General features: G+C 33.2%; 3 protein-coding genes across 3 annotated transcripts; 1 reads left to right on the top strand and 2 right to left on the bottom strand.

Moving 5' to 3' along the window:
• Window positions 1–26,482: 26,482 nt before the first annotated feature.
• Window positions 26,483–31,535, top strand: LOC110607991 (growth hormone-regulated TBC protein 1-like). The gene is made up of 7 exons (XM_043949931.1): window positions 26,483–27,745; window positions 29,438–29,554; window positions 30,025–30,203; window positions 30,287–30,380; window positions 30,504–30,581; window positions 30,707–30,808; window positions 31,095–31,535. The coding sequence occupies exons 1-7, from the start codon at window positions 27,254–27,256 to the stop codon at window positions 31,227–31,229; spliced, it is 1,197 nt and encodes a 398-aa protein (XP_043805866.1). The 5' UTR covers window positions 26,483–27,253; the 3' UTR covers window positions 31,230–31,535.
• Window positions 31,536–40,160: 8,625 nt separating this feature from the next.
• LOC110607992 (fasciclin-like arabinogalactan protein 7) lies at window positions 40,161–42,059 on the bottom strand. Its single transcript, XM_021747186.2, has 2 exons — window positions 41,907–42,059; window positions 40,161–41,165 (listed from the first exon to the last, which is right to left on the bottom strand). The coding sequence occupies exon 2, from the start codon at window positions 41,115–41,117 to the stop codon at window positions 40,323–40,325; it is 795 nt and encodes a 264-aa protein (XP_021602878.1). The 5' UTR covers window positions 41,118–41,165; window positions 41,907–42,059; the 3' UTR covers window positions 40,161–40,322.
• A 17,612-nt stretch (window positions 42,060–59,671) lies between these two features.
• Window positions 59,672–62,374, bottom strand: LOC110622121 (rho GDP-dissociation inhibitor 1). The gene is made up of 5 exons (XM_021766527.2): window positions 61,645–62,374; window positions 61,458–61,524; window positions 60,559–60,777; window positions 60,344–60,468; window positions 59,672–60,093 (listed from the first exon to the last, which is right to left on the bottom strand). Exons 1-5 carry the CDS (start codon window positions 61,834–61,836, stop codon window positions 60,016–60,018), a joined length of 681 nt encoding a protein of 226 aa, XP_021622219.1. The 5' UTR covers window positions 61,837–62,374; the 3' UTR covers window positions 59,672–60,015.
• Window positions 62,375–72,089: the final 9,715 nt, after the last annotated feature.

Below are 72,089 nucleotides of genomic sequence, written 5' to 3'. Positions count from 1 at the left end.
TCAAATTTTAATGATTAAATTTTTATAAATGCTAAAATTATAAGGATTAAAAATATTATAAAATATAAAATGTAATGAATTAAATTGTTATAATTTAACAATAAATTTTAAAATAAAATAAAATTTCAAGGATTAAATGGTTTATCAATTTTTTTAAGAAAAAGGGATTAAGTTGTAGTTCTGATCGAATCTCAAGGTTTATATTGTAAATTAATTACGTTTTTATTTATTTATTTATTTTCTTATAATTAGAATTTTAAGGCAGTTGATATTGGAAGCAAGCTGTTCTGCTTTTCTTGAAAGGTTAATTAAGTTTAATTTATTTTTTTAGTTAATTAAGTTTTTATATTTTTATTAAGGGTTAAATAAAAATATAATATTATTTTTTAAATAATAAATTATTATTTTTTTACAAACATTATATTTGAAAAAATAATAATAGAAATAATAAATAAATTTTAAATTTACAAAAATGAAATTTCATCAAAAAATATTTTATTATTAAAAAGTAATATTTATTAAGTTAAGTCTTTTTTATGTATTAAAGGGATTAAATTCGATATATTTGCAATCAACTGCTGTTGTTTCAAGATAAAAAAAAAAAAAAAAAACCAATTTATCCTTATTTCTATTTATATAAATATATTTATGTCATAGGTAGAGATTGTATGCATGTTACACCATTGCTCTTATTCTTATATATACATTATTTATTTTTTTGTTTATTTTAATGATAAATTAAAATATTTAATTTACTCTCAGTCATTTTACATATTAATAGTACTTTTTGGATAAAATTAATTAAAAAATTAATAATTATTAGCTAGATTGAAATTATATTTGTATTTGAGAAAAATTTATTGTATTTTCGCGCTTTTATATTTTAAAAATTAAAATAATTTTCATTATATTTTAAAATATGAATTTACAATCATTAGCAATTTGAAAATTCAGTGGCTAACAATGTTAGATATGTTGATGGACATGTACTGTTATGATCTAAATGCAAAAATTTAAAATTATAATTTCTTAAATTATAAATAAAATAAAATTTCGATTCTTATTCGTAAAGGGTATAATTTTCAAAATATATTAAAAAAAAAAAGAAAATAGGGAAAAGAGAGAAGTGAGATAAATATGGAGAATGAGATAAGAGCAAACGATTCTCTCACTTTTTTTTTCTCTTTTTTTTACTTTTCTATCTCATTTTTTTTTATTTTTTCTCTCATTACTTTATATATTTTTATTAAATTTCTTTTCCTAATATTTATCTATACAAGTAAATAATAAATTTTAACAGAAAATAAAAGTGAGATAAAGTGATATAAAAAGAAGGGAGAGATAGAAATTGAGGAATTCTCTCTCTTACAATTGTCACTTTCTACCTTTCTATCTCACAATGTCTGTCTTTCTCTCTTCTTTCCTTTCTCTCATTCTCTCACTCTCTTTCCTATTTTCTTTTTTTTTTTTATATATACATTTTGAAAGTTACACACTATTACCATTAATGATTAGAACTTTATTTTATTTGCAATTCAATGACTTATACTTTTAATTTTTTGCACTTATATCATAAAAGGAAAAGACTGATAACATGGCGATGACGTCAGCATGCCACATCAAATATAGTAATGACGTTAGTATGCCACATCAAACATAGTAATGACGTCAGTATGCCACATCAACACATCTAACGCTGATAGTTGCTAGATCTTCACATTACTAACGATGTGAAAGTTTAGACATTGAAATGCATGAAAGTTGCTTTAAACCCTAAAGTGCAAAAGCACAAAAATATTGGTAACTAAAGTGTACTTTTGCCTTATATTTATTTAGTTCCTATGTTATTTGATACTTTATATTATAACAATAGAGAAATATTTATCTAAGTTTAAATCACATGGACTGATACATAAATATAAGTTTCTCTATAAAAAAATTATATAAGACTAGGGGAGAGCATATTTTGGTCTAAACCGAAAAATCGAACCGAACCGGTTGATTTCGGTTTATCGGTTCGGTTAGTCGAAACGATCGGTTTGGTTCGATTAATATATTTAAAATTATTCAGTTTTCGGTTCGGTTCGGTTTAAACATGTTAAATAACCGATCAAACCGAAAAAATCGATTTAGTGGTTAGGCCCGAGCCCGAGCCCGAGCCCTGACCTCTCGTACCCAACCCAGCACCCCAACCCCCTCCATCCCTTTCAGCCCCAGGCATTCTCCAATCTCCCGATTCCACTCCCGAATCTCTATTCTCCCGATTCCTCCCCCTGGCCTCTCCACACTCTCATAGTCGAATTCCTAACAAATCAATCATCAAATCCCATCAATCTCTTTCTCTTTCACGTCGATCGTCAATCTCTTTCTCGTCGACCGTCGACTATCAACCTCTTTTCCGTCGATTTGCTGAGTATCGCCGCCGACCGTCGACTGTCTGTCCTCTTTCAGTATTTCTTTTCCGTCGATCTGCTGAACAAATTCACGAATCGCTCCCTATCGATCTCTTTCCCTCCCTCCCTCCCTATTGATTTGTTGAGTGTCACCGCCACATGAGCCCAGCTGCTACATGGGTCAGAATCAGACCATCCTAAATTTGATGGATTACCGAGGCTGTCTCTGAGTTTAAGCATCACGGCGGCATCATCACGTCGGCATCCTCACTCTTCTGAGAGCGCGCAAAAGAGACAAGACAGAGTAGGAAAAAAGGAACAACGGTAGAACCCAAATGATCTGTTTTTTTTTTTTTTTTTAATTCTTGTGTGGTGTTGTAAAATTAGGTTCAATGTATAAATTTTAAGCTTTTTCTGCAGGAATTTAGCAACTTCAGTGTTTGGTGGTATAGAAATTTCTTGCTATTTAATTTACAAAAACTAATAATTGCATATTTCGGTTTGAACCAAATCAAATCGAACCGAACCGAGCGATTGCACAGCCGTATATAAGACCCACATCCATATGTTTTGAGTCCTTGATAAATTAGGTCCATTTAAAAATTTTGCATAATAAATAATATTTCAATATCAATTTCAAGCTATATTTAATGAATAGTTTGAAAATTAAACCTGGCGGATTTTTCTTCAATTAATTATTTTTCTAATAGAAAGTCATGAGACTTTTTTAATTTTTAAGAAGATTGGGAGAAAAGGAAAAGGAAAAAAAAACAAAAATAATCACTAGCGCTTTCAAACGTGATTCCTTTCCCTTAGAATAGAGAAAACCATCGATTTTGACCGGAAAGGGCGTATTAATCTCCACCGTCTTTTTTTTTTTTAGTTGTATATTAAGTTTTTTTTTTATTTATCAATTTGATTTTACGCTTGTAAAAAATGAGATTTCTTTGTAACCTGGTTGTGAAAATTTTTTTTTAGTGTTAGGATCCATGATTATGGTGTTGAAATTTAAACGAACTCTCAACGGCTGCTCTTTATAGCTATTATAAATTGAAAATGTCATAATTGCATGATTTTATCTCCAGTTGTGGTGCGATTAAGCCTAGCAATGCTTAGTAGAGGAGTGGTGCTTTTGGGTTTTGGCTCTTCTAGTGGGTTTGGTGTGTCTTTGTACGTCTAGAGCATGTTGTGGGCTTTTGTTGTGCTGCCAATCTGGCCATGCAGTGTGTTTCTTCAGTTTCTAATCTCTTTCTCTGGTGGTTGCAGCGGTAAAGGCAGCAAGATTTCTAGCAAGCTGTTCGAGTGCTCCAAGTTGTTGTATGAGTTTGAATTGAGTTCTTTGTAGCTTGTTGAGCTTTGAATATAATTTTCTATTGCATAATTATATTAAATTTTTAATATTATAAAAATTGGAAAGAATGAATTTGCCGTTTGGGAATAAAAAAAAGAAAAAGAAAAAGAAAATGAGGAGTGTTATTTTGGAAACATTAAAGGGAATAGATGCCATAGACAAGGACAAGATTCCTCATCAAACACAAGTCCATTTTTCTAGGGTTTTATTCTTGTTATTTTGGAATATGGATCATTGGAATTGGGAGAAACTAGTAGCTGCCATGCAATTTCAATTAATTATTTAAATTAAAAATATTTGTTTGGACAAAATTGGGAGAATTAATCAGTTGTTGGATATAATCCAACCATACCCACATTTTATTTTTGTCTTCACATTTTTTTTTAGTTTCCAAAATCAGGAGAATGTTTGAAATTCATAATATACTTCCAAAAATATGTTTCCAAATCTCAAAAAATAAAATCAATTAATTAAGATCACAAACTTGGTATTCTATTCTTTTATTATTATTATTATTATTTAAAGAATCATTTGATACCATTCTATCAAACCTAACCTCTTTTTAGGAAAATTACTATCAGCTCCCCAAATTTTTAAAAAATTCATTAATTAACTTTCCCTTTATTTCAAAATTATTCAATTAAAATATTTTTATAATTAAAATAATTGAAATTAAATAGTCTACGATTAAAGAATTTAATTTAATTTAATAAAATATAATAACATTTTAAAATAAAAATGATATAAATGAATAAAATCACACATTTTGACATATGTGTATGTCTTTACTAAGCCTTAAAAATAGTTTTACAAGAGTGAAATTGAGCTTAGTACAAGTATTTAAAAGTTTAGATGTCTTAACAAAATCATCTTGAACATTTTATTTAAATGTTTTTAAATTTTAAATTTTTGATTAAATTTTTAAGGTTGATTATTTTCTAAAGATTATATTAATGTATATTTAAATATTTATTTAATAAAATGTTTATTTTTAAATTTAAAATTTTATTTGTACAAACATTTCTTAATTATATTTAAAATACAAAACTATCAACAATGATATTTCAAAAATCATTATGTGGCATATGCACTTCTTTCTACTTTGCTTATAGCTTTATTTGTGTATGGTAAAAGGCTAATTTAAAAAAATAATAACAATAATTGATATTATTTTTAAAGATTAATATATTTTAATGTATAAAATATAAGGATTTAAATATAAATTTTTTTAAATAAAGAAGAAAGAAATTTTTTTTTTAAAAGATAACTTACAGAATAAAAGATGAAAAGACGGGATAAAATAAAAGTATAAAGACTAAAATATTTAATTTTAAAAATATAGAGATTGATTTATTAATCACATTAAAATTAAGAAATTAAAATATAATTTATTCTTTAAATTAATTTTTTTAAATTAAGGAAATAAAATGATGAAAAATTGTCTGAAAATAAATTGTAGTTGTCACAATTAAATATATATAATTGAAAGGGGAAATTTGTAATAAAAAATTGTAAATAGTGCATGAAATTATGAGAAATAATTAAGATATTAATTTAGAAGAAAAAGACATATGTATCCAACCTCAATTTAATAATTGAAGAAATGATATCAGTAAGGCCCATCTACTCATTAATTAGTAGCTACACTTGGATATCATGAGCTGTGAATCTAAGCATCTAAATTAGTTGTCTAGTTGATTCAAGACTTCAAATCATCATGCCTACATTGCAATCATTTGTTGGATCTACCTAAACATGGACCTACTTGCAATTTTCTTTTTATTAAGACCCCATTTTGCAATTTATATTTAATTACCATATGCTAAAACTTCTTTCATGTTAAATTATTATTCTAAATTTCAATTCATTGTTTAAATTAATTCAAATAATAAATAAAATTATTTTTTTATAAATTAATTTAAAGCAATCTTTAAATTGACCTAATTTCATTTTTATATATCAAACCGCTGGATAAATCCAAATAAGTCATAATTTGAAATGATGAAAGCAAAACTTACCTAAAAAGGTAAACAAAAAATAATCTATATTCTCTTAATACGCTCCATCCCACTTGTTTCTAAACTCGCACAACAAACTTCTAAAATTAGATATTATATAATTCATATTTAATATATTAATGAGTGAATTTTAATTTTTTATTTGTAATATAGTATATATCAATTTTAAGTTATTTTATTTTTTAATAAAAAAATATAATTCAATTTATGAAATTAAATAGAATATATCTCGCTTAATATGATTTTATTTAATATTTAAAAATATATCGCTCGTATGATAGATTTAGATTCAAATTCTATAATAATTTGATGTATTCGGTGGGTTGGAGAAACTTTGTGAGGGTTAGAGTTTGTGGATATTACCATGTTGTTGAAACGTTTGAAGAAGGTGATGATTCACAGTGGAGTTTCTCATATTGTATTGTTCAAATATGAAGAGCTTCCTGCCTTTTGCATTATCTGTGAAATTATTGAACATACTGAGAAATTTTATCCAAAGTGCTTTGATGGTATTGCTTTAAAGGAGCTGAAAGCAGACCCTTAGCAAATCTCTATCAGTAATCCTTGGCTTCAGGATCAATATGGAGGTGCCCTCTTGAAGGTGCAAGAGATGGACCTATTGCCAAATCTCTACAGTCATGGAAGTGGCTCTCGATTGCCTATGATATTCAAAATAATATAGAAGGTATGGATGTTCCTAGGGATTCACATCTGCATGAGGAGGAAGATAAAGAGACTGATGTTATCCAGATTGTTTTAAGCAATACGCGTCTACGCTCGGTAGGCAATCATGATTGTTTAGAGGGGCAATCACACACTGGTAAATCATCTTAACTTTACTCTGAGTTCATATCTGACTCTAGCAGATCGGCCGGTTTAGAAGTCCAGACCCACAGGGAGGGAGTCATGATTTGTCTAAGCTGGAATTGACGGGAACTTAGATACCCTCACGCAATTAGAGTTCTCAAAGACTTGCCTTTATGGGGTTATCCTTTTACTTGGGAGAAAGGAAGGGGTGCTGAGAGATGGGTTCGTGAGCGATTAGACCATGCTTTTGCAATTCAAACTTGGTTGGATCTATTCCAAAATTGTAGATCATATAATCTTCAAGCTTCAGCTCTAATCACTCTCCTATTCTTTTAGAAATAGACCATATTGATGGCCCCATGTAAATAGATGCTTCTATTTTGAGAATTATTGATTAACTTATGTTGGCATTGTTGAGATTATTCAAGCATTGTGGGAAGTAAGTGCAGGAGCTCCTCTTTTGAACCAAATAACTCAGTGTTGTATGTCCCTTTAAATGTAGGAAAAAACAATTAGAGGAAGCTTTAAAGGGGATATCATCAATATTTAGAGAAAATTAATGGAGATTCAGAATAAAGAGGATGATATTTCGATGTATATTGAAAACGGGCTCAAAAAAAATTTGAATAGGCGTTTAGCAAAAGGGGAGATATTTTAAAAGCAGCAGGCTAAAACCCTTTTTATAAAAACGGTTATCTTAATGCTAGGTACTTTCATGCTCAAGCATTATCTCGTAGGAGGAGGAATTTTATAGAAGCTCTCTAAAATTCGAATGGACAATGGATCTAAGGTAAAGATGGAATGAAAACCTTAGTGTTTGATTACTTTTCCAACTTTTTTGCACATACTGATGGGAATTATGATTAGTTATAAATTGTATGGAAAGGAGAATCTCTCAAGCAGGTAATGACAGGACGATAGCACCTTTCTCAACCGATGAGCAGTTTTTCAAATGCACTAAGACAAGCCCCCTTCGACTGGACGATATGAACCCAGTCTTCTTTTAAAAATTTATTATTATTATTATTATTATTATTATTAAGGAGAGGGAGGAAGAGTATGATGAAGAATAGAGCGAAGAAATTAAGGGCGACAGATTGACTATTGTAAGGGAAGACAAAAAGAAGCAACCCTACGTGTGAAACAAAAAGAATCTTGGCCCCACTTCTTCATTACAATATTAACGCCTAACGCTCGTCATCTTCTTCTTCCTCTAGTGAATCCCTCTCTCTTCCTTCTCTCTCCCTTTTCTATTCATTCGTGTATATATATATATATATATATTCTTCTTCTCTGTCTTCACTTCTCCACAACCCTTCTTTTTTTTTTATCTCTCTCTTTTTCTCTGCTTCTTCAATCCCTTCTCATCTCCCTCTTTCGCTATATATATATAAAATGATCGAACCCAAGAAGAAGAAGAAGAAGAAAAACAACTAGATTCGTTTCCTTGGCTTCACAGCAACTGATATATACAGTTTCTAGAGATCTTTTCTTCATTCTAATGAAGCATTCTCAGTGAGTTTCGTCTCCGGTGAAGAATCCATCGGACCAAAACCACTCATCGGCGTACATGGGAAAGCCAGGCATTTCTCTTCTTCTTGTTAGTCTTCCTGTTCTTGATCTTGCTAACGTCTTTTTTTCCCTTTTCTTTTCTGGGTTTTTATTTAAATATGGGGAGATGAAGAGATAGTTAATTACAGGAAATATTTGTTAGAAATTTTCAAGGCAGATTCAGATCAATGAAATAATTTTTGGCTGCTGGTTTCCCAGGTCTCCCTTCGTATATTATTTTCTTTTCTTTTTTCTTTTTGCTTCAATCCTTCAATTTATTTTTAAAATATTTTAAAATATTAGGTTAAATTAAAAAGGACTTAATGTTAAATAAATATATCCAGGAAATATTTATTGGATATACGTAATTGGTTGGTATAATGTTAAATCAATAGTCTAATTCAAACAAATGATCAGCAAACTCATTTTGAAATACTGTTTTGAACCTTTGCCCACCCCATCAAAATATTTATTTAATTAATTAATAATTGTATTTACTTGTAATTAATTAATTTAAATTACTTAGCTATATACTTAAATTTTTTAATTTAAATTGTTAAAAAAATATTATAAAAATTCATGTTCTTTATTAATTGAGTTTGTAAAATTATTTTATTTTTATTTTTAAATAATTCAGATGCCTTATGCGTCATGAAGTTTAAGAATGCTAATATTTATATATTCTGCCGTTAACGTTATGTTGTTGCTATGCTAATTGTTATTTCCCCTTTTGATTAAAAATTTATTATTTCTCCTTCATTTCATTTCTTTTTAAGCAAAAAAAATCATTATAAAGTATTTATATTTAAACAGGAAATAATCAGTTAATTCAATTTAAAATTAAATCTAACCGAATAAATTAAAAATTAAAATTTTAGTATTTATAAAAATAAAACTAAATTAATTTTAAATAAAAATCAAATCCAATTAAATTAGTTTAATTCTAATAATTTTTTTATTTTTTATGCTTTACTTTTAATATTTTAAAATTTAATTAAAACATTTTAATTTTAATTATGCTCTAATCTATCTATATTATAAAAAATAATATATTATTATTATTAATTAGTTCAGTTTAATATTTTTTTATTTTTTTCAACTAAAATTAAATTGAATTAAAATAATTAAAATAAAAAATTAAATTAAAATTTTAAATTAATTTAATTCGATAAATTTTTTTAATTTAAATCGAATAAATAACTTTAAACAGATAAATTTTTTTTTTATTAACATCAAGCTATATCAATGTCTAATTAACAGAAAAACAAGCTTAATTTAATTTTATGTGAAATGTATCATAATTTTAATTTAAAAACTGTTTTTTTATTGATTTAACAAATAAATATTAATTTTTAAAATTCAATTTTTTTTTTCAAAATGAAAAAGAATGCTCTTTTTTAAATCTCAGCTTTTTTTACGAACATAATGATTATATTAAAATCAATATAGTATTACTTTTTTAAAAAAAAGAAAAAAGAAAAAGATAATATAATAATAAAAAAAAAATGTTAATGTGTTGTCATATGCAGGAGCAAGTTCATTTCAAAATTTTACGGCTCGCATTACGCCTTGTTGACTTCTGGTCATATTTTAAATTTTAATAATGTATTTTTTTTTATTAAATTTATATATTTTAGATTATAAAATTAATAATTCAATAAAAAAATATGCATACACGTGTACACGTATTTAAGTATAATAGGTGGTGGATTGTAGCGAAGCTAGCTAATGGTGTATGTAGTGTTGTTGAAAGGCAAAATCCGTGGTGTAATAATCAAGGAGGGAGTTTATTAATCAATTTTATCCAGTTTTGAGAAAGTAAGTTGTGTTTTTATTTATAGATCTGCGAATGATGTTACTCATATTCTAACAATATCAGTTTATTCCGAGTCAGGTCAAGGAATTTAGATTCATATCCCTCCTACTCATATAATTTTCTTGATCGCTTTGAATTAATAATATTTCTTTCATTTTTGTTAAAAAAAAAAATTCAGGTTCTCTTTTGTTTCTAATATAAATGTTTATTATTATTATTACTATTAATAAAAGATTACAATTTAATTTTTATAATATAAAAAATCCATTATCTAATTTATTAATTTTAAAAAATAAATTGATTAAAATAATTTTAAAAAATTTATTAATTAATCACTTCAGTAATTTTAATTATTAAGTGTCTAAAAAATTTTAAACACTTTATTTTTAATTATTAAGTATGGAAAACTAATTGAATTTATTTTTAATTATTTTTAGTATGTACATTGTAAAAAATCAATTTTACGACTAAATTATATATTAAAAAATGTAGAAATTTAATTGAATTTATTTTTAATTATTTTTAATATATAATCTTATTGTAAAAAGATTAAATTTATTTTTTAAATTATATATTAAGAATTAAAAATATTAAATTTTATTTATAAATCTAAATTTGCCCTTAAATTATTATTATAAAATTAAAAAATAAATAAATTGAGCAAATAAAAAATTGTATAAATTTATTAATTGTTACTAAAGTATTGTGCTTTAAAAAAGATAAATTACTATTTACTTAATTTTTGAATTTTATGAGATTTAGTTTTTATATTTTAAAAATTAAATTATTTAATCTCTCACTTTTTATTTCCAACGGATCTGTTTTTTTAATAATAAATTTAAAATCTAAATAATAAATTTTTTATACCATTGCGTAAAGTAAAATATCCATTATATGTCTTTAATTATATTAATAAAATAAAATAAAATCAGTTAATGAATATAATATTATTTTAAAAAACATAAAAAAATCTCTCTTACAACATTATTAGTTTTTTTTTAAATATCTTTCTCGTACTGAATACTATTCGATTTAAATTAAAAAAATTAATTGAATTAAATTAATTTAAAATTTAATTTAATTTTTTATTATTTTAATTTATTTTAATTTTAATTTAAAAAATTAAATTTAATCTAATAATATATTATTTTTAATAATATAAAAAAATTAAATCATATTAAAATTAAAATATTAAAAATAATATTTCCATGCCCTTTTCAAGTTGGACCTTTGGATGCGTAACGGCTCCTAGTACTTGTAAAATATTTTTTCAGTTTTTAATTTTTGTAAAAATAACATTTTATTTCTTCAATAGATTGACATTCAATAAAGACGTGAATATTTTTTTATTATTATACCTACTACGTTTGAAAGCAGAGAATTCTATTGCCCACCTGAAAATATATATTCATTTAATATAATTTTAATATGTAATTTAAAATTTAAAATACATAGCATTCTGAGACTTAGACTGATGGAAAGTGTATTTTTGTAGCATTGTAAGGTCAAAAGTTCGACTCTTTCCACCCCTATTTTAAAAAAAAAAAAAATTAAAATACATAAAATTATATATTAATATAAAATTTTAATTTTTTATTAATTAGATGTATAAATTAACTTGTATATCTGAATGAATATATAATCACAAATAGAAATATAAAATAAAGGCAACACAAACGAAGAAGACAAGCAATTTCAAAGAAACCCTAAATTCATGAACTCATTACCAAATTCATTTGAATTTTATTTTTTTTTATAAAATTATTAATGTCAAATAAGGGCAATTTGCTAAAATATTTTACTTTTGTGAAAATGTAATTTTGGATATATTAATCAAACTATCAGATTTTACAAGTCGGATAAAATATCTCTTGGATAATTCTGATTATTTCTAATTATTGACGATTTTATATATAAATTTTTTTATTGTGTCCCATGTTTCTAATGAATTTGAGCATTCTATTTTTTTTTTAAATTACATGTCTTCAATTAAGGATGCAGGATTTCCTATAGCCATATCACTTAAAGGAAGTTTTGTAATTAAACCTTAGATAAACTGCCGCTTTAATCTCTAAATTATTAAAATATGGAAAAATTAATTTATTATACAATACATATAATAATTAAAATAAAATTTTAAAATATAATTACTATAACTGCTTTTAATTATTTATAGTATTTTTAATTATGTAAAAAATATTTTAAAAATTATAATTAATAAAATATAAAAGGTAATATATTTTAAATAAAAAATAAAATAAAAAAATTTATCAATTTATTTAAAATAACTCTAAAATTAGAGTTGATCTCAAATACAGTAAATAAGTCAAATATTAGCTGCCTTAGTTTAGCTATTTGAATGTCTATCAGCTATCATTGCAGTGCATCACACATCAGCTGGCCCATGTAGGATAGGGTCAGGGTGGGCCTTTAAGTTTCATAATGGCCCTTACTCATCTTTAGTTCAAAAAGATTGCAATTCAAAATGATTTCCTTCCAATTTCGATTTTGTTCAAAATATCTTAAAATACAATAATATTAACATTTTATATATCATAAAATATAAATTTATAAAATTTGAATTTATAATATATATGAAAATATTATAAGTGAAAAAGATGTGATCCATACTAGGTCTGCTATCATTGAGGAGGCACTTTTTGTGAAGTTTCCAAACATTCTAGCACACTACTCTAAAGATGAGCGACCAGTCTAGACCATGGACCTTTGCATAGTTGTCCTGTACATTTTGGAGGATTCAATTTTTCACATAGAGGTTATTGTCAAAGAATTTGGTTCCTACACTAAAAGGGAGCAAATTATTCTATAAAGTTTTAGTATCATTACAATCGCGCAATACGTGCATAATGGATTCCACTTCCCTGTTGCAAATATCACAGCTACTCGAAGAATTGAGATTTCTTCTCATGTGTTTCATGTTGGTTAGAATTTTACCATGCATAGTCCGCCATAAGAAGGTTCTAATCTGCTGTGGGCCTTGCCATTGCTAGATAGTTTTCCATCTAATAGAGCTTTATGTATCCTCTAGATCAGCAAGGTTAAGTAAGCGGATTTCATAGTGAACTTTCTGGAGCTTGAGTTCCTCCAAAGAAAGTCATCTGGGTGGCTATCATTGAACATGAGTTGAACGTTTGATAATTGGATCAATACCATAGCTGTTACATAGGGAGCTATCTTGTTCCAGTACCACCCAATGTTGGGGTCAAAATTGTAATACCCGGCTCGAGTCCGGCCTCGAAATTCCTGTCGTCTGGTGGAATCTCGGGTGTCGGAACTCTCGAGAAGGGTAAGACATATGTTTTCCGATGTGTTTTAAAGAGTTTTGCATGTTTTTAAGTGTGAAAGGAAATGAGTTTTGAAAGAAAAGCAAGAAGGGAGAAATGCAAAGGTTCGGCCGCCGAAGGTCACTTTCGGCCGCCGAACATTGCATGGTTTCGGATTCACGTTCGGCTGCCGAAGGTGGTCTGGCCAGCCACCTATTTAAGGGCCAAAGGTCGGTGGAAGGAGGCTATTTCTCCTCCACTTGCAGCCAGAGGAGAGTTCCAGTCTCTCCCAAGTTGACTTTCATGTTTTCCATGTTTTTCACCAAATCTTTCACGGGGTTTAAGAGTTTTGGTGTGTTTTGAAGGTTTTGAGCAAAACTAGCAAGTTTGGAAGTTTGGAGCTTTGAAAGAGGTTTTCTTCATATCTCCACGTTAGGATCACTCATCCTCAAGTTCTTCAGGAGGTAAGGGTGGATCCTGAACTTCTTTGCTGATTTTTAAAGGTTTTATGAAAGTTTGAGGGGTAGTATGTATGATTAGGTTTAGGTGAGGTTTTTGGGAGATGTATATGTTCAAGCATGTTCAGTGTTGTTTGATGTGTTTTTGTGAGGTTTTAGGCTAGTTTTGGACCTCTTTGTGCATGTTTTCTGGTATGTGCTAGTTGGGAGTAGTTGAGATGCATGTTGGGTATGTTTTGGATAAGGTTTGGATGAAACAGAGCAGGGTTCTGCCCAACGGGCAAAACCAGGTTCGGCCGCCGAAGGAAGGTTCGGCCGCCGAAGGAAGGTTCGGCCGCCGAAGGAAGGTTCGGCCGCCGAAGGAAGGTTCGGCCGCCGAACCCCTTGTGGAGGCAGTTTCGGCTGCCAAAGCTTGCCCCCGAAACTTGGGACTTTCATCTCTGGAGGCAAGGTTCGGCAGCCGAAAGTGCCGCCGAAGGTTGAGTTTCATCTCTGGATGAGACTTTCGGCCGCCGAAGGTGCCGCCGAACATGCATGAGTTTCGTCTCTGGAGAGGGGTTTCGGCCGCCGAACCTGCCGCCGAAAGTGCCCTGTCCAGCTTTCTTTTGCATGTTTTATGTGCTTGTTAGGGGATCTTGTAGAGGGTTTTTGGGGAGTTTCGTAGAGATGTTCGTGAGTTAGTTTGGTCCCTCATTTGAGTCCACCTGTGTAGGTACGGACCAGAGGAATCAGGGAGGTCAGCAGTGAGTCCAGTTTCAGAACCTGCCGAGTCAGTTCAGAGTCAACCCGAGGTGAGTGGAACTGAACGTAATGTTTGAATATGAGAAATGCATATTTTATCATACTTCATGCATCATGCATATGCTATAGGGTGAGTGCATTAGTGTACACGAATATGATGCATTGCATTTATCCTTGTACTTGGCATTGCTCCTTGTACATTGTTTCTATGACTGTATGGACATAGTACGGATTCAATAGCCCTCGAAGGAAAGACCTGGAACAGCCCTACAGGGACCAGGCACAAAGACCTGGAACAGCCCTAAGGGGACCAGGCACATGGTACTTCGGTACCCCAGATGAGATGCAGTACCCAGATAGAGGGAGTGTTGATCCGTCCATACTGAGATGATGTGATTACTTGTGATGTGATACCTTTCATGAGAGCATGTTTTATCACCTGTTCTTTATCCTGTTCTACTCACTGGGCTATAGTAGCTTATCCCTCTCCCCTAACTCCAGTTGTGCAGGTTCAGAGTTCAGAGGGAAGTCAGCAGGGTACAGGAAGAGTATATAGTTTGTAATAGCTAGTGTGGACATGTATATGTAAAGATAATGTACAATGTATAGACTTGTGCTTGACTGAGAAGTGTTGTAATCCCTTGTTGTAGACACATGATCAGATTATGTATGTTTCTTTTTCTTGGTCATATTGATGAGAAAACCAGGCTTAATGTGATGAGTTATATCCGCCTTGAGTGGGGATAAAATAGCAGAGATATAATGCATGCACAGGTTAAGCCCTGGAGGAAAGAAAAGTTTTAATGGTTTGATAGAAAATGTATGATCATGTATGGGATTTCACAGGTACACAGATAGTATAGCAGACTTACTACGGGTCCCGGCGACCTTAAGTCGATCTAGATCCTAGTGCCGGTAGCAGTTCGGTTTCCGGGCTGTTACAGATTGGTATCAGAGCCCTTGGTTCACATGGTCGGACCTATAGAACTAGAGTTGGGCTCATAGAGGTTTAGTTGGTCAAGCACAATAGGAAAACATGTCCACTAGGATAGGATGTTAGTCCTGTCTATCTGTTGATGATGTGCAATGCTATGATATGTGTTGCTTATGTGCTCTGTTATGTGTTGTTTTCCAGAGAGAGTTAAGATGCGAGGAACTCGTCGATCCGCGAGATTGACTGGAGTCCCACCTGAAAGTGAGGGTACAGCTGCTCGTCCTCCTGCATTGCCAAGGGCAAGGACTCACAGGTCAAGCAGGGAGGGAACGTCAAGAGACCCTCGAAGGTCTTCTGACGAAAGCAGAAGAGGAATAGGCAGAGGGGGAAGATCAGAAGAAGAGAGAGTTGCTATGGAGGAGGCTCAGAGTAGAGATGTAAGCATGGGTATAGGAAGGTCAGAAGAAGGTATGGGGGAGTCCCAGGGAGGCGTACAGGCCTCGGGGTTTGGCTATCCACCCTTTCCACAGGGCCCAGGGGATCCGATGGGAGGCACGTCGGATTACTCCAGCTTTGCCCCATATCCACCCTACATGCCATATATGCCCTATCCTTCCTTCTATCCACCATATCACATGTATCCACCCCCACCTTTTCATCCAAGTCCAGTACAGCCTGAAGCCAGAGAAACAGTACCTCCACCACCACCACCTGAACCAGCAGCCCCGGTTGTTGAAGCACAACCCAGTTCTTCAGGGGGAAGTAAGGTGAAGATGACTGAGTACTTAAAGTTGTATGCGCCTAAATTTAATACGGGAGATGATCCCTTTGAGTATCTCAGTGCAGAGAGAATGATAACAAGTGAGTTGGGAGCAGATGAGAGCAGGGCCATTGAGATGGCAGGGTTCACGTTAAAATGCAAGAAAGCCAGAGAATGGTTCAAGAACTATGTGGACCCCAGAATAGACAGTATGACATGGGAAGAGTTCGCCAACGAATTTGCTGGGTGGGCTTTTCCTGACAGTTCTAGGGAGCTTAAGGTTGTGGAGTTTGAGCAGTTGAGACAGACGGAGGAGATGAGCGTTGATGAGTATACCGATAAGTTCCTGGAATTGTTACCATACGTGGGTTAGGCGTATGATACGGATCAGAAGAAGGCAAAGAGATATGCCACAAGGCTTCATCCCAGGTATTTCTCTTTGATTCTTCATGCGGAAAAGGAGAGTTTCCACTCTATTGTGGATGCTGCTAGAAAGATGGAGGCCAGTGCCATCAGTCAGGGAGTAGTCAAGCAAGCAAAGGCACAGGCTTCTGGTACGGCAAGTGCGAGCAAGAAGAGATGGGATAAATTCAGAGGAAAGAGAGGCAAGTTCTGGAGCAGGATTAAGACGGGTCTGGGCATGAGTAGCGGCTCCAGCTCTGGCACAGATCTTCCAGTTTGTAATAGGTGTGGGAGACCACACAGAGGAGCTTGTATGTTGGGATCTTCAGCCTGCTATAGATGTGGGCAGGAGGGACATTATGCACGGGAATGTCCTTAGGCGACTTTGGTTGCACCATCCCAGCAGATGACCTCAGGTAGTGTCTTCTAGTCAGCAGCTTCAGTCCGTCCACCAAGCAGTGGCAGAGGTAGAGGAAGAGGGGCAGCCTCTTCATCAGGGATGGGTTCCCGAGGTGCAGGTCCGTCAGCTCCAGCACGGATTTTCACCATGACGCAACAGGAGGCAGACACGTCGAACACAGTGGTGTCAGGTACTCTCATCATTGGGTGTTCAGAGGTGTATGCTTTAATGGACCCCGGTGCTTCTCACTCTTTCATTTCTTCTAAAGCCGCAGAGAGATTGGGGTTGATTGTATCCGAGTTAGCGTGTCCTCTCTGGGTCAGTGGACCTAGATGTGACCCATCATTGGCAGAGTCAGTCTGTCAGTTCAGTCCAGTGTGTATAGAGGATAGATGCCTTCCAGCTGACCTTGTGGTTCTAGAGTTGACAGATTTTGATGTCATTCTAGGGATGGATTGGTTATCTACCTATAGTGCTACCTTGCACTGCAGGGACAAGGTAGTGAGTCTCAGAGACCAGGATGGGTCAGAGTGTGTCTTCAGAGGAGACAAGAAAGGGACACCTAGGGGTTTGATATCAGCCCTCCAGGCTCGTAGGATGTTGAGGAAGGGTTGTCAGGGGTTCCTAGCTTATGTGAGAGAGCTAGACAGTCAGGTTAGGGAACCATGCTCAGTACCAGTTGTTAGAGACTTCCCAGATGTGTTTCCTGAAGAGCTTCCAGGACTACCACCTGTTAGGGAAATAGAGTTCGAGATAGAGTTGATGCCCGGTGCCAGACCGATCTCTATTCCTCCCTACAGGATGGCGCCAGCAGAGTTGAGAGAGTTGAAAGAACAGTTACAGGATTTGGTAGTAAAAGGTTTCATCCGCCCGAGTACCTCCCCTTGGGGTGCTCCAGTATTATTTGTCAGAAAGAAGGATGGACCTCTTAGACTTTGTGTCGACTATAGGCAGTTGAATATGATGCATTGCATTTATCCTTGTACTTGGCATTGCTCCTTGTACATTGTTTCTATGACTGTATGGACATAGTACGGATTCAATAGCCCTCGAAGGAAAGACCTGGAACAGCCCTACGGGGACCAGGCACAAAGACCTGGAACAGCCCTAAGGGGACCAGGCACATGGTACTTCGGTACCCCAGATGAGATGTAGTACCCAGATAGAGGGAGTGTTGATCCGTCCATGCTGAGATGATGTGATTACTTGTGATGTGATACCTTTCATGAGAGCATGTTTTATCACCTGTTCTTTATCCTGTTCTACTCACTGGGCTATAGTAGCTTATCCCTCTCCCCTAACTCCAGTTGTGCAGGTTCAAAGTTCAGAGGGAAGTCAGCAGGGTACAGGAAGAGTATATAGTTTGTAATAGCTAGTGTGGACATGTATATGTAAAGATAATGTACAATGTATAGACTTGTGCTTGACTGAGAAGTGTTGTAATCCCTTGTTGTAGACACATGATCAGATTATGTATGTTTCTTTTTCTTGGTCATATTGATGAGAAAACCAGGCTTAATATGATGAGTTATATCCGCCTTGAGTGGGGATAAAATAGCAGAGATATAGTGCATGCACAGGTTAAGCCCTGGAGGAAAGAAAAGTTTTAATGGTTTGATAGAAAATGTATGATCATGTATGGGATTTCACAAGTACACAGACAATATAGCAGGCTTACTACGAGTCCCGGCGACCTTAAGTCGATCTGGATCCTAGTGCCGGTAGCAGTTCGGTTTCCGGGCTGTTACAAAAATACTTGCAAACTGATTTTGAGAGCATAGTCACCGGGACAGGTCGGATCACTAAGTCTAGAATTTTACCTTCCTTGGGAGCCACTGATTAGTCTAGAAAAGGGCTAATTGTCCATTTCCGATGGGCCAACACAATCCGTTCTTGAATTTTTTCCAAATAGTTTGGACATGATACTAGAGGTTGAAACACTGGGAATTCTTGATATTGTTTGGTATCAGGCTTTCATTGAGCTCATATTTAGCCATGAGAACTCTTGCCCAAAGCTCTTGACTATTCTTGAAAATCCACCAAGCAATTCTGAGCATGAAGACTTCATTTACAAGGCCCGAGTCTCAAAGCCCAAGCCCACCTTACTCTTTTGATCTTGAGACGTGTTCCTAGGGCACCAAGGATATCTTTCGTTCACCATTAGAGCTTCCCAAAATAAAATTTATACATACCTTGTCAATGTCATCACATACTACTTTTGATAAAAATATGGTTTGCATAATATATATGGGCATAATAAATAAGACTGATTGTATTAGGGTGATGCGTCTCGCAAGAGAGAGTCTACTAGTTTCCCAATTTGCTGATGTGCTCCAAACTTTATCAATAATATATATTAGAAGCTTTGCTTATTCATTCTAGTATGAATGAGAGGGACTCCAAGATACTTTCCAAGATTCTCAGAGTTTTGTACACCTAGCTTATGACTAATATCCTTATTGATATTAGAGTCTATATTTTAGAGAAAAAGACATGCATTTTAGAATGATTAATTTTCTACCCTGAGCTCTGACAAAACCATTCCAGGACATCATTGATAACTTCAGCTTGATCTCTAGAGGCCTCGAAAAAAAAAACAAGATCATCTGCAAAGAACAAATGGGTTAACTTAGGACCTCCTCTATTTAATTGGACGGACTTTTACCTACCTCTCATACTGCATCACTGATGTCATGGGCTAATCTCTCCATGCACAACACAAAAGGATAAGAAAAAAGAGGATCTCCTCTTCTCAAGCCTCTAAAAGTACTAAAAGAATCAGTTAGCTCACCATTCCAAATAACTTGCATGGTAGGATTAAAGATGTAGTTCATAATAATACTAATAAAAAGAGCAAGAAGGCCAATGTTAGACAGAGCATCTCTCAAAAAGTCTCACCTGATTCTATCATAAGCTTTTTCAAGATCCACTTTGAGGGCAAAAAACGCATGAAATGTATCACTTCCTAGGCTATAACTATGTTATCAACAATTTTACGGTCAGAAGCAAAACTAGTTTGATTTAGCCTAACAATAAAAGGGAGGAGCAATTTTAATCGATTGACAATAACTTTAGTGACAATCTTATAAACCACAGTGCACATAGATATAGGTCTGAAGTCAGCAATGATAGTAGGATTAGGCTTTTTAGAAATGAGGGAAATGAGGGTGTTATTCCAGCAACGGTCTAAAGGCCTTCCAGTAAATACCTTCATAACCTCATGAACAATATTTTGGCCTAAGATGTTCTAATGTTTTTGGAGAAACCCTGCATGAAAGCCATCATGACCCAAAACTTTCTAGAGTTTCATATCAAAGAGAGTTGACTGAACTTCATCAAAAGACATAGGAAAGCAAAGACTATTAATATTAAAACTAGAAAAAGCAGGAAACGTACCTCTTAAATGATAAGGAGTGAATATACATGGCTCTTGCTTGTAAAGATTCTGAAAAAATTTCAGGTTTGGAACTTGAGCTCACACTTGTCCTCAACCCATTGGCCATTACCATCTTTAAGCAACATTTCAATTCTACTTCTTTTTCATCTTTATAAAAGTTCTAGCATGAAAGTAAATTGTGTTCCTATCACCCCACTGTCTCCACTATGACCTAGCCTTTTGAAATCAAATGATATTTTCTCAATAAAGGTTGTAAGGTACTTAGAATATTGATTCTTAAGGTGACACTGAATCCCCTCAATGCGAGCAAGCAAGTTCTTATTTTTCTTGAACACATTGCTAAAAAAAACTTTTTCCAACTTTTGAGAGTAGTCCCAAGATGAGTTATGTTGTTTACCAGGGAGGCATTGGATTCTAATTATTTTCAAGGACTTGAGAGAAAGAGCTATGAGTCATCCAGGCAGCTTGAAAGTGAAAGGGCGAGCGCTCTCATTTCGCTGGCCGTAGTTGTCCAAACTAATAAGGATAGGCCAATAATTTGAGTTGAGTTTAGGGAGGTTAAATACCACCCCTTCAGGGAAATTACTCTTCTATACATCATTACAGAGGGCTTTGTCAAGTTTTTCGAACAGGCTCCCTCCCTACTAAGTAAACTTAGGGCCTTTACTATCCACCTCCACCCAATTACTAAAGTCTTTACTCACTCTTGTTCTGTGGGTTGAACCACCTCTCTTTTCATCTACTCCAATATGGCATTAAAATTTTCGGCCAGCAACTAAGGTTCTGAGTCTCTCACACTTAGAGTCAGCAGCTTGCTCCACAGAAGTTTACAGATACTGGCAGTAGGGCTTCCATAAGTTATTGTAAAGAACATATTAAACTCTTTGCACATAGCATGTGTGTGGATAAACTTTCTATCATTCTGTAAAATATGAACCTTCCAGTCCTCATTCTAGAGTAGCCAAATACTACCAGAAAAATCTTGAGCTTCCACCTTATGAGAATGATGGAACCCCAGATGCGAATGACTTTATCTGCTTTCCAATCACTAATATAAGAAATTTGAAAGTTCTAAAAAAAAGAGAGGTTACTACCCCTTGACAATTCTATATAAAAAATTGACATGATAACACAAGAAAAAAAGAAAAAAGAGCACTTATCTCAATCCCTTAGATAAGGGTCGCAGTAGGGTTCCTCTTCGAGTGAGCTAAATTCCTTTTTTTTACTATCCCTATGATAGCTACTATTCTCACAATTCTCATCATCCATCGAGTCATCAATCAAGTGATTGTTCGACTCATTTGGCAAACCTACAACATGAGCCAAATCATCAAGATTATAAAGTAAGTGGACATCCATACCTAAGAGTGGATCGAGAGACTTGATATGCTTGCCAAAGGTTGAATTTGCGTTAGAGGATAGAATGTTGTCTTTCATATGGGTCCCCACAACATTGCTCTCTTCCTTGCCTTGTTGAGTAAGATTACTAACAGTGTGTCTGGTGGGATCGAACATGGATTTAGTAGTAATTGGGCATATGTTTTATCCTCAGTTAGCACCATTATGAATCATGGAAGATTCCAGATCGGCATGTGTTATGGCAGTAATAGCACTCATGATAGCTGGCTCATTATTTTTCTTGGGGACTTACTTTGGTAATTTTCCATGGGAGCCTTGAGCTTTCGATTATCCTTTCCATGATTGGCACCGTTCATTCCGCTAGGATTTGTATTGGAGAATGTTTGATCATATATTGGTGGTCGTGATACATTGGCGACATTATGCATGGTTGTAGCTTTGTTGCCGGACATGTAAATTGTTTTGATATAAGCAAATAAGGACTCTTGCCTCTTTTGTCTTAACCTTTTCTTTAAGGAAACATTCAACCTTAATTTTTGTCTTTCAATAATGGCTTTGGTTGTCTTTTCAACTTGCACCATAGAATCTGCATTGTTATTACATGTCAGCACGTCAAATTAGGATCTTGATACGTTGTTTTTTTCCTTATCAGTGGCCTTCCTATTTAGGGGGTTTCCTTCCTTTCTTACTAACCACCATCCATTCACCATATGCCTCCGTCTTCGATGGTGTAGTAGCTGCTATATTAGTTGCAGGATTTTCTACTTCAGCTTTGCTATTCCCAGAGAAAGGGCATTCAGTGGTACCATGCTCGACTGTGCACATATAAAGAAGATATGGGATAAACTCTCATATTTAATGAGTTGAATAATATTTTTGACACTCACATTTGAAACCAATGGCTTCCTAAGGTCCACAGCCACAATAATTCTTGCGTCTTGTCCATGGATTGTTTCAGATGTATTATTGTTGATTTTTATCACCTGACCTATGACTGACCCGAGTTTAAAAGATTTTCTCATGACATAAATGCATTGGAAAAATGGGTTGCGAATTCATATCACAGCAACATCAATGTTGTCGCGGGCCATGTTGAACAAGGATGTCCATGGCTGCAAGAGGAGATAGCTCCCTAGGATAGTCCATGGTCCTTTGAGCAACACCTCCTGAAAGTGATCATTGGATGCAAATTTGACAAGAAAAAAAAAAATCTTTTCCCAAATCTAAAACTTTCATATTGTTGAAGGTCCATAAAGATTCGATCCTTGCCTGAAATGTGTTGAAACCTACTTTTCTCCCGAGTACTTTAACAATCACCGTATTTTTCCATAGTTTAGCCAATTTTTATTCTAAATGGTTAGAGAAGTGAACCTCAAGAATTGGTCCATTGCTGATTACTCAGAATCATTAAAATCTAGGAAGTCCTAAGATCCTTAACTATCTTCTATGGTCATGTTACGTTCGTGCAACATATTGCGAAAAGAAACATCCTTCATGCACTAATTTAGTTGAGAAATCTCTATTTTTAAACTTTTTTGTAGCCCAATCCTCATCGATGGGGCTCGACGGCGGATCACTTTCTTGAATAGGTGAGTGAATCATGAGAGAAACTATTAGAATCCTGATTTTAAATTTAAACTTTAATCAAACTAATTACATCAAAAAATTGTGAATACATACCCTAATTGGCTCAAATTTAAAAGACATAAAATATTATATTTTTTTAGTTCTCTTTGTTTTAGTTAAAATTGTTATGCTACCTCAGTAAAAGATAATGCCAACTAATAAAAAAAATCATTTTTTTAAAAGAAATACATATTTCTTTTTAGTATAAAATTAATCTTAGTTTCTTGTTTTAAAAAAAAAACGTAAAATACATTTTCTTTAAAAAAACAATACAAGATAAATTTGTTTGAGTTTTGTTTATAACTTTATTATTGCATTTTTTATTACCTATTTTTACACATCAAAATTCTTAGCTTTAGTTTACTATCAGTAATCTTTGTCATGATTTATTTTATTAAAAAAAAATTAAATAAACTCTTACAAAATCATATAAAAATTTTATATTTTTAAAATAATAATTTTTAATTTAAATGAATCAAATTCCTACCTTCCAAACAAAAGAACCCTTAGAAAAAAAAATCACAAATAAAAATTGTATAAAATTCTTGAGAATAAAAATTTTTATATATGAAATATTTTTTATAATACGAAATAAAAGGTGCTTAACAATACTTATGTTCTAAATACTCATAATTAATGTAATTTCCTTTTATTTAAACTAGTGATAAAAAAATTTAATTTAAAAAAATATTGTTAAGTAATATATGGATAATTAATTTTTATTTACATTAAATTAATTATGCAACAAAAATTTAAAAAAAATCGAGCATTATTTACAAAATTCAATTATTAGCAATGAATTTTTTTCATTAATTTTATTTTTATCTGGTATTTACTTATTTATTTTCAAAATTAAAATAAGTTTTATATTTATATATTTTTTTTAATTTGAAAATAATATTTTTATTTTCAAGGTAATTGTCTTTATTAGATCGATGACATAATTTTAAAAAATTAAACAAATTAATAATTAACCTCTTGATTTTAGCTAATTATGAACTTTTAATATCTTATTCTCTTCTATAAGAATGATTTTAAAAATATATATATAAATAAAAATTACGTTGAAATTTTTGATAAATAAAGTCCACGTAGATAAAACTAAAAGCTCATGGCCTCCTCTCATCGCTACTCAGTTGTCAGCTTCTTCTTGTGCTTTGAAAGGCCACCGAGTGGGACCCATGAGATGACCGGCCCACCTTCTTTAGAGATGTGAATTGCGAGAGGCCGGCCCATAAAGCAAAGATGGTTTGTTTGTCCACTTGTCGACTTTGTGAACAAGGCTACAATGCAACCGCTTCTATATTATAAAAACTGCATATTTCAATCACGCGTGTGAAAACCTCCAATGCAGTCCTACACGTACTACGTTTACCTTTTTGTTATTTTATTTTTGATAGGATTCCCACGTGCCACTGCCCAGCTCAGGAAATGTCCCAAAATACACAATTTTTGTAAAAAATTTAATTTAATTAATTTTTTAAATAATTTTTATTTAAATTAAAATTTTATTAAAAATATATATATATATATAATTTTATAAAAATTTATTAAAAATTATTTTTTCTTATAAATTGAATCACAATAAACAAACGTTAATTTAACAAAATTATCTCTTACATGACAGAAAATATCTTTTTCTTCTTATATATTTTTTAACATTTAAACCTCTTCATCAAATTCATATGAAACCCATTTTAAATATTTTTTTGAAAAATATTGTAATTTCATTATAAAATTATTGTAATTAATTACTTATTTATATTTTTTTATTAATAATTACTTATTACAATAAATTAAATTATATGTCTAAAAACTAATAATTTTTTTTTTCTGTAAATATATTAAAGTATTCTTCTATTTTTATTTTATTACTTAATAAAAAATTAATTCTTTTAAAACTTATAATTACCTTTTTTTAATAATGTCTTTTTTAAGAATTATTATTCTCGACATTTATTGATAATTTTATTAATGTAATTTAATAAATACTAAATTCATTTTAAATATATTAAATTCTAAGAGATATTTTGAAAAGTTTTGTGAAAATAAAATAAAATAAAATAATATTAGGATAATAAAAAAAGAAAGATAAATAAAAATTATAAGATAAAAAGAGTAAAATTATTTTTAATTTGTTTTCTTTCAGAAATATATAGCATATTTACTTAAAATTATTCAATTAATATTCATTCAAATATTAAAAAAATTCTCAATTATTAAAATAATTATCTATGTGGATTGAAAAGAAAAATTAATACACTTGTTTGGAATAACTACTTTTAAAAAAATTTAAAAGAAATAATTTTTTTAATTATTAAATTTGTCAAATCTAATAATATAAAAATTTAATTATATTAAATTCTTATAAGAATTAATTTTAAATTAAAACTAAAACTTATCAAAATTGTCAACAACAAATAATTTCACTTAAATCTATTTATATCAAAATTATTTATTTAACTCTTAAAAACTCTTTTTTTATTATTATTTATTTTAAATTTAAATTTATTTGTGTTTTTTAATTAATAATTGCATTTTTAAAATAATTTTATTAAATATTGAGTATTAATATTATAATTGATATTAAAAAATTAATTATATTATTACATTAATTTTAAGAAAGGAGAGTCCATTTTAATTTATATTTTTAATAGCAAAAATATGTAAAGTTTAAATTTTAAATATGTAAAAAATATTAATAATGATTTTTCTAAAAGTTTTTCCAATGTAATAAAAAGTAATTATTATTTATAAAAATAAATATTTATGTTCAGTTTAAAATAATAAAAATAATGAAGGGAATAAATTAATTTAAATTATTTATTAATTTATTTGAAATAGAAGGATTAAAATTGAATTTTATTATAGTTGCATACTTTATATTTTAAAACAAAAATTGCATAAAAAAATTAAATTAAATATATATAATTAATTTCTCTTAAATTTATACACATCACAACATTTAGTTAAATTTATTTATAAAATAAACAAGGTTATGTAGAAAAAAAAAACATTAAGAATCATAATCGCCGACCTTAAGGGTATTTTAGGAATTTGATACCCTAAAATGAAATGCGAAAATGGCAAACCTCTCTCTCTCTCACACGTTAGCAACGTCTCTCTTTGTTATCCACTCAAGTCCAGCTCCATAACGTTCTAAAAAATTATATTATTTCTAGGAACCACTTAAAAGACAATTGTAAATTACTCCCCCAAAAGAAAAATACTTTTGCATTTTCGTCCCTTCAAGCTGTTCACTCCAATTGTCTTCCGCCAGAGAAGTCCACTCAGACCACCTATATTCCCGTCGGGTCCTTCAATTTCTTTTTTCAAGCTACAAGCTCCCACAAAACTAGGGACTTGTTCCCTTATCATCCATAAGTTCAAAGATCTTTTTTCTTCTAGATTCACCAAGAATCCAAATTCCATCACCATCTCTCTTCTTTCTCCCTCTCTCTCCTCTGTATATAGATTACCAAGAAGATCTCTCTTTTCTGGGTTTTGGACTTCTTTCTGTTTTTGTACGTTTTGAGTTAATTTTTTCCGTTTCTGGGTTTCTCTTCTTGTCTCCAAAATCCATTTCTTTTTCATGAGTCCACCTGAAAAAAGTTAAAGCTTTATTGGTATTATTAATTTTTCCATCAAAATTTTAGTGGCTCCTTCTTTGGATTTGTTTTAGTTTTCATGAATGGCTTCATAGCCATTTTCAAATGTATTGTATTTAGCTTTCTATTTGATAATTTTGTTTGAGTCTTCTTTTGTCAAATACTTAAATACCCATTTGAGGCTAATTCAATACCAATCTGTTAGACTTCAAAACTTGACCATTTCTCATGTTTCCAAGCCTGTGGCCTCTTTTTGTTTGACAAAAAGCCTTTCTTTTTGTTTCCCATTTCTCTATTGCCCTTCATCTCTTGATCTATCACAAGAGACCATAAATAGAAAACCTAGATATGTACAAAACACATAACAAAAGAGAGGTGTCCTTAGAATTCCATCCTCAACTCTCAGTCTTGAGGCCAAGCATCCATTCAAGAAGGGCAAATTTAACTGTCAAATTTCAAGACCTTTATGGATTCACTGTAGAAGGAAATGTGGATGATGTTAATGTATTGAATGAGGTTAGAGAGAAGGTGAGAGAGCAAGGGAGGGTTTGGTGGGCATTAGAGGCTAGCAAAGGTGCTAATTGGTATTTGCAGCCTCAGGTTACTTCAATAGTTGAAGGGATTGCTTTGAAATCTTCTCTTAAATTGTCTACTTTAGCTAATGCAATCACTTTGAAGAGGCTTATAAGGAAGGGCATACCTGCTGTGCTTAGGCCTAAGGTTTGGTTTTCGCTCTCTGGAGCTGCAAAGAAGAAGTCTACGGTGCCTGATAGCTATTATAATGATTTGACCAAGGCTGTTGAAGGGAAGGTTACACCAGCTACATTGCAAATTGATCATGTGAGTCTGCGTTTTGGTTTTCTTGCATTATATTGTAATGTTGGTTTTATTATAATTTGAATTTTTTATTGATGATTTAATATTGGTGCATTGCCTTGTGAGTTTTTTTTTTCTTTTTTCTTTTTGCCTTTTCTTTCCCTTCCCTGGTAGTGATTGACTTAGGACTTAGATTTGACAGTTATGGGTGTTGATGTATCCTTAAGTGCATTAGCTTTGAATTGCAATGGTGGGTATGTTCTGCTTGAGTTCAATGGTTGTAGATTTTTGCGGTGTGAGAGCTTTGAGGGGTTAGATTTCTTTTGCATAGAAGAGATTTGTTCTTATTTAGATTGATAATTGAAAGTAGACGAAATACTCTTCTTTTATGAAATCTGCTATTTATGGTAGAGATCATTGAATTGAGCATTTGTCTTGCTTTCTCTTTATAATTAGATTTTGAAGCAAGTAAATGAAGTTTGAAAGTAAAAAATTGTTCATGAATCATAATGATGCTGAATGCTTATGATAGGCTGAAAAAGCAGGCAGATTTCTTGGTATTTACCTGCCTGTAGATATATCCCTAGCAAAAATGTATAGTTTTCATCTTTTTGTTTAGAGGGGTAAATCTGCAAGTGATCTCAATTTCTATGAGATTGTATGTGATAGAAAATACTTGAAAGCTTTGGTTGCTATATGCACTCTTTTGATGTTTCTTTGCCTTACCGAAGGCATTATTCTGCCTAATTGAATTAGGGAGAGGAGGAACCATTAAGGCAGCTATTATCTTCTATTTTATGAATGATCAAGAAAATTACCAAGTTTGCTAATGCTTTGTTTGGATTGAAGGAAATGAAGAGAAGAAAAAAGAAAGGAAATTTGATGTCTCTATATTCTCCTGTTTGGACATCAAATAAAGGAGAGAAGAAGAGAAATGGAAGAGGGGGATGAGAAATTACATTTCTCAACTCCTTGCATAACCAAATATTTCTCTCCAAATTAGTAGGAAATGGAGAGAGATGAGAATTAATTATATTATAAACTTTCCTCACATTTTCCTTCAAGAGAGAAAATTATATTTCTTCCCTATTCTAATAATCTAACGAAACAATATAAAGGAAATTAATTTTCCATTCTTATCTTTTCTCTTTATTTCTCTTTAATTTCTTTTCATTTCCCCTTCACAATCAAGCATTGGAATGAATGGTAAGGGAATAGAACTGGAGTACAATGTAAGAGAAGAGTGTTTATAAGTGAGGAAATCAACCAAATCTGCAACAACAAAACATGATCAAAAGTCTAACCACTATAGTAAAAAATAAGGAAAACATGATCAGAAGTCTAACTTGCATACTATAAAATATGGAATGCTAGCCTAAGGACCTAGAACAGAGAGAGGCTTTTCCTATCTCTTGAAGACCCTTTTGATTTTTGCCCCCTCCGAAACTAGCTAAGAAATGGCCCAAGAAAAAATGTCAAAATTTTTCTTATACAGTAGTTTATTAATGTATCTAAGATTGCTATAATTATACAAGATGAAATTACATTGGTTAATTTTTTTTTTTTTTTTGCTTTATTTATTTTGATGCTTTTTTGTCATCTGGTTTTCTCAGTAAAAACATTGTTTTTCCAACTAATTTCTCTTCCTGGTTTTTCTTTTATGTGATGATTGCTTGGGCTTCCTTTGATTTTTTTTTTCTTTGTATATTCTCGCAGGATCTGCCACGAACCTTTCCTGGTCACCCATGGTTGGACACTCCAGAGGGGCATGCTGCTCTCCGACGTGTTCTTGTTGGGTATTCTTTCCGTGATTCTGATGTTGGCTATTGTCAGGTTGGTATCTATGAGTTAAAATTGTGTGATTATAAAGGTGTAAATGTATAAATGCTAAGATTTGGAAGATTACAACAGAATGTTGGCATGTAATCATATGCTTCACTCCTAATCATAACTTTGTTATCATGATATTCTCACATTCATATTGTTATATTAAATCCTTGTGCTTCTTAAGCTACAGTGACACTAGTCCATTGCCTATCCGCAAAGCATGGATATTTCTATTGCCATCATAAAATTAGTTTCAGTAAATTTATCATCATGAGATGGCTGTAACACATTTTCAAAAATTTAGAAATTTAGTGTGATTATGAAAGTAGCTACTAACTCCTGTTGTATCTAACTGTCGACTAGCTATCAACTTCATTTAGGACTAGGAGTAGGCAATGTCATACTTTTTGATTTTTTGCTATTCTATTCTTAGTAAGAATTATATCCTTATATAGCCTGGATTATCCTTTGCCCAGGGGTTAAACTATGTTGCAGCACTGCTGTTACTTGTGATGAAAACAGAGGAAGATGCTTTTTGGATGCTTGCTGTCCTCCTGGAAAATGTCTTGGTTAATGATTGCTACACAAATAACTTGTCAGGATGCCATGTGGAACAAAGGGTTTTCAAGGATTTGCTTGTTAAAAAGTGCCCAAGGTATTTTCCTTCCAATAACTTGACTGATTTCATTTTGTTAGATATTTTGTTATTTGTTTTAATATCGGAAAAGAAAAATGCAGGATAGCGGCTCATTTGGAAGAACTGGAGTTTGATGTTTCCCTGGTTGCCACTGAGTGGTTCTTATGCCTATTCTCAAAGAGCTTGCCTTCAGAGGTTAGAAACGATTTGATTCCCCTTCTTGATTCCGGCACAATCACGTCTAGTTGAGAAAGAACTGCATATATTTGAGTCTTTGTTTGATAATAAACAATTCTTCTCTGTGGTTTATTTTTCCAGACGACTCTGCGGGTGTGGGATGTCCTTTTCTTCGAGGGGGCTAAGGTTCTGTTTCATGTGGCTTTGGCTATATTTAAGGTGATAACTTCTGTTGCCACTGAGCTCTTCAACTTGCAGAATTTTCATAATCAACCTTATAGGTTTCTTGAACATTGGTAATCACAAAACTCAAAAATATATATATATATTATTTTGCATTGCAGATGAAGGAAGAAGAACTTCTTCTAACTCATCATGTCGGTGATGTAATTAACATATTACAGCAAACCACTCATCACCTCTTTGATCCAGATGAATTATTGACGGTAAGGCAACTTCCTGCATGGATCTTCCTTTATTTTCGCGATAATAAATTACATGTTATTGAATGGAATTTACTAGTGGGGACGATAACGCAAAATTCTAGCTTTTGTTAACAGTAAGAGAATGATAAACTTGACTGTGTGCATATGGAAGAGGCGTAGGCTATTTACTGACTTGGTGGGGAGGCATCATCATGTTGATCTCAATGAAAGAAAAGTTTTTTTTTTTTTTTTTTTTAATCAAAGCAGAAGATGCAGATTGAAACATACTGCAATATAAATGTTGCAGGTGGCATTTGATAAGATAGGTTCTATGACAACAAACACAATATCAAAGCAAAGGAAAAAGCAAGAACCAGCAGTAATGGCAGAGCTTGATCAAAGATTAAGAAGACTAAACTCATTGAAAATGGAAGACAAGTAGCCACTTATCATCACAGTTTGATCAAATTCGTTTACATATACCACATTCCAAATAAGTGGATGGTTGCCACCTGAAGAATGAGAATGTTTTAACTTGTGGAGTTGTATGCATCTGTTGTAAGAGAAGGACACCAGTTTTTCAAGAGAGAGAGACAGAGATCTGCTGGTGCTTTGAAGTTTGAAGGATGTGGTGAGTGGTTCAATGTAAATTTTGGGTTGTATCCGTTATGGTATACTCTCGATTTTGAAAAAATACTTTTAATTGTTTTAAATATTGTAAAAAAATTTAAAATATTTTTATTGTGAATGGACTAATTAGTATATATATATAAATTAATAATATAATGAATATGTTAACATAATAATAATAAATGAAATGTATATAATTAATAACTTCATTAATAAATAAAAAAATAATTTTTTAATATATGAAAGTAATGTTTCTTTTCAAAAAAAAATTCAGAACTAATCGTTTGATTGTTAAGATGAGAGACAAAGAAAAAGAGGGTAAGATGGTGATTTCGTTTTTGAGAAAATCAAAAAAGGATAAATTTCTTTCCTTTTTAACATGTAAAATTGCTATAATGTTTCTATAGAATTTTTTTTTAAAAAAAAAAAAATTAAATTCAAGGATTTTTTAATAACAAATCAAAGTTAAAAAAAAAAAAGAAGAAAAAACTCACAAAATTGAAGGATGATGGATAAGAAGTTGAACTAATTTATTTTACACACTAAATTTAAGATCGTTTGAGGAAAGGAAACTTACTATTTAGTTATTTTATATATAAAAAAAAATATTAGTTAATTTTTTTATTTAAAAACTATATTAAAATATTTTTAAAATTTTAAAAATTTTATTAATCATTCGTCCATTAATTTTATCAGTTCCATATTATAGAAAATTTTAAAATATTTTTAATATAAATAAAATAATTAATAGATATTTTTACAAAATTAATAGACAATTAATTAAGTTTTTTTATATTATATAGATTAATATATATTTGAAATAATAAAATATATAACAGATAAAATTAATAAAATAATTAATTAGTATATTTTTTAAAATTATTCATCAATTAATGGTTTTATTTATACTACATACACTAAATAATAAAATTTTCGTTTAGTAATCGTAATTGATAATTTATTATGAATAATTTTTTAAAAATATAATTTATTTTTAAAAAAAAATAAATTAAGAGTTTAATCCTAAAAAATAGAGTAAATACTTATTAGAATCGGCCGAACCTTGTGAGCATGATTATATATTTGATTATTTAAAAAATAAAAAAGCTAATCACAATTTATTACATAATCAATAGAATAGTAAGTAAAGCCTTGCTGGTTAAATGCTAAGAAAATCTCCAAATAGTTAACGGTTCTTATGAACAGAATTCGAGAGGAAGAAGTTCAACCGTATCTTTGGAATTTCTTTTTTTTTTTTTTCTTCCTCTCTTCTTTTTCTCTAGCATTATTTCCCTTCTTTTTCAACTCCTTACTTCTTACTTCTCCATGTCTTTTCTCTAAAAATTTCAATCAAACTAAAAATTTTATTCTCTTCCTGACAAAAAAATTTCTCCTTACTTCATCGTATAGATATCATAATGCATTATTTAAAAATAAAAATATACAAAATAGAAAAAATAAAGCGAGAAATCTATTAAAAATAACCCAATGAAAATCCTCTAAGGTTCAAATTAAATTTGAAAACTTTAGAATAAAATTTTAACGGTAAGGGAGGCAGAAAGAAATAATAATGGAGAGAAAAAGATAAAAAAAAAAAAAGGGAGAGCCTCTTATCCAAGTTTTATGGACCTAGCAAAAAAAAATGAACCTTTGCATTGTACCTTTATGAGACTATGTGAGAATATGCTTTAGTATAATTTTTTGTGGAATTTATTTTTTAAATATAATGAATTTTATAGTTTTTATATATTATAACCATTCTTTTATGTCGTTGAATTTTTTTGGTGAATTTTATCTTATTTTACCCATTAGATAAGTTTTTTGGTAGTTGAAAATACATTATATATCATTATTTCTCAACAGAGTAGCTCACTCTACGTCTTTTTTCTTTTTATTGTTTCAAATAAATATAAAATTCCTAATAGATCTTAATAAAGTGAGATATCGTGAGGCGTCCATGTAAGAACACTTAAGCAAAGGTTTAATTTATTGGGTTGATCATTGTTCGTGATCAGTCCGTTAGGAGACCATCGGTTCTTGATTTTAAGGAATGAAATCTGTAAGACAAAGAAGATGATTAGGAGTATTAGATCAGAGAGTCATAAGGAAGATTCAGTCTCGCAGGAGTGATAAGGATGCTGTGTTTTAGGCTTAAGTAAAGGAGATATAAGGTGAAATCTGTAAATATTTTATATTTGAATGTGTCTAGTGGTTGAGATTCTTAGGGTGATTCGTTCCCTAACTAGTGATAGGTCTTTCGTTATTTACGGCAACTTCTGTTATTAACTCTCTTATTTAAAGTCGAATGTATACTGTAAAGAATATACAGCAGAGGCTTCTCTTCAATAAAATTACATCTTTTTCACTTTGTTATCTTGGTATCAGAGCAGTGACGATCTTCCCATCATGGCTTCTTCAACACTTAATGTTGCCAATTTCGTCACATTGAAACTGAAACAATCAAACTACCCACTCTGGAAAGCACAGGTCTTGAGTTTAGCTGAAAGTCAGGAGTTGTCTGATCATCTTGATCATGGCTTCCCTGAGGATCAGAAATTTAATTCCCCTCCCAACCCAATTCCCGAAAACTACCAGCCACAACATTCAGAAAATTTCAAAACATGGCAAAGGTCTGACAGACTGCTTCGTGGATGGATCTACGGAACCTTAAGCGAGGAATCGCTCGGACTTGTCATTGGCTTGGACACTGTTCATGCTGTTTGGGGCGCACTACAAGATGCGTATGCCCAAGATTCACAGGAGCGGGAGTTCACTCTTCGACAACAGCTGACCTATTTTCGCAAAGAAGAAAATCGGTCGATCACAGAACATCTGCGATTATTCAAAGAGATTTGTGATAATTTAGCCGCAATTGGCAAAACTGTACCCGACGGCGAGAAAATATTCTGTCTTCTTACCAGTCTGGGTCCCCAGTATGAGACATTCACAACAATAATGCTAAAGCCACCACGACCAACGTATAATGAGTTGGTTTCACAATTGAAGAATCACGATCTACGTCGAATGTGGTTTTCCTCACAATCAGAGACGGGACTTGACCAAATTGTTTCGCAAGTGGCCTTCTATGGAAATCGACAACCTGCGTCCAGTTCTTCATCAAATCGTCGACCAAGGTTCAATTCTCAAGGGCGTGGTTTCTAGGCTCAGCAAACACAGAGACAAGGACAGAATACTGACACGAACTCCTCACAGCGACGACCTCCTCCGGCAGGCCGTAGAAGAATGACGCCGACCGAACGGGAACAGTATAAGGATGAAGTGTGTCAATATTGTAATCGAGACGGTCATATAGCAAAAATTTGCTAGTGGATTCCACAAAACAAACCGAACAGCCCAGCTCAAGCTCTTACTACACTCACATTGGATACTGATATCGTTGACACTGATTGGGTTGCCGACTCTGGTGCGTCGAACCATATGACAGGTAATAAACACTTGTTACATAGGCTTAATGATTACTATGGACCTGATTCCATAACCATTGGTGATGGGACTTTTCTTTCTATCGATGGTATTGGCACAGCTACCATAGAACAAAAACAAAACTTTCCAATTTCGAATATTTTATCAGTTCCTGCTTTAAAAAAGAATTTATTATCTATAGGCCAATTAACTGATGATTATCCCGTCAACTGTGAATTCTCTAATGTTTCTGTTTCTGTAAAGGATCGACAAACGGGACAGGTACTGCTACGAGGGCCACTGAAACATAATCTTTATATTTTGTCAGGACTCCCTAAAGCCTATTTTTCCAATCGGTATAAAACTGGAACAGCAGACATATGGCATCAGCGGTTGGGACATCCTCAATCATCAGTAATTTCTATTTTATTTAATAAGAACCTCATTCATGTTCAAGGTTCCTTGCATTCTAAATCTTTGTGTGATAGTTATCAGTTAGGCAAGTTGAGTAAATTTTCTTTTAGTTTGTCAACAAATAAAAGTTCATCTATGTTTGACAAAATCCATTGTGATTTATGGGGACCAGCCCCTGCTCTATCTTATGCTAAGTTTAAATATTATGCTTATTTGGTTGATGACTACTCTAAATACTCATGGCTCATACCCTTGCGAAAAAAATCTGAATTTTTTGTTGCATATAAGGCTTTTGAACAATATGTTTTTCGGCAATTTGGCAAAACAATAAAAGTTTTTCACTCTGATGGTGGAGGAGAGTTCTTAAACACTGCATTATCTTCACATTTTCTTGCACAGGGAATTAAACATCAGGTATCGTGTCCTCATACACCAGAACAAACTGGCAGTGTCGAACGACGACATCGTGTCATTCGCGAATTAGGCTTAACCATGCTATACCATAGTCATGTGCCGTTGTTTATGTGGGTTGAAGCATTTCAGACAGCTGTTTTTTTATTAAATAGGTTGCCTTCTTCTGTTTTAGGACATGAAACACCCTATTATAAGTTGCATAACTCTCACTTTGATTATAGTTCTCTGCGGGTATTTGGTTCAAAATGTTTTCCGTATATATGGGACACCAAAAGACATAAATTTGATCCTAAATCGTGCTTGTGTGTTTTTATAGGCTACAGTGAAAAGCATAAGGGGTACAAATGCTTCAATCCCAAAATAAAAAAAATTATAATTTCTCGTCATGTGAGCTTTGATGAAACCATTTTTCCTTACAAATCTACATCCACTAATAAACAATTTGATGTTCAGCTCATTGACTCATGGTTACCTTCCATTGAAACTAAAGTTTTGTCTCAAAGTTCTGATGATAGTGCAGGGTCATTACCAGGAAATTTCCCAGCAGAGATTGACAACTTGACCAATAAAAGTGGACCTTCACTGCTGCCTACTCAACAAACAGAACCGATCATATCAGCAATACCCTCTGGAAGTGTCGTTCATTCTGTCGAATCACCTACAGCACCAGAACCGTGTTCAGCAGCTCCCATTCCACATCAAATCGAAGACGATGCGCTGCCCCTCGCACTTGCAGTACAGGACCAAACTGCGTCAACATCTTCCACAGCACCCAATTTATCAGTAGCTGCTTCACCAGCAGGTGCTGACTTCTTATCTGCTCGTCAAGTCCGCAACATCCTAGAAACTGATACAGCGTCCATAACCAGCCCACCAGCCTTGCCATCGGCAGATATTGTAGCAGATGCATCAGCAACTGTTTCACCACTTGCACAGATAGCTCCAGCGTCTTTTTTGCCTGACGGTGATCCTTCTAATCAAAGTTTGATGTCAACAGGCTCAACATCCGCTGAAATGTCAGAGGTCAGATACAAGAAGAAGTGCTACAACCACGACATTCGATGGTAACCAGATCGCAGTCAGGTATTGTCAAACCCAACCCCCGATATGCTTTACATGTGTCTTTGTCTTCAGATATTCCTCCAGAGCCGAAAACAGTCAAAAGTGCTCTTGCACATGTTGGCTGGAAACAAGCTATGATTGATGAATACCAAGCTTTACAATCTAACCACACATGGACTCTTGTTCCCCGACCCACAAATGGGAATATAATAGGTTGTAAGTGGGTTTATAAGGTAAAACTCAACACTGATGGTCAATTGGATAGGTTAAAAGCTAGACTAGTGGCCAAGGGGTTTCATCAACAGGATGGGGTAGATTACACTGAAACCTTTTCCCCTGTTATAAAACCAGGAACCATTCGGTTAGTTATATCTGTTGCATTGGTGAAAAATTGGCCGATTCGTCAATTAGACGTTAAAAATGCGTTCTTGCATGGGTTTCTTACCGAAGATATCTATATGGATCAGCCCCCTAGTATGAGAGATTCTACCTACCCGAATCATGTATGTAAACTCCAGCGAGCTTTGTATGGCTTGAAACAGGCTCCGCGAGCCTGGTTCAATCGGTTGAGTATGTTTTTAATTGATTATGGTTTTTCTTGCAATTTAGCTGATCCATCTTTGTTTGTCCTGCATACATCGGCTGGTATATTGGTTTTATTTATATATGTGGATGATATGTTGTTAACAGGGTCTTCCATGGCTCTAGTTCAAACATTTTTGCAGGTTTTAAGCAAGGAATTTTCTATGAAAGACCTAGGATCGTTGCATCATTTTCTAGGAATACAAATTCAGCCAACGAATTCTGGGTTACATTTGAATCAAACTCGCTATGCCTATTCCATTTTGGAGAGAGCTCAGATGGTCGAATGTCAGCCGATGCCCACTCCACTTGTTCAACGTACCAATTGTACTACAGAGACGACACCACTGGATGATCCCACATACTATCGTGGTCTTGTGGGCTCGTTACAGTATTTGACACTTACACGACCGGATTTGTCTTATAGTGTAAACTTTGTTTCACAATTCATGCACAATCCAACTATCTCTCATATGAAATATGTTCGTCGTATATTGTGGTATCTTAAAGGAACCATTCATTATGGTCTTTCTTTTAACAAAGATACCTCGCTTGTTCTTCGTGCGTTTTCAGATGCAGATTGGGCAGGTTGTCCGACCACACGACGATCCACTACCGGCTACTGTACGTTTCTTGGTTCCAATATCATTTCCTGGTGTGCCAAGAAACAACACACCGTTGCTCGCTCTAGTACTGAGGCAGAGTATCGGTCCATGGCTCACACTGCAGCGGAGCTCACCTGGCTTGAGTATCTTCTCAAGGACTTGCAAGTGTTTCCTGAAAAGCCGCCTATTTTATATGGTGATAACCTTAGTGCATTGCACTTAACCATCAATCCAGTGTTGCATTCGCGAAGTAAACATGTTGCTCTTGATTATCACTATGTTCGTGAACGCGTTGCTCAAGGAGTTTTGATCACGAGATACATTCCATCAGCCTACCAAATCGCTGATATATTTACAAAGTCCATGACAAAAACTCGCCTAGCACAATTTCGACGCAAACTATGTCTCCACCCTGGCCATAGTTTGAGGGGGGATATTAGATCAGGGAGTCATAAGGAAGATTCAGTCTCCCAGGAGTGATAAGGATGCTGTGTTTTAGGCTTGAGTAAAGGAGATATAAGGTGAAATCTGTAAATATTTTATATTTGAATGTGTCTAGTGGTTGAGATTCTTAGGGTGATTCGTTCCCTAACAAGTGATAGGTCTTTCGTTATTTACGGCAACTTCTGTTATTAACTCTCTTATTTAAAGTCGAATGTATACTGTAAAGAATATACAACAGAGGCTTCTCTTCAATAAAATTACATCTTTTTCACTTTGTTATCTAGGAGACCACCGGGCAAGTTTTCGATGAAGACCCTCCGACACTCAAATCAAATCTGGAAATTTCATGGAGTTAAAGAGAAGTAAAACAGAGCAGAGAAGAGAAAAAGATAATAGTTCTGGATTCTCCCTGCGTGACCGCCAATGAGAAAGAAGAGATAAGTCCCTCTTCCGAACGGGAGAGATCCCCTCTCTTTAGGGTTAATCTGGTGTATAAATACTTTTGAATAAAATTGATGCCCCTGGTACCATACTCCCTTTTGATGGGACAAGGATGCTTATACAGGTGTGTCAGGCAGTACATTAATAATATGACTATAGGACAATAAATGCAGAGCTAACCGGTTCAACCCTTCTACATGCGCGCTCATGATTCTTGTGCTAAACCAAGGAGGCGATCAGCTCAAAGGATCTTTACTCTATTTTCAGGTCGTGCCGAGCTCATCCAACCTACACAAAAATGAACTCTTCCAGGTTACTAAGGAGGCGTTCAAAGTCTTGTTGTAGTACAGACTTTTGAGAAGGTCGGTGGGTCAGTCCAACTAGATGGAAAGGCTTTCGAAACACGTGTACAAGTGTCACGATCTTCAAGAGTCCTATTTTTTATTCTCTCACTTTTTCGAACCGACCTACTAATTCGACGCTACCTATTCATTTGGTTGATACTTATGAATTTTAAAAAGAAGTGCGATCAATAGAATTAGTCAATTTAGTATAAACCAAATCGAGAGAGTAAATTTTATATCTTAATAGTCATCTCTTTGAGAGATCTGATTTTGGTGATCTTTTTTATGAAAAATCTGATCTTGTAGTTTCTTCCTTTGAAAGTTTTGACTTAGTGCTCTGCCTTTTCCGACCTAACCTTAATGGTCATTCCTTTTAGGTCTCCTTTCGAGCATTTTACTCTGAGTTGTCTTCTGAGTTTTAAGCCATGGGTCTTTTAATAAGCGTTTTAGTTTAATTGGTTTCACTAATGGTTTGGTTCTTTGCTAGGCTCTCTGGACTCTTTGGTTTTCCATATCATTCTGGACTCTTTTGCGGTGTATATGATCCAATACATTATTGCAGTCTACATTTTCTCCACACACACCACCAGGGATCATTCATCACCAATAGGATCTCAATTAGAAGTTAGAGATGGATTGTGGCTTCTTAATGAAAAGTTTTGCAGCTTTTTCAAGTTTTGTGGGCCATTGTTACCTGTTTTAAAGAAGGATGAGCTGGTCTTGGATTCCCGGTGAAGTAACAATCTTGTTAATGATTAGACAAAGCCTTGTTGAGAACAGACCAACGAATCATTCACTTGTAAAGATTTTAGTCTCTTTGGAACTTTCTATCAATTAACATCATTGTTATGGACATCCTGGGACCATTGTGTGTTGTAAAGTGACAAACTTTGCTGTAAAAAGTTTCTTCTCCTGGAATTCTCAGTAAAGGGATGATACTGTTTAACAACTCATCAGTTCATTTGCTTGCACAATCACACAAGCAATGGATCAAGCAAAAGGTATATAGTTTGAATAGAAATAGAGATCATAAGAGTAACTCATTCACTTACATAGAATTCATTGACATATATGATGAAAAAATGGTTTGAAAATCAAAGCAGATGAAACAAATGCGGCCGATATACTCTCTCAGCATAATTTATAAGAACTCTCATCAATGAATTTTTTTTTCTCTTACAAGAACAAGACCAGCACACCTGAAACTGCCAAAACAAACTGAATCCAACCCAAGTTGATGATTCTGTATGCCGAGTTAGGAGGGGAAGTTGCTGGAGCATGTCTTCCATCTGTCAATTCAGATGATGGAGAGTCTGCAGCAGAACTAATCTCAGGAGCTGGTGCTGGGGCAGGAGTTGGAGGTATATCAGTACCGAAAATTGCCTCTGGCAGAAGCACCCTATCAACTTGATAGATTGCAACCGGATCAGTGGAATGTACACTACTGCTAACTTTAGTTTTAGACCACCCTGAATCAAGATGGACAGTTCCAGAAACATCTGTAAAGTTCAAAGCAAATTCACCAGCACCAGCAAATGTGCTAACTGGGCTTAATTGGCTAAGGTTCTTGAAGTCTGCGAGCGAATAATAATGCGGCAAGGCATGGAAAAGAATGACTTGTTTGAGCTGGGCTTGAGTGAGATTTGATAAAGAAGGCTTCTTAAGAGATGAAAAGGCATTGTCTTTGGGTACAAAGATGGTAATACCTTCTTCTGTGTTGTTGGCTTGATTTTGGAAGGTGTCAATCACTTTGGTGGATATAAGGTAATTAAGGAAAGTGTGGAATGGACCAGCAACAGAAAGCAAATCAGTGAGATTCACATAAGGTGGAATTGGTGCTGGTGCTGGAGCTGGAGATGGAGTTGGAGGCAGGATTGGTGCAGGAGGACTAGCACCTTTTTGAGCATTTGTTGGTGAAGTGACCAGAAACAGTAGTGTACTACTGAACGTAAGAAGCATGGAGAGCTCCATGGTTTTGAGAGGGCTTATGTATCAATTTGTGGATCACTCTCCAAATTCCTGCAATACCCAAATGCCATCCATGCTTAAATATTCCTAGTGACGGGAAATTTTGGCAATTTTTCCATATAAAGATGCAATTTCTAATGTTTGCCAGTGACATGAAAATCTAAAACAGAATTACTCTAAGAGACACTAAGCAGAAGCCAGATCTTGATCAGCTCATCATCAAAACTGGACAAAAAGAAAAGCTCTAATGCTAATTAAATTCAATGTGGAAAGCTTGAAAATGGATCCAAGAGGATGGCATTTTGAAAATAGTGGAAGCAAATATCACAAGAAGATAAGAAACCCTACTTCTACAGCTCAAGAAGGTCCAATGTCCTTGCCAAAACAGAGATAAAAATCTCACTCCAATGTCAGTACACTTCGTTTTTCCACAAGTTCACCTTTTGAACCTCTGTTCCCTCACGAGAAATTAGAGAAACTTAAGAAAGAAAAAAAAAAACAACCACAGCCACACAATGCACATTAACACAAAGGAAGCAAACAGATCTACAGACCAGCTCACCCAAAAGCAACACCTCTTGTGAATCTGTGATTCAACAAGAGCATAAATTTTCTTAACCACTACAAGTAATGGGGAACACCCATTAGCAAAAGAAATCATCCAAAAAAGAACAGCCAACAGAAATTCAGTAAATCATTAAATCTGAAAATGGTACTTCAAATTAGTACAAGAAAAAAGAAGGGCAAAAATGAAAAGAAATGCAATGAGAGCAAAAATGGAAGTACACTGACCTGACGAAGAGGAATTTGAGAGAGAAAGAGAAATGGAAGAGATGGTGGGAGATGCCAAAAATGCCAAATGCAAATTGGAATGGAGAATGGGAAGAAGGTGGTGAGGCTATATAAAGAGAGAGAAGTAAAAGATAAAACTGTCTATTAACTAGTCTTTCTACATCTAGATTATTTTAAATTTTTTTATAATATAATTAAAATAAATAATTAATAAATTTAATATATTTTTTAAGATTAAGAGATTAATTAATATTGAGAATAAATAATAATTTTCATCTGTGTATCAGGATAGCATGGACTGAGGTGGTTGCTTTGAGTTCCCAAAGAGAGGAAGGTGTTTTCTTAGAGGGCAAAATAACTTTAGTGCATTGTTGGAAATGCTTTCAAAGCAAAAAAACAGGTCCCATGTAGGGTGGTCTTTCTTAATCAACCTTTCAACTAATTATTTTTTTAATCCCTCACCATTCCCAACTCTTCCACTTCTACCAATTTCTCATTTAATGATATTTTACCCTTTCAGTAACAGCAGTGTATTCCACATGCCAAGAAAAGATAAATTTTCTGGATTATAATTTAAAAACGTAAAATATATTTTAATATTTAAATTTTAATATAATTAACAGAGCATTTTTTTTAAATATTAAATCAATTTCTTTATTTTTAAAATTTTAATCTGTCTAAATTAAATATCTTTCAATTCGTAAGATTTATTAGTCAATTTTAGGGGAAGAGAGGAGATTAAATGAATGGAAAAAAGAAAGCGAAATTGAGAAATTCGGAAGGGTCAAAGAGTGGGGGCCCACCATGAGAATTGGACCAACCAGAATTCGGCTGTTTGATTGGTGCCACTTGTCTCCTTAGTTTTACCATTTACACGACATCGTTTGCACATTCTCTCTCACTCCACCGACGCTCTCTATAATCCCACAGTATAATTGTGGTAATAAATTGAGAAATTATTAATTAGTCTTTACAAGAAAATTTATTAATTAATTTATTTTAATTTTCATGATATTGTAAACGAATAAAATATATAAATCAAAGGCAACGAAATCTCAACGGGAAATCATTACCACTATTATTTTTTAATTTTTAAATTTAATATATGATTTGATAAAATAAATAATAGTATTGTTAGAGCTAAACTGGGGAGGAGTAGGGCATGTGAGTTGATAGAAATTTGTGGTCAAATTGAACATAGATTAATCTATCAAATAAATAAATGAAAGAGGAAGGTTGGATTTGTCTTGTAATGAAGGAAGGAAGGTATTATGGCAATTTCGAGACCCACCAAACTGGCTAGGATTTTGGTTTTGTTTTTTAAAATGGAAAGTGGCACATGGGTCTTGTTTTAATTAATATTAATATCAATGAATTATCGTTATCAATAAAATTAACAAGCTAAGCTATTAACAAATTACTTTCTAAGTTTTTTTTTAGTCTTTTTTAATTTGATACTCTCATTTTTATCTTTTTTTTAAATTTAATTTTTTTTTTCAACCCATAAAAGACGATTTACGTCAATTGACTATCGAAAAATAAGAAAATATTGTTGTTTCTATTAAGAGTTTCAGAAAATATTTTGATCGTCACTTATGATTTCTGTACAGTAGGGAGATTTCTCACATACAATTCAATATATTTTATTTTTTATGGAAACAAAAGCTTTTAATTCCCATATTGTAATGACCCGGAAACCGGTACCCCTTAGTAACGGTCCGAACCATCACTGGTACTAGGATCCAGATCGGCTTAAGGCCGCCGGGACCCGTAGTCAGCCAACTATACTCTCTGTGTACCTGATAAATCCCATACATGATACAAAACGACTCAACAATCCTGTAAAACTCTGTAGGCTTAACTGCTGCTACTCAGATATGTCAATCTGAAATGGCCCTCAGGGCCTATACCAGGGACTACTATCTGCTGTGGGTCAAGGGATTGAAACCCTTTTAATCTGTAACACAATCCACTGGTATCACATCAAAGCCATACATTAAGCCTAACTCACACATTTCTCATCAAGAAACGTAAAACAGGATTCTTGTACAAGGGATTAATCATACATCACACTGTAGCACTGACACTAGGGAAAGCATAAGTCTATCCAGTATATGACAGTACATATCTATACATTACATTACAACTAATCTTTTAATTACATCATGTCCACTATGCTATTACAACCAGACATTCATGCATAACTTTCCTCTGTACTCTTGCTGACTTTGACTTCCTATAGCTATCTCAGAACCTGCAAAACTGGGGTTAAGGGAGTGGGATGAGCTCTAGAGCCCAGTGAGGAGGAACAATAAAAACAGTTCATTCATTACATGCTTTTATGAAATGTATCACATCACAAACATATCACCTCAAGGATGAATTTGTCACCAATAGCCCATCACTGTATACATATAACAATATGTCCAACTTGCCAGGGGCGATTAGGCCTCACCTGGACTTCTCTTACCTGGCTCTATCACAAGGCCAACTATGCCAGGGGCGATTAGGCCTCACCTGGACTTCTCTATCTGAGTCAGGTCAAACTGTCTATCTCATAGTACCAGGAGCGACCTGAACTATCCAGGGGCGACCTGGTATGGCTATCTCATGCCATATCTCATCTGATCTCATAGTATCTCACTGATATCAGGGGCTATGGATCATCCAACATTCATCCATACAAATACAATCTTATGCAATGCAGCATATTCGTGAATTCTAATGCAACACAACCTACTATATAACATGGCATTTTATGATGCATGGATCATGTTAAGAGCATGTCATTTCTCAAGATAAAATATGTAGTTTAGTTCCACTCACCTGTAGCCTCTGCTTGGCTAACTCTGGGCTAACTAGCTCTGGACCAACTCTAACTCTGAAGCAGCTACTACTGCTAAATACCTCGTTTTCTCGGGTCCAATCCTACAATGGAGGACTTACATGAGGTACCAAACATACGCTAGTCAACAGATAAACATCTCTTAGACAACTTCCCAAAACCCCTCTAAAACACTTCAAAACATGCATGCAAAACAAGCAAAGGAAAGCTGGACAGGGCACCTTCGGCAGCACCTTCGGCGGCCGAATGTCTCCTCCAGAGACGAAAGTCAGGCATGTTCGGCGGCCTAACTTGGACTTTCGGCGGCCGAACCTGAGTTCATCCAGAACTCAGTTTCGTGCACAAGGACGCCTGCCAGTCCCTCCATCACCTGCTCAGCCCTCAATTCATGCATTTAACCCCTCTACAACGTGCATAAACACTTTAACAAGCATAAAGGAGCTTAAAACAACTTAAACTCCAACAAAACAACTAACACAACATATAATCATGCTTTCACCATTAACACATCAAAACTAACCTAAACATGCAACTCATGCATACACCCCCATAACCTCTTTCAAAAGCTGTTAAAACTCATTAAAACAAACTGAAAAACGTCCCTTACCTCCTAAAATCAGAAGAGGAACAAGCAAACTCAGCAACTCCTCCTCCAAAGCTTCAAACCCTCACAACTCTTATTTTCTCTCAAAAACATTCAACTCACTCAAATCACGACCAACCTTCTGCCTAAGCTGATAAAAGCTTGCAGATGAGTCATGGGAGACGTGGCCTTATCTTCTAGCCTTGATCTGGAGGCAAACACCTGGCCCAAATCACGGACTGAGGAGCATGCACAACTAGCCGACTTCCTCAGCTTCGGCTGCCGAAACTGCATGCAAAACCATGCAACTTTCGGGGGCCGAACTTAACCTTTGGGGGCCGAACATTGGGCACTTTCGGCGGCCGAACTTTAACATTCGGGGGCCGAACCTGGCAAATGTCTCCTTTGCCCTTTCTCTTCAAAACTCAATCCGGTTTGATTCAAAACCTTTAAAATACTTGAAAATATTTTAGAAAACCTTTCTCTTACCCTTCTAGAAACCTCTGACATCCTCGAATTCCACCGGACGGTAGAAATTCCGATGTCTGAATCTGCCGGGTATTACATTCTTCCCCCCTTTAAGAACATTCGTCCTCGATTGTTCACACAATAAACACATATGCAAATAAGAAAGTAAGGAAAGCCTAACACCTTCCTCTGCAAAGAGACACAGAGATTACTGATGGAAACCCTCTCGGGTTATCTATACTTCCTAACTCTGTTGCCCTGCACTACTTACTCTGTGTTCACACTTTACACTAATTGCTAACGTTTCTTTCTCTTTGATTCTTCTTCGCTGTCTTCAGACTCTTCTGTCCTTGCCTCTAGCTTTACCTGTCTATCTATTGTAACCGAACTTGTCTGAGAGAACTTGGCCTCGATGCCGTATTCTCATAAAGTCTACACTACGTCATAGATAAGGGGCATGCTTCTCTATTTATTTGCTTTTGCTGCGCATTTTGATCCTTGCCCGTCTTCTCTTTTTTTCTTCGTTTGTTTTTTCATCTCCTGGCTTTCTCTCTTTTGATTCCTTTCTACCTACACTGGACTATTCTAGCACTCAGATATCAGACCTACCTTGGAAAACAACTGGTTTCTGCCAGCTGATCCAACCGATCGTCAGTCGGAAGTAAGGACTTGTAACTAAACTGGTCAACGACTTTGGATTGAGTGCAACTAACATCTACTCTGCCTCACCCAGAGTCGTTGAGCAGTTTTACCCCTTACCTCTGTTTTCGACGTTTCACTACAACTCTGATCTCAGCTCTATTCAATTGCTTTTCTCTACCTCTCAGCACATAGTGTCCGAATCTCAGATCTATCATCATCAATTCGACATGAGAACACCTACTCACAACTAGCACTGAACTAACACTGAACTCAATTGGCAGACTAACTCTGCCGCTGATGGCTTACACCTGGGTCTATTGACCTAAAGAGGACAGTCTAGTCCCTCACAGCACAAAGAAAAACAAAGCATCAGAGTCTCTAAGAGTAGACACATCAAAACATATGGAAGTGAAACATACCTGTCACCGCCATGGCCGATGTGTCAAAGCGAAGATCCGTGCTGGTACTGATGGACCGTCACCTGGGGAACCTGTGGAAGAAGGAGTGATCTCGCTCCCTCTGCCCAATGCCAAGGCTAAAGCTCCTGGCTGAGTCACTCTGTCTGAGGCTGTCTGCTGGGACTGTGTTATCAAAGTCGCGGTGGAACACTCACATGCTATGTGCCCCTCTTGTCCGCACCTGAAACATGCTGTTGTCCCTACTAAACAGACTCCCTTGTGCGGCCTACCGCACCTCGGACATTTGGAGTTGTTCAAACCAGAGCTCGATCCCTCACCTATTCCCAGACCAGACTTGATCTGCTTCCAGAACTTGTTCTTCTTTGATCGTCTGAGGCCTCTACCTCCCTTCTTCCTTTCTATACCAGCCTCATGTAGAGGGGAGAGATTCACATCACTTGTCCCTGCAAGTTTGGCACTAGCTTCTCTCTTCTGTGCCATATCTACTATATCGTGGAACCTCTTCCTTGTGCTATCTGGAAAAGCCCCTTCAGCAAACTCTGTTGCAAACTGCTCCCAGGATAAGCTTTCGACCCTCGGGTTCACATACTGGTTGAACCATTCCCTTGCCTTTTCACATTTCAATGTGACCCCTGCCATCTGAATGGCTCTACGCTCACTGGCTCCCAACTCATCAGTTATCATCTTGACCATTCTGAGATACTCAAAAGGGTCATCACCAGTCTCAAACTTGGGAACATCTAACCGCAAATAGTCTGTCATCTGTACCCTACTTCCTCCAGGTGAACTAGGCTCAGGTATTTGGACAACTGGGGCTACTGGTTCTACTGGTGGTGGAGGAGGTGCAACATCCCCTGAGGTAGGGTGTGCTAAACGTGGATAACCAAAGAAGGGTGGAAACATGGTATACTGTGCATGTGGCGGTGGATATGGCGGATAAAAGGAAGGATAGGGCCTAAAGGTGGGATATGGGTGATAACTAGGAAACTCTGATGTACCTCTCATCGGGTACTCTGCCCCCCACTGGTAGGGTGGATACTGAGGTGGAACAAATCTCGAGGCCTGAGTGCCTCCTTGAGACTCACCCATATCTCCTCCTAACCTGCTCCTGCCAAAGCTACCATCTCTGCTCTGCACATCCTCCTCTAGGACTCTCCTAAACCCTGACATACCACTCTGCACAACTCCCCTTCTACTCTCATCACTAGACCTTCTAGGGTCCCTTGATATACCTTCTCTGCTTAAACTATCTGATGTTGCCTTTTGCAGAACAGGGAGATGAGCATCCATGTCCTCATCCTCCGACGGAGCTCCAGTCAATCGAGCAGATCGACGAGTTCCTCTCATCCTGCCTCTGACAAGCACAACATCACACAAAATAATCATCAACTGATCCATGTGAGAACACATGAATCCACAACACATATCAAGCATACCACTCATGCACATATCAAACATAGCAATAATGCACATGCAGCTTATCATGGCATTTCACATCATCATGCAGAACAGGACTCCACATCCTATCCTAGTGGACATGAGTTTACTTATTGTGCTTTCTTTCCTAGACAAGACAACACCTCTTTCTGATGTGAGAATCTGATCCTTGAGCATCTTTGCTCAACACACCGTACTCGAAGAGCTAAAAGTCTGACATCTTAACCTCTTTCCGATGTGAGATAGCTCTGATCCCTGAGTATACTGACTCAGCACATCGTACTCTAGAGGCCCTATGCTCTGATACCAATCTGTAATGACCCGGAAACCGGTACCCCTTAGTAACGGTCTGAACCATCACTGGTACTAGGATCCAGATCGGCTTAAGGCCGCCGGGACCCGTAGTCAGCCAACTATACTCTCTGTGTACCTGATAAATCCCATACATGATACAAAACGACTCAACAATCCTGTAAAACTCTGTAGGCTTAACTGCTGCTACTCAGATATGTCAATCTGAAATGGCCCTCAGGGCCTATACCAGGGACTACTATCTGCTGTGGGTCAAGGGATTGAAACCCTTTTAATCTGTAACACAATCCACTGGTATCACATCAAAGCCATACATTAAGCCTAACTCACACATTTCTCATCAAGAAACGTAAAACAGGATTCTTGTACAAGGGATTAATCATTCATCACACTGTAGCACTGACACTAGGGAAAGCATAAGTCTATCCAGTATATGACAGTACATATCTATACATTACATTACAACTAATCTTTTAATTACATCATGTCCACTATGCTATTACAACCAGACATTCATGCATAACTTTCCTCTGTACTCTTGCTGACTTTGACTTCCCATAGCTATCTCAGAACCTGCAAAACTGGGGTTAAGGGAGTGGGATGAGCTCTAGAGCCCAGTGAGGAGGAACAATAAAAACAGTTCATTCATTACATGCTTTTATGAAATGTATCACATCACAAACATATCACCTCAAGGATGAATTTGTCACCAATAGCCCATCACTGTATACATATAACAATATGTCCAACTTGCCAGGGGCGATTAGGCCTCACCTGGACTTCTCTTACCTGGCTCTATCACAAGGCCAACTATGCCAGGGGCGATTAGGCCTCACCTGGACTTCTCTATCTGAGTCAGGTCAAACTGTCTATCTCATAGTACCAGGAGCGACCTGGACTATCCAGGGGCGACCTGGTATGGCTATCTCATGCCATATCTCATCTGATCTCATAGTATCTCACTGATATCAGGGGCTATGGATCATCCAACATTCATCCACACAAATACAATCTTATGCAATGCAGCATATTCGTGAATTCTAATGCAACACAACCTACTATATAACATGGCATTTTATGATGCATGGATCATGTTAAGAGCGTGTCATTTCTCAAGATAAAATATGTAGTTTAGTTCCACTCACCTGTAGCCTCTGCTTGGCTAACTCTGGGCTAACTAGCTCTGGACCAACTCTAACTCTGAAGCAGCTACTACTGCTAAATACCTCGTTTTCTCGGGTCCAATCCTACAATGGAGGACTTACATGAGGTACCAAACATACGCTAGTCAACAGATAAACATCTCTTAGACAACTTCCCAAAACCCCTCTAAAACACTTCAAAACATGCATGCAAAACAAGCAAAGGAAAGCTAGACAGGGCACCTTCGGCAGCACCTTCGGCGGCCGAATGTCTCCTCCAGAGACGAAAGTCAGGCATGTTCGGCGGCCTAACTTGGACTTTCGGCGGCCGAACCTGAGTTCATCCAGAACTCAGTTTCGTGCACAAGGACGCCTGCCAGTCCCTCCATCACCTGCTCAGCCCTCAATTCATGCATTTAACCCCTCTACAACGTGCATAAACACTTTAACAAGCATAAAGGAGCTTAAAACAACTTAAACTCCAACAAAACAACTAACACAACATATAATCATGCTTTCACCATTAACACATCAAAACTAACCTAAACATGCAACTCATGCATACACCCCCATAACCTCTTTCAAAAGCTATTAAAACTCATTAAAACAAACTGAAAAACGTCCCTTACCTCCTAAAATCAGAAGAGGAACAAGCAAACTCAGCAACTCCTCCTCCAAAGCTTCAAACCCTCACAACTCTTATTTTCTCTCAAAAACATTCAACTCACTCAAATCACGACCAACCTTCTGCCTAAGCTGATAAAAGCTTGCAGATGAGTCATGGGAGACGTGGCCTTATCTTCTAGCCTTGATCTGGAGGCAAACACCTGGCCCAAATCACGGACTGAGGAGCATGCACAACTAGCCGACTTCCTCAGCTTCGGCTGTCGAAACTGCATGCAAAACCATGCAACTTTCGGGGGCCGAACTTAACCTTTTGGGGCCGAACATTGGGCACTTTCGGCGGCCGAACTTTAACATTCGGGGGCCGAACCTGGCAAATGTCTCCTTTGCCCTTTCTCTTCAAAACTCAATCCGGTTTGATTCAAAACCTTTAAAATACTTGAAAATATTTTAGAAAACCTTTCTCTTACCCTTCTAGAAACCTCTGACATCCTCGAATTCCACCGGACGGTAGAAATTCCGATGTCTGAATCTGCCGGGTATTACACATATGGAATTTTTTTATAATTTTTTACATTTTGATAATTACTTCTCAGTCAATAAACAAAAATTGAGAGAAGGCCTTTCGTTAATGTGAAAGAGTCATATGTCTGTTTCTGTGGTTAGCTTTTTTTTAAATTTTATTGATTCGATTGTTTCATAAGATAATGTTCAATGGAGGTTTACTAGTTATTATGGGTTTCCGGAATCGTAACGACGATGTCAGTTTTGAAACTTTACTCGAGTTTTATCTCGTAGAAACTCTCTTCTGTGGCTTGTTCGAGAGACTTTAATGATTTATGCTCGAGAGATGAGAAAGAAGGAGAAGCAGTTTTGCCAAATTATCTTATGTAGGGATTTAGAGGCATTTGAGGAGTATATTTGCCAAATTATCTTATGCAGATGTATGATTTTAAATGATTGTAAATTCTTATTAGATTCTAGAACTCGTCGTAATACTATTCTAATTGCTCATATTTTGGCTAGAGAATCTATTAGGTATAATCGTCTCTCTATTTGGGATGATATCCCTCTTTATTTGATGAAATTTTATTAATATAATCAATAATTTTACTTTTAAAATAAAATAAAATAAAATAAAGAAGTTGATATGAAATAATATTAGTTTTTTTAATGAATTTATCTTATCATTAAATTAATAATTTTAAATATTAAATAATTTATTAAAAAAAAGCAAAATTAACAAGCTAGAGCTTGCTTTTTTGTTAAGATTTTCTTTTTATGCCATCTACCAAATTAACCAAATCATAAGCTTGGTTTGGTCAGTTGGGGATGATGCACTTGAGTCTTGTTTTAATTAACATTAATGTTAATGAATTGTCATTATCAACCAAATTAACAAGCTAGTGCTTGCTTTTTGATTAAGGTTCCTTTGAGTTACCAAACCACGTTATAATCTCTTTTTAATTTTTTAAAAAATTAATATTTAGTCTCTATGAAAAAATTCATTAATTGGTCTTTCAATTTTAAAAAATAGATTAAAATATTTTTTAATATTTTAAAAAATTTGTTAATTAGTCATTTTATTAATTTTAATCGTTAAATATTATAAAAAGTTTTAAAATACCTTTAATATGGAGAATTAATTAATAAATTTTTTAAAAATATAATGGACAAACTAATAAATTTTTTAAAATTATAAAAAATAAATAATAAAATATTTAATAATAAAATTAATAAAATGATCAACTAATAGACCTTTTAAAATATCAATAACGTTTTAATCTATTTTTTAAAATGGATAAATTAATTAGTAAATTTTCTTATTATAAAGACTTTAGTAGTAGTTTTTTCTTAATTTTTTTAAAATTAAAAAATTTATAAAATTGAATTGAATTGAATTTTTTAAAAGAATTTTGATTATTTTTAAGTTGAACATGCTTTTAAAATAAAATAAAAATATATATAATTTTATAAAAATTATTTAAATTATTTTTATATAAAATGAATAATTATAATGCAGTGGGCACGGATTCAACCATTAAATATTACTATAAATTATAAACCTTAGGAATTCACCGATTCAACCATTAAGCATTACTATAAATTATAATTATTAAATAATAAATAATAAAATTTGAAGTTATGAGATCCAGAAAATAGGGTTTACAAACATTATGTAAACTTGGATTGAATTAGCTTAGCTTGGCCTGGTCAGGAGACCCCTGCTTGTGATGTATAATTGTCTCTTTACTACAGTATCATCCGTCCCTGTCACTCAGCTCCATATGTACGGAGCTGTCAGTGCCCCACTCCGCGCTAGGCGGCCATTTAATTCCTCCAGCGCGCATGCAGTCAGGGCTGCGAAGTGATTGGGCCAGCTATTCTCCTTCACGTCATGTCACCGGCCTGGATTACTTCATGTCGGACCCGGGCTTACAATAGGCCCAGCCTGTTCGTGTGTCTAGATCAGGACTTGCGATACTGGATCGGTCTGCCTAAGGAAAGCCTGATGTGTTGTGGGCATGCCTTCTTCTTTAGGGTCTGGCCTTGTCCCCAGGTGTAAAAAGTTCGGCAGTCATCAAATGCCCCTTTACCTCCTCAGCAGTTATTACATGAGTGATGAGGGGATAAATCCCTAGGACCCATTATGATCGCGCGGCCCGAGAACGGCTCCTGTCAAAACGCCATTTCCTTGCCTTTACTCTTTTCAAATGTAAAATCCCAATTTTACCCAGACTCTTCTTCTCACTTAACTTAATCATAAAAGTCGCAAGCCGAATGCTTACTTAGCAAAGTCCAACTTAATTATCTTTACTTAATTAATGGACCAGGCTGTCTCTTCTGGGACTTTGCTAAACGAACAGGCCCAGGCTAAGAGCTCGGTGTCTTGCTAAACTTCTGACTTGTGAGTTTTTCTTATTTTTATGAGAGCATTTTCGTCATTTGCTCGCAACCTCCTTGGTGTTGCGAGCTCGGATATGTAATGCTCAGAGCGATCATCTTTGCATATGAGTTTTTTCGTATGAGATGGTTTCTTGGGTTTGTCCAAGCTACAAGCTTGGAGGCATTATCCTCGAGTTTCTCCTTTACTTGATGTAATATTTAACTAAAATTGTAAATTCAATATTCTGAGCTATAGGCTTGCTTGAGCTGCCAGGGATTTGTCTGATCTATGAGCTCGGTTGTTTTTACACCTTTATGGCCTGTGGGCCCGCTCGGATGGGGAGCCCAGCTTTTGACTATTTTTTCATACTTAATTTGTTTAGTTAAGCGTTTGTTCGTCGCGAGCTGATCTGAGCTGGGAGCGTGGTTCTTTGTTTTTTGCTTAGGCTTTTATGCCTATAGCCTGTGATGTTGCCTGTATTGCGAGCTCGAGAGTTCGGGATTTCGCTTTTTGCACTTTGGTGCCCCGAGCTCTTTTGTGAAGTCGGACTTAATTTTTTGCTTTCTTGTCGAGCCTTATACGGGCTATATTTCAGTCTGACTGCTTGTTTATTCGGCTTTAACTTTTCTTTTATAGGTTTATAGCCTTGCCGGTACAGACATAAGGCCCCTCCAAGCTTCTAGGGAGATCTACCATGGATTGAAGAGGTCAGACTATCTGTTTTGGACTTGACCATACTACGGTTCGATTTTTTTGTATCCTAATGAGTCAGGGCTTTCTACTGCCCAATCCGGTCATTCAGAATGGTTTATTCGGCCTTTTATGTTGCTCCTATCTTCTTGATTCTTTATCTGAGCATTTGGTTTTCGGGTATGTCTCGGTTAGTTGGGTTTTTTGCCCCTGAGTGTTTTCTGGGTTGTCCGCTCTCAAGCGTTTTGCGGGCTCTTTGCTGCTTAGACCTTTTTCTAGGCTAACCGAGCTGGTTTAGTGCCAACGGTCAATTTTCCAGGCCGGTGCCTCTTATGATTGCCCCTGGTCTTTCGTTTGATTCTCTATCTTGGTACGCCTTTTGCTTAGGATTTGCTTCACCTTAATTTTGCCTTCCTATTGGCTTTATTGGTACTGAGCTTATTTTCTTGAGATCGGCATAGCGCTTTGGCGTTTTGGCTCCGTGAGCCTTGAATTGGCTTTTAGTAGACCGCATGGCTACATGAAACGGGCGTTGGGGTGCCTTAGTTTGATTTCTTTATACGCTGGATGTTTGGCGAGATCAAGGTCTTATTATCCTGTGATCCAAGCTCTTTAGAGAGGTCGGATCCAGATTTTTTATTTTGGTTCTAGCACCCTCTTACGGTCAGTATGGCGCTTTAGCGCTTTTGGCTGTTGTGAGATCAAAGTCTCTTTACCTTGTGACCCGAGCTCCTTCGGAGGGTCAGATTTTAACTTTTCATTTATGGTCCAGTATCCCAATCTTTTTATGTGAGGTTGAAACTATGTTCTTACGTGTAGTTTTTGTCCTATCCGAGCTCTTTTTTGTGAGGTCGAAGCCAGGCCTTTGCCTTTCCTCTTGGAGGCTCGTGGCCTTTATTGATTTTTTTCTATGTTGGCGTTTGCTCCCCAACCGGTTTTGTGGTGCCGACAGTTATGTTTAGAGACCAGTCACCTACCTCACTGGGGTCTTCTTCCTTTCAGCCGGTTTTGTGGTGTCGGTGGTCATTTTCGGAGACCAGTCACCTACCTCACTGAGGGTTTCCTCCTCCCAGTCGGTTTTGTGGTGCCGGCGGTCATTTTCTAAGATCGGTCACCTACCTCACTGAGCGCTTCTTCCTCTCAGCCGGTTTTGTGGTGCCGGCAGTCATTTTTCGAGACCGGTCACCTACCTCACTGAGGGCTTCCTCCTCTCAGCCAGTTTTGTGGTGCCGGCGGTCATTTTTCGAGACCGGTCACCTACCTCACTGAGAGCTTCCTCCTCTCAGCTGGTTTTGTGGTGCGGCGATCATTTTTCGAGACTAGTCACCTACCTCACTGAGGACTTCCTCCTCCCAGCCGGTTTTGTAGTGCCGACGGTCATTTTCTGAGACTAGTCACCTACCTCACTGAGGGCTTCCTCCTCTCAGCCGGTTTTGTGGTGCTGGCGGTCATTTTCCGAGACCGGATACCTACCTCACTGAGGGCTTCTTTCTCTCAGCCGGTTTTGTAGTGTCGGCGGTCATATTCTGAGACCAGTCACCTACCTTACTGGGGTCTTCTTCCTTTCAGCCAGTTTTGTGGTGGCGGTGGTCATTTTCAGAGACCGGTCACCTACCTCACTGGGGGCTTCTTCCTCTTAGCCAGTTTTGTGGTGCCGACAGTCATTTTTCGAGATCGGTCACCTACCTCACTGAAGGCTTCCTCCTCTCAGCCGGTTTTGTGGTGCCGGCGGTCATTTTCCGAGATTGGTCACCTACATCACTGAGGGCTTCCTCCTCTCAGCCGGTTTTGTGGTGTCGGCAGTCATTTTTCAAGACTGGTCACCTACTTCACTGAGGGCTTCCTCCTCTCTTTCTAACATTTTTCTGCAAAGTAAAAGCTTGCATAGAGTATATTACAAGTGAATATAATATTAATTTTGACTAACCCTATTTTTTTATGTGATTTAAAGGATTCATTAAATAATAACTCTCATGCTTGACTCATTTTACAGTTTTTTTTCTCAACAACACGTCTTTAAGCTACTTCAGCATGCTACCAGGTTCAATCTCATACACATAGGGCTTTCGCCTACAATCTCAATTTTATAACTAATCATAATAATGAGAATATTTTAGGTTAAAGAAGTGACCATGCAACTTAGTTATGACGCCTTTCTTCCACGATTTGTGAATCACCCAGGCGTTGCCCTTCTTTTTCATATCGGCATATTCCTTTGTCCGACTTTCGCTGTGTGGCTTTTAATGCATGTGGTGATTCTCGGGTCTTTTCCCGTCTTGTGATGCCACGGAGTTAGAGAATAAGAACTGCAATCTTTCCCGAGCAGAGCTCAAATCGTTTGGGATGGCTCCAGTATAATTTTCTCTGTGATTAGCCATGTGGATCTCAGTGGGTCATGAAAATGGAAACTCCAGTGACGAAAAGATCTCCTTTGTCCCCATAGACGGCGCCAATTGATGTTCTGTGATCCAGAGAATAGGGTTACAAAAATTGTGTAAGCTTGGATTGAATTAGCTTAGCTTAGCTTGGCCTGGTCAGGAGACCCCCCCTGCTTGTGATGTATAACTGCCTCTCTGTTACAGTGTCATCCATCCCTATCACTCAGCTCCGTATGTATGGAGGTGTTAGTGCCCCATTCCACGCTAGGCGGTCATTTAATTCCTCCAGCGAGCATGCAGTCAGGGCTGTGAAGTGACTGGGCCAGCTATTCTCCTTCACGTCACGTCATCGGACTGGATTACTTCCTGTCGAACCCGGACTTACGATAGGCCCGGCCTGTTCGTGTGTCTAAATCAGGACTTGCGATACTGGATCGGTCTGCCTAAGAAAAACCTGATGTGCTGTGGGCATACCTCCTTCTTTAGAACCCGCCTTTGTGCCGGGTGTAAAAATTCGACAATTATCAAAATTTATTATTTTAATTTAATTTAAATACTAAACACTATCACTAAATAATATTTGCGAAGAACCCAATGATACCGAATTTAGACTATTCTTTTATTTGTTTTATTCAAAATGAAAGGACAACAATTTATGAGCAAAATAGTATGATGGGAAAAATTTCCCACGTATGTTTTTTAAAATTTAATTTATTTTTCTATAATAAAAATTTACTTATTAAAAATAAAATTACAAGTTATAAATATAAATTATAACACCAAATTAGTGTAAATGACATTATTCTGTAAAAATTTAATTTGGAGCAAACATTAATATAAATTATTAACATGTTAATTCAAATACCTGAAAAGGGTAGGTCAAAGTCACGTGCCACCGGTTGTTCAAGTTTCCATGTTGAATTCTTTCTAAATTGTGAATAACCAAATATGTAATTTGAACTCTGACCTCTGTCCAAAAAGTCTATTTTATCTCTTGATTTTTTTATTATTAACTTTTTATACCTATAACTATTTAATCTAGTCTAATTTCGGTTTAATTTATTTTTTGAATTGAACTGAAATCGATCTTATTTAAAAGAGTTTAAGCCAGTTTTGATACTTAAACATAAGTTATAAATATTAAATTTTTCAGTAATTTTTTTTAAAAAATGAAAATTAGGGAGTAGAACTTAAAATCTATCAGATTTACTCAGATATACTTATTATTATACTAAATCTATGACTGAAAAATAGGGAGTAGGACCTGAAATCTATCAGATTTACTCAGATACACTTATTATTATACTAAATCTATGACTGCAAATTTTTCAGTAGTTAAATAATTATATTTTATAAAATTTAAATATTTAATAATGTATAAAGTTTAATGTTTAAATAATTACATTTGTATAAAAGTTGGATTTAAATTATATATTTAGCTAATTGAGAAGGGAAAGTTGAAATGGAAAGTCATGGTATATGAACATCAGAATGCAGTGTATGAAAAGCACAGGCACAATAGGAGAGAGAAGCATGGCATTGTCTATCACCTAATATTTGGCCTTTCAACCTGATTTTCTTCCATGTTTTACACATTTCGTCTATGCCTTTTCTTCTGCTGGATTTTGACTTCTTCTTCCTCTCCTGTATCCTATATCAAACACATTTTTTATTTTGGGTAATTATTTTTTTATTGGCTCAATGAAATTGAAGGGTCCATGGGTTCATATTTGAAGATAATGTATTTTTTAAAAAAAAATTCATGAAATTAAAATATTTGTGTTACAAAAATGAGAAATGTAAGCTTTTAGATTTAATATAATCCAATGATGAAGAAAATAGTGTAAGAGTTGTAATCATTTTATTTTTTTTAAATAGGGTTGTACATAGTTTAAGAGTTTCGAACCGAATTGAAGAACTGATGTTGTAGAAATAAAATCGTATCAAATCATGTTGTACCGAATTTATTTAGTTATTTAGTTTTGATTTTGATTTCTTCTTAAAAATCATACTAAAATTAAATCAGAACCGTATCAAAAAATTAATATTATATATATATTTTTTTAAATGATTTTAATAATATTATGATTATATTATATAATTTCAGTTATAAAAGATTTTATAATTTATATTATTAAAATTATAGAATTCTATTTAATGAATTCAAATCTTAATTTTATAAATTGTTAAATAATATATAATAAAAAATTATAAATAAATAAAAGTATAAATAAAATAATTATTTAAGAGTTATTTCAAACTTAATAAAAAAAATTGAGTTTGTGTGTATACTCTCTATTTTAATTATTTTTATACTTAATACTATCTAATTATTTTTATAAATTAAATTATTCATATCATTTTTTTTTGAAATAGGGGGTTTGGGGGAGTCGAACCTTAGACCTTTCAAGGTTACAGCATGCACTTTCCACCAGGCTAAGTCTTGGAGTGCAAATTATTCATATCATTTAAATATATCTCTCTTAACTATTAAATAGTTATTAAAATAATATAAAATAATTATATAATCTAATTAATTATTAAAAATTTCTAATAATATAATTTAAATAATTTAATTAGTTAATCATAATTTAGTCTATCTAAATAAGTTATATATATATATTTATTATTTCAACTATAAATGTATTAATCACTTTATAATTTTTAATTATATTTATTATTTTAACTATAAATATATTAATCACTTTATAATTTTTAATTATACGAGTGAATCATAATATATATTTATATATTAATTATATATGTATTTTTCTATTAAAAATATATTATTAATAATTATATATAAATTAATATAATAATTATATAAAATATATATTAATATTGATATTATTATTATTGTTTAAATATTAGTATTATTAATTTTATTATTATGTCAATATTAGTTATTTACTATTTTAAAATAAACATAATAATTTTATAATTTTATTTGTAATATTTAAATTGAAATTAAAATTAAAGTTAAAAAAAAATCAAAATAAGAATCGAAACCGAATCGAAATCGAATCGAAACAGAATCGAAATCGTACTAATTTCAGAATCATATCAAAATCATATCGAAATTTAATTCATGGTTTCTAAAAATGAAAAAACAGGAAGTTTGAGTTAAATAAAGCATATAATAAGTAAAGAAGAGCACAAAACAAACAACAATTAATGAGTTTTAACTCAGTGATACTGAAATTGTATTCAGAACTGTGACATCAGAAGTTTGAGCTCCAAAGAAAGCCAATTGTATAAAGAAAACAACAAAACTTATGAGTTAACTTCAGCATATAACAGCACCAAAAGAACTGAATGAAAGAGGTAGTAAAATGTAATTAACAAAATCAAACCCACATCTACTTTACTTTCAATATCTTTCAAAAAAGTCCTATTACACCATTGATTTGCTAGCTACTAAAGAAATGGAGCCCACCTGCTGATGAACAATCCAGATGATTTTCCTGCTGCTCAGGATATGGACATGCTGAGATCTAGTTAAATGAGACAAGGTTTTTGAAAAGACAGGCTAAGCTCTCCGTTTATTAAAAGCATTACCAATTGAATCTTCTCCATCTCCATAAATAATAATTAAGCATAGTCTAAAAAGGGATAGGTTGAAACTAACAAAGGCAGACAATGGCCAAATACGAGAGACGTTATGTGCTTGCTGCAGAGTTCTTCAAGTAGCAGCCCACTCTTTTCGGATATCAAAGGTGTAGTTGATCTCCAAGTAGCACTTGTCATCATCATCAAGAAACTGAGGAAATCAAATAAAAGGTTGTAATACCCAAATGGGGATAGATTTCAGATAATATTTGTCTAGCAGACAGGAAACATGTTAGAGATCAGGCAAATGTGAGTTCAGAAATGACAAGGAGTTCATTTTCACTCTACCGTTCTGCTCAACTCAGTCTAAACTACTGCATTTAGATTGATCTGAAAGGGTGAGTGAATTATAATTTAGTAACCAAAGTGAAAATTTCTTGGGTTTAGTTGTTGAAGCTGACCTTTGATCTTGCAGAATATGTTCCCCTGGCAAACATCCCTGATGGGGTTGTCTCTTCTGGCATCAGATGAGTGTAAGGCTCTGGCTGAGGACTGAAGGTCCCAAGCATCTCTTTTGCGCTGTCCACTGAAAATAGAACCCTTTTATGAATAAAGTGTCCCGAGTATTTTGAAACATAAGCTCCAGAATGAGCAAGAATTCAGACAGGTTAGTTACCCTTGACACCAGTTTTCCAGACAGTGTTGGTGTATTTGAGGCCAGAAACAATGTTTTTGTTAACTTGGAAGGAGAACATCAAGTTGTAATGGCTACCTTCTTTCAGAGTAAACCAGGAGCCCTTTGGATTTCCATCCTCAGGAACAGACAGCACAATGTCTGGTCTGCCTGGGGAGATAATTGACAGACTAAGAATTTTCACTTCTGGTTCAAGAGTTTCTGCCAATACAATCATTGAGAAAACCAAATTTAGAAAATGCACATGGAGAAGAAACATTATCTTCCCTTTATTGACAGTTTCTCCAGCTCAAATGTCTCAAAACCTTGATTCTTCTTTTTTTACATGCCAAAAATCAAGTAAAGCAGAGTATTCTTTGCATTTTCCTTGAAAGATTTGCTGCAATATGAAAATCTTATTTCTAAAATTGAGTGCTTATAAATGCGCCAAAAGAAAATTACAATTGTTACTTTTTAAATCCCCTTTTCAGTAAACATGCCAATACTATTTGGCATCTGAGCAATTAAAAAGAAAACTGTACAAACAGATTTTCTTTTGTCAGTAGGTATTTGCGGGGTCTTGATCACCAGAGAATTCCCAAACATGCCTTGCCAATCCATTTCAGTGAGTTGTAGGCACAAAAAGATATAATAGGGCCCTTCTCAAGGTGAAATGATTAAGCATAGGCAATATATAGAAGTTGATAACTGCACAAGAATTGACAGAATTTAACCATAATAAATAGAAATTATCAACAATTGGGAATCAAAATAAACAGCAACTAGAGGGTAAATTTGCAGAGCTTCAAAAACCCAATTCCAGTAAAACCATAAAAATTTCCAATACAATCACAAAAATTGATTTGCAAAACAAAAAAGACAAAGAAAAAGCTGTTTTATACCTCCAATATCTTCAAAATCCACAGTCCCAATGAGCTGTTCCTTCCATTTCCGAAGGCTCTCATCATCCTGAGCATTTAGAATAAACCAAAACATTAAGATTACACAAAAAAACTGAAAAGAAGAAGAAATGGCATAAAATCGAAAAGGTGGAATGCAGCAGGAAAACAAACAAACAAACAAAGAAACCTTGTCCTTCTCAAGCTGTTCTTTGAGAGTGCATTGAGGACCAAGCTGAATCTTGTTGCCTACTTCATCATCTTCATCCTCCTGCTCAGTACCATCCATGGAAGCCTCACCATCATTATGGTGGGATGTTTCTGTTTCCAAATCCACAGCTTTCTCCTCAGCTTCCTCACTTTTGTTTCCATCAAGCCCCATGTTAATTACTAGTTCAACTGGGCACTACTCCAACAGCCAAACACATCAAATCATCAACACAAAAGCAAAGTAACGATTACACACAGAAAAAGAGATTGCTAATTGTGCAGCTAAAGAAAGAAGATTAAACAAGAGAGACCCATTGTAAAGGAAAATGTCTTGAAATGAAAAAGACTTGTGCTGCTGAGTGTTAAAACAACAGAAGGACACAAAGCAGTTGAGAAATTATCTCCTTTGTCTACAAGATTAGACAAAAAAGACCAACAAGCGAAAGAAGAAGAGACAAAAGAGAAGCTGGGATTATAATTTCTGAAAGCTTTAAGTGGTGGGTTGTTGAAGGAAGTTGAAATCTTTGTTGATGGAGAGTCAGAGAGAGCGAGAGATGAGAAATGGGGAAGTTTTGGAAATTGAGAAAAGGTCATGTGGTGATCCGAAATCTGATAAGAAGGATAGAACGTGAAGGTCACAATTGTGGAATGAAGAACCACAATCACAGCCTAAGATTGGGTGCTAGACCTTTGACTAGCATAATCCGGATATATCAATTCAATCTAAAATTAATACATTATTTAAAATAAATAAAATATTATTCAAAACATAATATAACTTATATATTAATAATATTTTAATTTTAAATTAATTATATCGGAAATTTTCCTCAGATATCGGTAGAGAAATTGAAGAATGAATTGAAATGGTGATGGTGGTCCTGTTTCTTTATATCAATCAATGATGGGCAATTGCCCATGCATCAAGTAGTGGTCCCTTTCTTCTCATTTCTGTGCCGATTTCAAATTTTCCCACTCTTTCCCTTTCTTTCTTTCTTTGATATTTGGATGTATGTTTGTATATTTATTTCGATAAAAAAATAAAAATAAATTCAAAATAAACTATATCGATTTTATTTGATTTTTAAATAAAAAATATGAAAATTTAATTGGATTTATATCCATTTTAAAATTCAAATATATATATATGTTTGTTTTAGAATTTGAATATATTAGTATTTTGTTAAATAATTCTAATCCATAATCTATGAAATTTTAATTTTAGAGAAAATTACTTTTTAGTCCCTGAAGTTTAACGTAATTAACACTTCTGTCCCTCTATTTTGGCGACCCAACACTTAAGTCCCTCACTTTCTCTTCTGTCCAAATTCGCAGTCCTTCCGTCCAAAATAGCCGTTTGGGACACGTGAATTGACAAAATTAACCCTCACTAAACCCAAACCCAAATACCCCTTCTCCTTCTTCTCCTTCTTCTTCTCCTTCTTCTTCCTACCTTTTTCTGCAACTTCTTCTTCTTTCTCCTTCTTCTTCTTCTTCTTCTTCTTTCTTTTTCTTCTTCTTCTTCTTCTTCTTCTTCTTCTTCTTCTTCTTCTTCTTCTTCTTCTTCTTCCTACCCTTTTCTGCAACTTCTTCTTCTTCTTCTTCTTCTTCTTCTTCTTCTTCTTCTTCTTCCTACCCTTTTCTGCAACTTCTTCTTCTTCTTCTTCTTCTTCTTCTTCCTACCCTTTTTCTGCAACTTCTTCTTCTTCTTCAACTGGAGAGAGAAAGCATGAAAGACAAAAAAAAAAAAAAAAGGAATTTCACATTAAGAGAAGGGTATTTCTGGAGAGAGAAAGCATGAAAGACAAAAAAAAAAAAAAAGGAATTTCACATTAAGAGAAGGGTATTTCTGGAAAAAATTATCACCTCTCACTTTTGACTCTTTGACCAAACGGTTTAAATGGACGGAAGGACTACGAATTTGGACGGAAGAGAAAGTGAAGGACTTAAGTGTTGGGTCGCCAAAATAGAGGGACAGAAGTGTTAATTACGTTAAACCTCAGGGACTAAGAAGTAATTTTCCCTTAATTTTATTACATCAAGGATGACTTTGTAAACTGTGAAGGATCAGTAAGTAGTTTTCAAAAATAGAGACTAAATTATAATTTATTTATTCTAATTTAAGGTTTTGGTTGTAATTGATAAAATGATTTTTATTAATATATATAATTTTATTAATTATTTTACATATTAATAATAATTAGATATAACTTATTAAATTATATAAGTTAGAATTAATTATTATCTATTAATTATAATTTTTTTATTAACATTATATTTTATGGTTAAACTAAATAGTTTTTAAAATAAAAGAAAAAAAAAATTGAACGCATGTCATGTTAGCTGGAATGGAGCACATTTTTCACAAATTTAATGGATAAAATTGTATCCACGAAATTCTAGATCATTTCAATAATTTAAGGAATTGCATTAAATCACTAAAATATGCAAAAAGTTTTTTTTTTTAAATGTTAACTTTTTTAAAATTATAGTCACTTCATTGTATAATTTTTATTTTTTTAATTATTTTAAAATTATTTTTTTATTATAAAATATATAAATTGATTATTATAATTTTATTTTATTTTTATTTTTTTAAAATATTTATAATATTTAATAAAATTTAATATATTTAAAATAAATAAATATAATTAAAAAATTAATTAAAAATTATATTTTAATAGAGAAATTTACTATTTAATTTTTTAATATTATCGTCGTACTGTATTTTTAAAAATTTATTAAAATATTTTTATATTTTCATAACGTTTTTACTGTTTTTATTAGGTGATAAATTTCATGATAAATAAATGTAAAGACGCTAACCCAATATTTTTACTTTTTTATACTTTTAGAAAATAAAAAAATAATTAAACAGCTAATTAAAATCTATAAATTGTAAGTTCAAATTTTAATAAAAGAATAAAAAGAAACATTAAACTTGGTATTGAAAAATTTACAGTTAAAAAAAGAAAAAAAATTATTCATAAAGTTTGAAAATTGATTTTTATCTTTAATCTCCAAAATTTTATAATAAAAATACTAAATAGGACAACGAAAGAAAGTAAAATGTAACGATAAATTTTTCTTATTAAATTATAAAAAAATAATTAATAAAATAACTTTTTTTTTAAGTGCAAGTTGTATAAATAGTAAAGTTTGTGGGTTTAGGGACACAATAGGAAAATGCTAAAAGCTGAGTTTAACTCAACAGTAACTTTTATTTGATATAATTTATTTTATAAAAAAAATTTTAATAAATTTTTATAAAATTGTATAAAATTTCTAGAATTTTATTTTTAAATTAGAAAAAAAAAATTTTTTCGTTTTAAATAAAAAAATTAATTCAATTAAATTTTTAATATAAAATTATTTATACATAAACTTAAATTCTCAAAATCTAAATTTTGTTTTTTATGAGACTTAACTCTTTCATATACATATTACAATAATTTAATATGTTCAAAGTTATAATTAACACTCAATTGTAAGAATTGAAAAATAAGTTTACAATATATTTATTTAATTTTATTGATGAATAACTAAATGAGATATAATTATAAAGAGAATTACATAAAAAGAAAAATAAAAATTGAAATCAATCTAAAATCTAAAAAAGAAATTAAACAAGTTAATAGAAATTTAACTAAAACGTGACCAAACAAATTAAACCACAATTAAATAGGATAAACTGAATTGACACAAAAAAAAAAAAACCATCACACGTCACCCCAAATCATCACATTGTTGGAGTCCATGACTTCGATAGTAATCGAAACTAAGTGCAATGGATAATCAAATCAAAACAATAATTCTAAAGAATAAAGGCACCAATAAAAAAAACTAAAAGAACAAAGAAATCACCATGCAAAATAAGGAAACAGAGAAAAAAGGCCGTTGGCAGGTGTAGTCCACCGATAAAAACATATCTGAGAAAGGAGACACCATGGAACTCAGCAAAAGAAGGTTGACGAGAGCGGTAGCTATTGAATATATTGGTACAATCTCAAAATACGACATCATGCATCGAGCTATCCTCTCTACCGAAAGTCAAAATCAAAACTCTCGAAACACCAGTCCCTTCATCAATATCTTTTTTATCAACGTGAGCACCGAAAACTAGAGAAACGGATAACAAACCAAAGTAAAAACAAGGGTTAATCCGTCCATTTACGAGACAGACGATAACTTCAAAAAAAATACCCTCATCCCCTTGCCCTAAGGTGAAGAACAGAAAAAATACCACCAAAATTAAAGTAACACAAACAAAAATCAAGATGATTAAAAATAAAACAGCAAGAACCAAACCCTACACAAGAGGAAATTTCTTTTTTTTGATTTATTTCTCTTTTTTTTTCTCTCGATTTTTTTACTTTTCTCTCAAAAGATCAAATTAATATTTATCATCTATTATCTAACTCACTTACTCAACTAAATTATATGACAATAATGATTTCGTAGTTTTCCATAGTTTGGTGGTAAAATTAAGTGTCTTGAATTTAAATTTTTCCTCTTTAATATAGTGTAAATATAGTATGCTATATATAAACTTTAAATACTATCAAATATGGTTTTAAAAAATTAAATAATATAACCGTTCATTCAACAATTCTTGATTTATTAATTTCTTTCGCTACAAAATAGAAATTAAAACCAAAACATTATCAACCTACTTTTTTAGAGGATGAGCTAAGCTTAATGATATTTCAATATTAATCTAAATTTGAAAATGTTATATATGCATATATTTGTTTGAAGCTTAATTTTATCCATGTATTTATTAAAAATATTCAATTTTTTTCCCTCTAAAAATCAATTAACTGAGACTTCTAACTTAGAGACTAAATAAAAATAAAAAATTTAGCACAAAAATAAAAACAATTGAATTTCTTGATTTTTGAGCTAAATCAAAAAATTTTAGCTTAAATTGAAATTTTTTAGGTAATTTAGATAAAAACAATTTAAGAATGCACCAAAGTTTATATGAATCTATCATGATATACGTTTATTTCATACAAACCATAATTTCATATTAATTATTGATTATAGTAAAATTTATATAAATTTTTTTTGTAGCTCTCCCAATTTTTTTTTATTTTTGCTAGTTTTTTTTTGAAATAAATCTCAAATTTTTTATTTTTTTAAATTAAAATTTTAATTTGGTTTCTTTGATGAGTAATTGTTTAGTCTCTACAGAGATTTTGTTTCAGCTTAGTAGATTTATGTGATGGTGACTTCTATGGTTACTTTATTCAAAATAAAATAACAATTACTTTCTCACATAAATTGAAAATATTTTATGAAAATTTTATATTTTTGTTTAAATTTTTCATAAAATGAATTGATTTTTTGTGATCAATATTATAAAAAATATATGATATTGGGAATATGGTAATAAATTTAAAGAATATATAAATATAATATTTAAAAGTTAAAAAATATAATATTTTTTTATAAATTTACAAGTAATGCTATATATTTATGTAAAATAATCATTTTATGAAAATCATTAAATTAATAAATAATAATGGTCTTTTCAAAAATATAAAAAATGTTAACATTTTAAAATACAAAGATAATTGTCCCTTTTTATAAATAATAAAATAAAGTATTATTTTTAATTAATAATAATATTACTATAATTTAATATAGATTTATTATATTAGTTTTATATTAAAAATATATTTATATTTAAAACATAAACTTTCCTTAATTTAATATATCTCCCATCACATAACATATTGCATCCAAGAAAAAGAAAACCAATTACAGAACAAGGCCTAGAACAACCATCTAAACCCAAGTCCAAGCTGCTGGCAAAACCAATTTCCAAAACCATCCTTTCTCCAAATCTCCGATCACCCTTAAAACATGTCAACGATGACTCTATCTCCTTCAACAATGGTCATATTTGTTGTATTATCATACTAGCGCCCAGAGCAGAAGTTACTGTAAGCAACACCCAGAATAAAAACAGAAAAAAAAAAAAAAAAAAAAAAGATCTAAATCAAAGCAATACAACTAGCATCCAAGAGGAGGAAACTCTCATAGATAGAAAATGCCGCCGACGAAGTTGAAAATAGTGAATTCTTTGGCGTCCCCAATCACGCCTTTTGAGGTCAAGTTCTGCCGCATGCAAGCTACAATTGTAATGATTCGAAAATGAGACTATATGTTAGAGTTTAAATCGATGGAATATGAATTAAGATTCAGATCGAAATACATATGGATCACATATATCATCTCGTCATATTTGATATAATTTCAACATGATATTAAAATATAAATCATTACCATAATATAAATTATATATATAACTGTAAATATAAACCTATATTAGAGCTTTCACATAACATTTTACTATAATCATCATTGTATAACGTAGTTTAACTAAAAAATAATATGAAATTTAAACTTTTTACATACTAAAATCGTTAGACAAGTGGATCATAAAAGAAAATCGGACAAAACACGATATTAAATCATTATTACATTAGCTGTTTATAGGGGTGAATATTCAGTCGGTTCGGTTCAAAATCGAACCGAACTGAATAAACCAAAAATTAAAATTTTAGTATTTATAAAAATCGAACCAAATCAATTTTAGTCAAAAATCAAATCGAACTGAACTGGTCTGATTCAATTAAATTCAGTTCGGTTTGATCGGTTTTAATTATTAATAAATTTTTTATTTTTTATACTTTAATTTTAATATTTTAAAATTCAATTAAAATATTTTAATCTTAATATGATCTAATTTTTCTATATTATTGAAAATAACATATTATTATCACTAATCGGTTCGGTTCAGTTTTTTTGATTTTTTTTATCAAAACCGTACCAAACCGAAATAATCGAAATTTTTGAAATTAAAAATCAAACCGAACCGAAATAAATAAAAAATCAAATCAAAATTTCAAATTAATTCGGTTCGGTCGATTTTTTTGATTTGAACCAAATAATGCTCACCCCTACCTGTTTACAACTAAATTATTACACAAAAAATTATATCAAAGAAAGTTGTTGAACTCCTATGCTAACTCTGATATTACAAACCTAAAATTAAGAGAAACGATAAACTATTAAAGTCTAGTAAGTAAAAATATGACATAAAACAGTTTAATAAAACATATGCCAGCATGTATACATCATGACACAGACAAATTATAATAAAATGGACTTGTAATCAGTAACCCTTCATAAAATTAAATAGTGCTTAGTTACAATGGGTATCTTGGTCTTTCTCTTATATATTGTCAGGGACATAGAATGAGTTTCGACTTGAAGTTCCATATCCGTCATAAGTAACATATTATATTATATTGGAAGGGCTAGTGAGTTATCTATTATCCATCCACAATATCAATAAAATATACAATACATCTTATTTGTGAATCTAATACAGATAACTTATTTAAATATACATGGCATTCATAATGTATGAACATGCTTAAAATATTTGATTTTATTAAAATACGAGTTTAGTTTAATTTTACTAATCTCTTGTAGATACAAGCTTTGCCCTAAAGCAATTACCTCATTGCTGGTCTCTCCAGTCTCCCAACTCTAATTTTATACAGATGGATTTAAATGAGAGATCAAACATAACTTTTATAATTCTTAAAATTACCTTAAGAAATTTCTAAAAGCATACTAGAAAACACATAGAAAAAAGTCTGTAAACAGTTGAATAAGGTTTTCGATGGATGTTCAGTGGTCTAAAATCTCCTTACATATCTAAAAGTCTCAATTTTAGGAAGTAGGTTATGCAAGCAAGTTCAGCGGTCGAACATGGGTTCTTCTGCAAGAAAAACTCGATTCTGCCACTTCTCTTTAGCATCCAAACCATAACCAAAGCCACATGCAATAGCCAAGAACCATTCATATCAACTCAGGAGCCCTTAAACAGTTAGAAAACCCCAGAATCAACAACATACAATTGACCTCACACTCTTAACATTCAAAGACTAAACGTAAAAGATGAAAACCTCGACTTTACATACAAATCCAAAAATAACTACCCAAAACAATATGAAATCTCACTTTGTAACTTAAAAACAATAAGGTTTCAAAAAAACCCAAACTTACCTCTTGATGGAGCAGCACTAATGGAAGATTTGAAAGGAGGAGGGAGAGGAAGATTCGTTAACGGGCTCCAATACTTGTAAAATCTTGAATCTCTAAAACAAAGATTAAATCCTTAAAATGGCAAAGGAATTTGATAAAATAATGTTGAAAATCAGAAAGAGGGGCTAAAATTACCTCCTGAACTAGAATGACATAGAAATAGTCCTATTCTCTAGTTGGGAATGCCATTTTATAGGTGGTTATTTAAGACCACACTTGGTGGACCAGATTTTACTTATTATTATTATTATTATTATAATAGAAAAAGTTATCAAAATTTCATGAAGGTATTCTGATCTTGTTCTATACAGTTATTCGAAAGAACCTTTGCCCTTCCTTTTATTGTTGTTTCTTGTTGACTTAACTTTTTCTATCCCATATTATTTACCACCTTGATATTTTCACTACTTTCCCTTTCTTTTTTGGGAATTAGAGCTAGTTATACACTTTTGTACTTAATAGATTTAAACGCAGATGTTTCTACTCTAACTCTAAAAAGCATATAACATCTTTATATACTTAATATGGACGTTGTGGATAAATAGTATTTTTCATATAATCCTAGGTATTTGAGCAAAGAGCATATGATCGCTTAAACATTCTGTTTATCAATTAAAATATGACAAGCATCTTTTATCTCATTCACTATACTACTCATTATCTTAAGACATATTATTATATCATCATGAGAATTCTTCTTATAAGTATATGATTATATAGTGTAACCTATAAGATTGATAAGTGAAATTCCATCAAACCTCATTTTCAAAGTGTAGACTATATGTCTGTTGTTAAATAATATTTTTTGTAAACTCAAGCATAACAATATCTTGCATATTGCTCACTAAAGTGACATGAACTATTGAATTCACTTCTTCCAAACATTATATTCCTCATGGTCCAGCTTATACTAGTTCGTCTTGTCCTATTCTAGTATTTTCATAACTAGGTTAAGAGATTCTAAAACTCCTAATAATTCATTGAATACATACTAGATTTTCTTTAGATTTTATAGTTATTCTCATTTAACTTCTCTCATTTATTAAGATAATATAAACAGATTTGGAAGCAAATATTATTCTTAATTTAAATTAGAGATATTTATGCACATGAGTTAATGTTTTAGTTCATACATACACTAATCTTAATAATAATGAATTACATTAATAATTATTTTACATTAGGTTTTAGAGTAGAAAATTCATTATGTTCCCAATCATCGTCTAATATCTTAATGTATTATAAAAATTAATCATAACTAATTATATTAAGATTCATGTCTTAAATACTTATAATTTAACCGTTTTGAAAATATTTTATGATTGATATCCAGAAAGATAAACTCATATACCATATATCAACATATGATATAAAAATAATGAATAATTAACGATTCATGAAAAAATAACATGTTATTTAAAATGATAAAACGATGAAAGATAATATTGTTCATTATAAAATTAATCACAGTAGTATAAACAACCTACAAGGATAATAATAATTCCGAAAAGAAATTATTGACATTTAATATAGACTTAAAACACAGATATGGAATGTTCAAGAAACATGTATAAAATCACATCTAGTCAATTCATTTCACAATCAACTCTAGAAATTTTGGCTTAACTATAAAGATAATCCTATCGAATGACACACCATTTTATTTACAACGTATTTGGAGTATTCACTAATGAATTCCAATACAAAATGATAGTAGAACTTGTTGACATTCTCTCAAATTGAATCCAAAATTCATTTTAGATTGGAATTAGGCAACACGATATTTAAAAGAAAACACATCTTTATTTGTCTTGCAAAAAAAAAATATTTCTAAAAAAAATTTATCGTTCACATCAATGATAAATTACACTAGTCGATTTATCATATTTGAAATGTCCATAAGATTCATTTTGGTGATGATCAACTATCTAATCATCTCATCTATCGAAACTCTTTGCTCAATAAAAGTACCGAGTCACAAATAACTTGTATCGCATCAAAAGCTAATATCATATTTTTGTACACATATAAAAATAAATAAACATAATAGTCCAAAACAAAAAAAAAATTGATAGCCACATCACCAATAATAAAAAAATTGACATTTTTTTAAAAAAATTATTAAAATAACATTTTTAATAATAATTTTAAAAATTTATTAAAAGTAATTATATAAAAAAGTCCAATTTAATTTTAAGTTTTTTTAAAATGTCACTCATGTAAAAAAAATTATAAATTTTGGATTAGAAAATTATTGAATTATTTTTTAATTTTTTTAATTAAAAAAATAGAAAAAAG

This window comes from Manihot esculenta, chromosome 13 (genome assembly GCF_001659605.2).
Source record: "Manihot esculenta cultivar AM560-2 chromosome 13, M.esculenta_v8, whole genome shotgun sequence".
Taxonomy (NCBI): domain Eukaryota; kingdom Viridiplantae; phylum Streptophyta; class Magnoliopsida; order Malpighiales; family Euphorbiaceae; genus Manihot; species Manihot esculenta.
Note: the sequence above shows the minus strand (reverse complement) of the source record. Positions and strands in the feature narration are given on the sequence as shown.

What these genes read in the sequence shown, in the direction of transcription:
- LOC110607991 (XM_043949931.1), top strand. Translation starts at nt 27,254, where the DNA reads ATGTACAAAACACATAACAAAAGAGAGGTGTCCTTAGAATTCCATCCT. An exon ending in CTGATGTTGGCTATTGTCAG is followed by an intron (nt 29,555 to 30,024) that starts GTTGGTATCTAT and finishes TCCTTTGCCCAG; the next exon opens with GGGTTAAACTATGTTGCAGC. An exon ending in CAAAGAGCTTGCCTTCAGAG is followed by an intron (nt 30,381 to 30,503) that starts GTTAGAAACGAT and finishes TTATTTTTCCAG; the next exon opens with ACGACTCTGCGGGTGTGGGA.
- LOC110607992 (XM_021747186.2), bottom strand. Translation starts at nt 41,117, where the DNA reads ATGGAGCTCTCCATGCTTCTTACGTTCAGTAGTACACTACTGTTTCTG.
- LOC110622121 (XM_021766527.2), bottom strand. Translation starts at nt 61,836, where the DNA reads ATGGGGCTTGATGGAAACAAAAGTGAGGAAGCTGAGGAGAAAGCTGTG. An exon ending in GGATTTTGAAGATATTGGAG is followed by an intron (nt 60,778 to 61,457) that starts GTATAAAACAGC and finishes TTGTATTGGCAG; the next exon opens with AAACTCTTGAACCAGAAGTG. An exon ending in CTGGAAAACTGGTGTCAAGG is followed by an intron (nt 60,469 to 60,558) that starts GTAACTAACCTG and finishes TTCTATTTTCAG; the next exon opens with TGGACAGCGCAAAAGAGATG.